This window comes from Malaclemys terrapin, chromosome 6, assembly GCF_027887155.1.
Source record: "Malaclemys terrapin pileata isolate rMalTer1 chromosome 6, rMalTer1.hap1, whole genome shotgun sequence".
Classification (NCBI taxonomy): domain Eukaryota; kingdom Metazoa; phylum Chordata; order Testudines; family Emydidae; genus Malaclemys; species Malaclemys terrapin.
Window position 1 is genome coordinate 43036140 of NC_071510.1, and position 59353 is coordinate 43095492.

Sequence of the window (59353 nt, forward strand, 5' to 3'; positions counted from 1 at the left end):
AAAAGTCCCCCTGCGGTTTATGTACTGGCTGCCCTGGTGGTCTGGTGCCAAGATAGGGATATGGGTTCCAGCTATCGCCCCATCACAGTAAGGGAATCCCATTGCAGCAAAGGCATCCACTACGACCTGCACGTTTCCCAGAGTCACTACCTTTGGTAGCAGCAGCTCAGTGATTGCTTTGGCTACTTGCATCACAGCAGCCCCCACAGTAGATTTGCCCACTCCAAATTGATTCCCGACTGACCGGTAACTGTCTGGCATTGCAAGCTTCCACAGGACTATCACCACTCGCTTCTCAATTGTGGGGGCTGCTCTCATCTTGGTATTCTGGCACTTCAGGGCAGGAGAAAGCAAGTCACAAAGTTCCATGAAAGTTCCCTCATGCATGCGAAAGTTTCGCAGCCACCGGGAATCATCCCACACCTGCAACACTATGCGATCCCACTAGTCTGTGCTTGTTTCCCAGGCTCAGAATCGGCGTTCCACGGCTAGAATCTGCCCTATTAAGACCATGATCTCCAAAGCGCCGGGGCCTGCAGTTTGAGAGAATTCTGTGTCCATGTCCTCATCACTCTTGTCGCCGCCTCCTCCTCGCCTGGTTTTTCAGGTTCTGGTTCAGCATAAACTGCATGATAATGCGCGAGGTGTTTACAATGTTCATGACTGTTGTCTTGAGCTGAGCAGGCACCATGCTTGCCATGGTATGGCGTCTGCACGGGTCACCCAGGAAAAAAGGCATGAAACGGTTGTCTGCCGTTGCTTTCACGGAGGGAGGGGGCGGGAGGGGCCTGATGACATGTACCCAGAACCACCCGTGACAATGTTTTTTGTCCCATCAGGCATTGGGATCTCAACCCAGAATTCCAATGGGGTGGGGGGAGACTGTGGGAACTATGGGATAGCTATGGGATAGCTACCCACAGTGCAACACTCCGGAAGTCGATGCTAGCCTCGGTACATAGACGCACACCGCTGAATTAATGTGCTTAGTGTGGCCGCATGCACTTGACTTTATACAATCTGTTGCCAAAAATCGAATTCTGTAAAATTGGAGTAATCCCGTAGTGTAGACATACCCTAACAGTTTGTTTTGGAGGTAATCCTCTCCATCTCCATTTCCTCATTTCTAACAATCTTGATATGCTAATCAGTGTGTGTATCGGAAAGAAAACCAATCCCTGCAGTATATGGAGATTGATATTTTGTAGAGGAGTGAAACGTTGGTTCCTTCACTGAACAAAGATGGTGAGAAAGGATCTGTATTCTTTAGGCAAGATTCTACTTTGCATTTCTTTTACACAAAATCTATAGTTAATAATTGGGCATGTAATATTCACTCTTTCTGTTTCAGTGAATTCACTCTTTCTTTCTGTTTCTGTTGCATGTTGAGGGAATGTTTAGTTTTGTGAAGATCTAGAAATAAAGCAGTGAGCCATAGCAGGGTGGTCATGAACAAGTTATTTTTGCTCCTCAAAGGCCAAGTGGTTTCAAATGCCCAAGAAGTGCCACAGTAGGGTGACCAGATAGTAAGTGTGAAAAATTGGGACCAGGTTGGGGGAGGGTGTTAAAAGGGCCTATTTAAGACAAATATCTAATATCGGGACAGTACCGATAATATTAGGACATCTGGTCACCCTATACCACATGAGTTTGTTAAATACATACCCTGAAGTGGTGTATTCCTGTTAGAGCAGGGGTGGGCAAACTATGGCCTGTGGGCCGGATCTGGCCTGCGAGCATTTTAAGCCAGCCCGCGATCCACACCATGTGGCTCAGCTCTGCTCCGGCACTCTGGCTGGGGCGCTGGGTTGGGGGCCGCACCACGTTGCTCGGCCCCACTTCGGTGCTCCAGCTGGGGCACAGGGTTGGGGGCGCATCACATGGCTCCCAGAAGCTGCGGCATGGCCCTGCTCCGGTTCCTACGTGCTCCAATGGGAGCTGCAGGGGCAGTGCCCACGGATGGGGCAGCGTGCAGAGCCGCCTGGCCGTGTCTTCGTGTAGGAGCCAGAGAAGGGATATGCCACTGCTTCCGGGAGCCGCTTGAGGTAAGCATCGCTTGGAACCTGAACCCTCTGAGCCTTTCCCCTCGCCCCATCCCCCTGCCCCAGCCCTGATCCCCCTCCCACTCTCCAAACCCCTTGTTCCCAGCCCAGAGCACCCTCCTGCATCCCATACCTCTCATCTCCAGCCCCACCCCAGAGCCCGCACCCCCAGCCAGAACCTGCACCCCTTCCCACACCCCTGCCCCAGCCCTGATCCTCCTCCCGCCCTCCGCACTCTTTGGTCCTAGTCCAGAGCACCCTCCTACACCCCAACTCATCATCCCCAGCCCCACCCCAGAGCTCACACCCCCTCCTGCACCCCAACCCCAATTTTGTGAGCATTCATGGCCCGCCATACAATTTCTATTTCCCGATGTGGCCCTCAGGCCAAAAAGTTTGCCCACCCCTGTGTTAGAGCCTGGGGCTCATTCCTTACACCTACTTAACTTTGTAGTATAGACATGCCCTCAGTTAAAATGTAGATTTAAAGAAGTTGTTATAAACCAGTTTGATGGCATATTTATCTTTTCATTATGTTCCCAGTGGAATTATTATAATTATTTATTATTAGCAGTGGTAGAAGGATAAAAATAGTAAGGAAAATAGAATTGCTACTGTGGGAACAGTGGTTCTGATAAATTGGCCTAGGGGGTGTGGATTTGGAAATGCAGAAAAGGTATTTGTGGCAATGCCTAAAGAGGCTCATTGTGGTGGCACTGTAGTAATATGTGTTTTTCAGGGCTTGTCTACACAAGGAAATTGTAGCTGTAGACAGGGCCATAAATCTTCTAGTTACATAATCTGAGAAACCCTGTGTGTTATAACAATACCTTAAATTAATATGGCAGTAGGAGGGCGGTGAAGAGAGGAAATGAATAAGAAAGGCAAGCAATCCTCAGGCTGCACAGCTAGATAATCTTTGCCTTTGGACTGACGCCAGTTACTTTTTGCCTCATCATGTTTGACTTAACTGTGAGTTAATATGTGTTGTAGGTGGGAGGGGAAAGAATTTGAGCACAGTGAGTTTAAATGAACTCCTGGTGCAATTTCACGTGAGTCAATAGAGTTACCCCATGGATGTGCTTGAGCAAAAACTTTTATTCTATACATCAGTAAGAACCTTTGCACTGTTAACACCTGTTCACCCTAACACAAAGTTCCACTGGTTTTGAAAATGGCTTTATAGCATGCTCTAAAACCACTAAATGAAACACTTTCAAAATCATTGTTCAGCATGCACCCTGTTAGTGCCCTGCACAGTACAAATTCAGCTGTGCTGGTGGAACTAGGTTCAGTACTCAGGTCCTGTAGCAGAATTTAGACATGGTTCTGCAACACGCTTGAAAAATTGCTTAGTGAGAAGACAGACCTGGTCACTCACAAATATACTGGGTTATATCTCCTAACACAGTTCAAAATGAGAGAGTGGATGATGAAACCAATGTAAAGTTCTGAAATGACAAAAATGAAAATAAGTGAAAGCAGGGTCCCCGTTTAGCAGCTAAATGCCAACATTGGTATTGTACATGGTAGGAGGATGAGGAAGAAGACAGCGTTTTCTTTGCCTTTCCCTGATCTTATGGATCCAAGAAATATGAGTAACAGGAAACAGCCTGAATTTAAAACAATACAAGGAAGATAAACTTCCCCTATCTAACTCGTTTACTGTAAAACCAAAGCAGAGCTAAAACAAATGTGTCAGACGTTGCCAAATGATGATGATTAGAATGTGTCAGCTTTTCTGGACATGATTTGCAGGATGTGAATTAACTGTAGTACTAACAATAGTTATAAACTCAAGGATACAATGACTGAGTTACATGAGAATGTTAAAGTCTTTTAAAACAGTAAAAGTAACATTGCAGAGGGAGCTCTGCTGATATAGCAACATATCAAACATGCTAAACAGTGAAATACAGCTAATACTGGCACACACACTCTGCTGCCACCCCACCAGCCACTGGGTCAGAGGGCCCTGATGGCAGTGGAACCCCTCCACTAGTGAGGAGGATTATGGACACACTGGAATCGGACCAGTGCAGCTCCATTGCATGAGGGGATAGGAATCTTGGATTGCACTCAGGAATAGGTATCTCCTGTGCATTGCAGAGCCCAGCTTTTAGATCAGGGTGGGCAAACTTTTTGGCCTGAGGGCCACATTGGGTTTCCAAAATTGAATGGAGGGCTGGTTAGGGGAGGCTGTGCCTCCCCAAACAGCCATGCGTGGCCCGGCCCCCGACCCCTATCCAACCCCCCCTGCTTCTCGCCCCCTGACAGCCCCCCGGGACTCCTACCCCATCCAACCCCTCCCCATTCCCTGTCCCCTGATGGCCCCCCTGGGACTCCTGCCCCATCCACCACCCCCTGCTCCCTGTCCCCTGACTGGACCCCCCGCCCCTGACTGCCCCTGCCACCCCATCCAATCCCTCCTCTCCTTCCTGACTGCCCCCCCAGGACCCCTGCCCCCATTCAACCACCCCTGTTCCCCGCCCTCTGACCACCCTGACCCCTATCCACACCCCCGTCCCCTGACCACCACCCCGAACTCCCCTGCCCTATATCCAACCCTCCCTACTCCCTGCCCTCTTACCGCGCTGCCTGGAGCACCGGTGGCTGGAGGTACTACAGCCGCACCGCCCAGTGCACTGGGTCAGGCAGCGGCTCTGCAGCTGCGCTGCCCAGCCGCCCAGAGCATTGCGCCGGCGGCGGGGTGAGCTGAGGCTGCAGGGGAGGGGGAACAGCAGAGGAGGGGCCGAGGGCAAGCCTCCCAGGCCAGGAGCTCAGGGGCTGGGCAGGAGGGTCCCGCGGGCCAGATGTGGCCCACAGGCCGTAGTTTGCCCACCTCTGTTTAGATCCTCACTACACCTTAGCATGCAGGGTTTTGGGGGGACAAAGCAAGGACGAGGGGGTGGATTCACAAGAGAAACCACACACACAAACTCATGTAGATATATTGCAGCAGGAATAGGACTATAAAACCACAGCACAACCTCAAAAGAAAATTCCTTATTTCTCCTTTCCCTGATGTTCAGGCTGTGTAGGAGGGGGAGGATTTGGCCACACAGTTGTATGGTTGTGCAGTCTGCGCACAAGCCTGGGAGCCAAAAACTTGTTTGTTCTTGTCCCAGCTTTTACAATACTGTTATTCTTTGTCCTTGGACAAGTCATTTAACCTCTCTGCCTCTGCTTCTTCATCTGTAAAATGGGGGAAATTCTTATTTGACCTTGGTATTGAGTGCCATAAGTGTGTATGGGGCTTTGTAATAGGATAGCCTCTGCTCTATAGATAATACAGTGTAGTTTAGATACAACATTCTGCAATGCATGGAAGATGACAATGAATAATGGGGAAGGAGGGAGTGTGGTTTATACAAATGAAGGTCATCATGAGCTTGCTTGCATTTGAACAGCACACGGTGAGTTTCTTCCTTATTAATTTATTCTACCTGAGATTTTTATTAGGTTGCCCTGGAAAGATAAGTCCTTGTTAGAGAGACTGGGAAATTAAGAGGGTTTTGAGGAAAGGAAGCAGAGAGCTTGCCTTCTTGGCAAGGGGGTTGTTAGTGTTTTGTAAAGCCGTTTGAACGTGCTACAGAAATGTTAGGTATTCCTTCTGCAGGAAAGAGCCACATAAGCTTTTGCTGATGAGGATTAAGAAAGTTTAGTAAGTGACAATATGGTTTCACAATGCAGTATGATCACATGGTTATTAACTCTATGGCCAAACTCTGCCCCCTATTGCACAACACAGATGTAACTTTAATAATTTTGCAGGGGTTAGCCAAGATCCGAATTTGACCCAATCAACTTACAATGTGTTTTGAATAAGTGTTCTCTGATTAGGTCAGCCCTGCAAAGTGGTGAGCTCAGAGAATTCTCACTGGCTTTAAACAGTCAGAATGAAACTGAACATGTGCCTGTCCATTCCTGCGAAACATGGGTGGTTTCCTTTTGATGCAAGCTTTAGTTTTTAAAATGCATGATATGTGAATACAATCAGAGAGTAAATGGACCATTACTGACTGCATAAAGTGCTGGGGGATTGCTATTCTTTTCCCCTCTGATGTTCTTGTGGCATCATACAAATAGGTTAGAGGTGCTTTGCCTTGGAAACCTTGACAATTTCAACTGCTGTATGATCCCTGATTCTTCCGACAGCTACATGGGTCTGATGTGAGTATAATGCTGCTAAAATGTAAAATGATTTCTGCTGCATTTTGTGACTAGCAGATAACAGCATTCCTACTTGGATTTATAGTCAGATTATCTTGCTTGATTTATAGTCAGTTTGTCTGATTTCAGCTGGTTTAGTTTCCATTCAGATTTTGGACCAGAGATGGTCAGAACCAAAACCCCAGGTCCAAAACAACCTCAAACCCTGGGAGAGAGGGTTTTAGATTCTAAGCCTGGATATGGATCAGAATCTTGAAAATAGGTCCTCTCTATTTCATAGGCAGAGCAAAAGCCATGGTGGTGGGGAGCAGCTTCAACTGGTGGATCAGTATGTTGCAGTTTTTGCCCATCTATTGTTCTGCCAGAGTTTATCTAACTCTGGCTTACAGCTCAGGCTTATCCTGCCTTGCTTCCAATTCACTAGGAGTTTTATAATGTGTCTCCTAAAAAGTCATGCTTGCTTTCTTTTACTTTGTATTAATCCCTTATTACACCCTGCATTCCAGGCTCACTATTTATACCTTGGTTTGTTGAAATCCTGGCCCCACTAACATCAAGAGCAAAATCCCCATTGACTTCATTGGGGTCAGGATTTTACCCCAGGTCTTTTGGCCCACAGTCCAGTACCCTATCTGCCAGACCATACTTCCTTTCACAGTAAAGGTAGAGTTGAGCAGTGGTATACATAGACAATGTTGCATAGGTGATGATCCATATTATAATATGTTATTTGTCTGTCTTACTGTCCTCCCACAATATTCACAGGTTGGGGGACTCTATGCTGGGAAGCAGTGATCCTGAAAAAGATTTGGGGGGTTGTGATGAATAATCGGCTGAACATGAGCTCCCAATACAATGCTGTGGTGAAAAGAGCTAATGCAATCCTGGGATGCATAAAGAGGGGAATCTCGAGTCAGAGTAAAGAGGTTATTTTATATCTGTATTTGCTACTGGTGCAGCTGCTACTGGAATACTATGCCCAGTTCTGGTGTTCACAATGCAAGAGGGATGTTGAAAAATTGGAGAAGGTTCAGAGAAGAGCCACGACAATAATTAAAAGATTAGAAAACCTTCCATATAGTGATTGACTCCAGGAGCTTAATCGATTTATCTTAACAAAGAGAAAGTTAAGGGATGACTTCATTATAGTCTAAAAGTACCTCCAATGGGATGTGACAGATTAGAAACCCCCCTGGGACTGCCACCTGATGTGCTGAGATTACCTCTGAGCCCATTTTCCCTGGCAGCTTGGGACTTCAGTACCCTGTCTTGTTAAGCCAGACATGCTAGCCTGCTGAAAACACCGACCCAAAAGCTACAGGCTTGACTGAAAACAGCTCAGAAAGTGCTCCTGGCTCCAGCACCCAGATACCCAATTCCCAATGGGGTCCAAAGCCCAAATAAATCCATTTTACTCTGTAAAAAGCTGACACAGGGTAAACTCATAAATTGTTCGCCCTCTATAACACTGATAGAGAGATATGCACAGCTGTTTGCTCCCCCAGGTATTAATACTTGCTCTGGGTTAATTAATAAGCAAAAAGTGATTTTATTAAATATAAAAAGTAGGATTTAAGTGGTTCCAAGCAAAATAAAACAAAAACACGCAATCTAAGCCTAATACAGTAGGAGACTAAATGCAGGTAAATCTCACCCTCAGAGATGTTCCAATAAGCTTCTTTGACAGACTAGACTCTTTCCTAGTCTGGGGCCAGCAATCACTCCCACCCCTGTAGTTACTGTCCTTTGTTCCAGTTTCTTTCAGGCATGTCTTTGGGATGGAGAGGTTATCTTTTGAGCCAGCTGAAGACAAAATGGAGGGGTTTCCAGGGTCTTTTATATTCTCTCTTTTGTGGGCAGAAACCCTTTTGTTCTCCTGTTCAAGATCACAGCAACAAGATGGAGTCTGTAGCCACCTGAGCAAGTCACATGTCTATGGATAATTTAGCTTTTTGCTGGCCGACACCATTATTTACATATTAGTTTGAACATTCCCAGGACAGCTGAGATGTGGACTGGTGTCTCCCAAAGTCCATTGTTAGTTAAATACTCCCAATTACTTGAATAACCCCTTCACACTATGTTAACTAAATCTGCCTTATGTGCTTCCTACAGCAAACACTTTAAATACAAGCATAGAGCCAACACTCATAACTTCAGATATAAAAATGATACATGCATACAAATAGGATGAATATACTCAGTAGATCATAACCTTTGCAAAGATATGTTACATGGCATATCTAGCATAAAACATATTCCAGTTATGTCATATTTTTCACTCATAAGCATATTTCTATAAAGCATTATGGGGTGCAATCTCACAGGGTGCATATATTTAATAATGGGATTTTCATTCTAACAGAGAAAAGTATAACATGATCCAATGGCTGGCAGTTAGAGCTAGACAAATTCAGACTGGAAATAAGGTGCACATTTTTAAGAGATAGAGTAATTAACTACTGGAATAATTTACAAGGGTGATGGTGGAGTCTCCATCACTGACAACTTTTAAATCAAGGTTGGATGTTTTTCTAAAAGATGTCCTGTAGGAATTATTTTGGGGAAATTCTGTGGACTGTGCTATGCAGGAGCTTGGACTAGATGATAACAATGGTCCCTTCTAATCTTGGAATCTACGAATCTATTAAAAGTGTATCTGTGCCACTACCTTCTATTAGATGAAACGCCCCTTACTTTTCTCAGAGGGATGTAATAAGAATACATTATTAATTAATGTTTGTAAAGCACTTTGCAGAGCAAAAATGCTATATAAATGCTGAGCATTATTACTATGACTAAAGTTTCACCGTCCAGGACATGGCCATCTGCTGACATGGAGATGGAGGAGGAGAAGATTTTAGGGATGATTATTATGCATGGTTTGTTAGACTATAAGCTTTCTTTGGCAGGGACTTCATTTGTGTTAGTACAGTGCCTAGCTCCACAATGACCTGATGATCACTGGGGCCTTTAGTTGCTATTATAATACTGATATTAATAATGGTGGCAAATGGGAAGTATGAGTTATGAAGTCAGGAGCTGGAACTGTTTGAAGGTTGTCTGCTTACCCAGCAGAAGCATTTCCATCTTTGAATAATTGAGATGAAAGAAATAAGAGATGATGCCACAAATTTACCTGGTCCACAAAGACATGGAGAGAGTGGAAGGCAGAGCACCTACATACCCCTGACAGTTTCTAATTCTGTCTATATTCTACTTATCTAAATTCTCCCTGAAGTTTTAAATGGGTGCAACAGTATATTGAATTTCCCTTCCTAAACCATTGCATAATCCCTTTGAAGTCAGTGGTGTTGTATCAGGGACAAGTTTGTTCTTGAACAAGAAGAATTTCCAAGTTGCTTTAAAACAGGGATTCTCAAACTGGGGGTCGGGACCCCTCGGGGGGCCACGAGGTTATTACAATGGTGCGTCACGAGCTGTCAGCCTCCACCCCAAACCCCACTTTGCCTCCAGCATTTATAATGGTGTTAAATCTATAAAAAAGTGTTTTTAATTTATGGGGGTGGGTCGAACTCAGAGGCCTGATATGTGAAAGGGGTCACCAGTACAAAAGTTTGAGAACCACTGCTTTAAAACAATGGAAAGTAGCTGAAACTGTCTTTGAATTGTAGCATTTTGTGAAAAGAAGCATAACAGTTCTGTCAGATCCACGGTAATTTTGTGCGTTGTAACATGTTCAGGGTATGTTACAAACCTCAAACCTAAGGAGTGGGTTTTCATCAAGCAATATAAAATACTATAAAACAGCACGTAATAATGGTTGTAGTAGGTGGGGTTTCTGCAGCATAGTATATTAGTATAATTCATTATAGTTATTTGTACAGCACCATAGTGTGCATATGGCTTTACAGGCACATAAAATTGAGGGTCCCTGATATGAGGACCTTGCAATCTATGTAGAACAACTAGAATCTTAGAACAAACAGAAAATATTTTAGGCAGGTTTTTAAAAAATGGGGGCTTAAATTAGGCTCCTGAGTCCATATTTAAGCACTTAAATAAGGCAGTAGGAGCCTAATTTTAAGCACCATTTTTGAAAATCTCAGTCTTTGATGTTTTTCTCCTCAAGTGTGTGTGTGTGTACATGTTTGTATGTACGTGTGTGTACGCTGATGGATTTAATGGAAACATTTTATAATGGTAATGAGAGACTCTCAGGAATGGTGATACTGTTAAAGTATCAAGCTCACTTAATATCAACATAGTTTATAGACTATCCCATTTCATGGAAATTTGTTTTCAATGAACCAAACCATTTTGCACTAGTTCAGTGTAACTGTGTCTATTTAATCTCAATTGTATTAAGTAATATCCTGTTTAATGTTAATTGAAAACAAATTATGTCCTGTTACAAAGGCACCTAAGAATAAGAATTTAGTTCTCAGCACGACGCATGATAGGAACTCTGCTTAGCCAAGAGACTGGCTCTTAGTGTTGGCTCTCATTCATTATATTGGCCTCCTTATTGCACTGACATGTTGCTATATGTAAAAGAATTTCACAACATATTAAATAGTATCACCACACCTTTGTTGTGCAACTTACTGCTTAATTCTGGGGCAAGCAGGCTGCTCAGACATTGGATGACTGGATGACTGATATTCTGGATGACTCACTTCTGGGAAAAGTTTTATTTCCAGAAAAATGAGTAAAGTTGAGGTTACTTCCTTTTATACCCCCTCCAATGTTACCAGAATCTCTGCTATATTAAAAGCAGTGCACCCACGTTTCAGTTTCTAAAGGCCAGATTCTGATACCCTTAATTGTGGTGAATAGAATCTCACTCTATGAATATCCCATTGAAGTCAATGAAACCACTCATGGAGTAGGGTGTTACCAGTAGTCCCTGGTGGCCTTTAGGTGTATGTGTGGTGCCTTTTCAAGCCAATATGTACACCTCTACCTCGATATAACGCTGTCCTCGGGAGCCAAAAAATCTTACCGCGTTATAGGTGAAACCGCATTATATTGAACTTGCTTTGATCTATCGGAGTGCGCAGCCCCGCGGCGCCCCTCCCCCCCCCCCGGAGCACTGCTTTACCGCATTATATCCGAATTCGTGTTATATCGGGTTGCATTATATCGAGGTAGAGGTGTATAACTGAAGGTGGGATCATCAATGACCCATCGCCCCCTGGCTCCACCACTGCTCATAATCTGGCTCTGCTACTGGGGATAAGTTCCATGTCTCAGCAGTAAGTGTGTGTTCAAAGAGGGAAGATGAAGTGAGGGAGAGGGGGGAAGGGAAAGGGACACAGGACTTTATTTGTTTCCCCATTTAAGCAAAAATGTTTCCTCAAAATCATAATCAAGGAAGGAGACAAAACCACTTGCAAGCAAACTTATTTAAAGTGCACTTCACTAGAAATGTGTTCCTTAAAAATATGCTGAGTGGATGACTGTAATATAGAGCCTAGAATCCAGCCTATGTAATATGAACTGGGTTGCAGGGCAGACAAGGGAACTGGGAATGTATCTTCCCCTACAGGAAATTTTTCAAAAATACGTGCGAATTGGTGCATTCCAATGGCAAACGATTTGCTTCAGCACCTAAGTCATCTCATGCAAGGACTGAATCCAGAGAGGTGGTGAATTTCACCAGAGGGTGGGAAATTACCCAAAGCATCCCTTTGATTTGGTGGTGGAATTTTAACAAGGTACTATCACTTTCCCCTACCCCCCTCGGGTGTCCCATTTAGCACATTACTGAGAAAACATCTTCAGTTATGTACCTCTTGGTCCCTGACAAGACCACAAGTGTTGGTGCTAATTTAAGCCTAGTACTTGCTGTGAAATAGAAAGGCTGTTGTAAAGAGGATTATGGATTTTTTTCCTTCCTTTCTCACACTCATTCTGTCACTCTCTCATACTCACAGTCCTGCTCACGCTTTCACAGTCTCTGGCTATGTCTTCATTTCAGCCTAGCCCCAAGATAGGAAAACACAAGTTAGCTGTCTCTTTATCCTAACTCAGTAGAGTGCTTCACACTGTCGAAGAGCAGTCAAGTACCAGACACTTGCTGTCACATACCATGTCCACACTGGCACTGAATCTAACTGTGAGAGATATGCAGCTCTCTGGGTGTGTGTCCCATGGTCCACAGCACCACAAACGCACTGCTCCACTCTATGCTCATTTTCACAGGGCACTCTGGGACAGTTATTCTGTCTGCTCTGGGAATTGTGGGCAGAAATGGCCTAGGCCTGGAAATTCATTTTCGGGCATGACCCAAGCTGGAGTGCTGTGTCCTCCTTGTGCTCTAAAATACAGATCTCAGTTGTCCAAACAACCGGGACCAACTGCTGCTGTTTTTTATGGAGACCATGTTTCTTTGGTGTTCTTCCAGAGAAGCTGGTACCAAAAAATGGTGACTGTGTTACAGAGGTGGCTTTTTGGCTTGGAGGACACAGCAGCTTGTTTTTACAAGCAGGAGACAAAGCCAGCACCATGAGTACATGATGGCATGGACCCAGCTGCTACTGTCTTCCATGGAAGACCCTCCACCCCACAATACAGACTGCCACTTCTGGATCAGGATCACAAGCACAAGGTGATGGACTACATCATGATGAATACATGACCAGCAGTGGGCCCAGAACTTTCATATGAGGACAGCCACATTTCTGGAATTGTGTTAGGAGTTTTCCCTGGCCCTCGAGGATAAGGACACCCTGATGAGAAAGGGAATATTGGTCCAGAAATGTGTTTCTATCACTCTGTGGCAGCTGGCAGCCCCATGTTGTTACTGATCTGTTGGCAATCCGTTCATGGGCTCGCAACTCCACCTTTGACACAATGGACATGGAGATTTGCAAGGCAATTACTGCTGTGCTGTCCCCCCGAGTTGTAAAAGTTAGAAAAATCCTTGAAATAATTGTGGGGTTTGAATAGCAATGTTTCCCCAGCATCAGGAGCTGTTGTATAGTATACCCATCTTGCTACGTTAGAGCAAGTAAGTACCTTAACAGGAAAGGATATTACTCTGCCATCATGGCAGATTAATAGACACCTACATAGGATGCATGGACAGAGTGCACAATGCCAGGATGTTCTAGAGGTCTGGCCTATTTCAGTATGGGCAAACTGGTACTTTATTCCCTCCTAGTGACACTGGAACAGAGGTAGAGCGTAAAGGATAGAGCTGATTCAGAGTCGTTCCATGGTTCCTTAACTGGCTCCAACCCCAGCCAGAGTTGTCCATAAGTTGGGGGACATAGTATCCTGGAGATGAAACTATGGGACTAGGCATGGGTCAGCAGAATAGCTTTGAGCTGACTGGCTCATGATATGGAAAAGTCTCAAACACATCCCTCTGAAATGCCAGAACCTTCCCGCTCCTCCAAAATTTCACTTTGATAGGGGAGCCTTTTTACCAGGGGAAAGGGAAGAGAGGGCAGTCCCAGTGAAATCAGCATTGGTAATTATGTCAAACCAATACCGGGCTATTGTGCTCACAGAATGTTGGGGAACTGAGGTACAATGGTAAACTCAGTTGCCCAAGGTCTCAGCGTGAGTGAGTGACAGAGCCAGAAACACAAACTAGTGATGGAATTCTGGCACCATTGAAGTCAATGGGAGTTTTGCCACTGACTTCAATTAAGCCAGGATTACATCCTAGGTTTCCTGAACCTCAGTCTATTGAACTATCCTCAGGTCAATGCTAGACAGTTGAGATGGGCTTGATACTAAACCCCAGATCTGAATGCCCCCAAACTTTGGGAAGTTTGGACTCAGATCTGGATCAGAACTTGGTAGCTAAGTCCTCCCAGTATGTTTGCTGAGGTGAATGCACTGTGTTAACATTCAAACAAGTAAATGTTTTAACCAACTACGATTTACTGAGAGGAAAAAATGGGAAGTGGTGCTTCAAAGCAACTAATAAAATGTATAGGTTGTGGCCTAAACATCGTAACTGCCCTGGAATTTCCCCTTCCTTTTGGTTTGTGGGACCCAATGAATACGTTATAGTGATGAAGCAGATTTAGTTGAGTTCTGTTACAAAAGGGACAGCAGGAAAAACTGGGTCCTGGCATATACTTTGATCCATTTCCCTATCTGTCAAAGACTTGTGGCCTTCCAATTGCTTTTATTTTCCTTCTAAGGAAAAAACTCCTTAGAAAAGAATTACTTTTCTTTCTCGCTAACTTCAGAGAGTTAAGGGCACTAAGCGGGCTCAGGCTGTAGGATCCTGGTTTTAAAATGTGCTGCATATCCAAAATTCCAGGGGAAGTGAATGAATGCTGTGGGTGCTCATCACCTCTGAAAATTAAACCTTAAGTCCTTATCTAACCCTTCTTTTAATAACCTCAGGTGTCAGTGTCTATGACTGCCTCTGATAGTCTCTCACACACATTAGTTACTCTCAACTCCAGCTCAGTACAATACAATTTTATTTTGTAAGCTTCTTTCACTGAAACTGTATGTCAAAACACTTTATGGAGTATAGTGTATTTTACAAACAACTTTATACTGCAAAATGTATGACAGCGTATGATATGGCACAGAACACAGCAAAGCTTGCGGTCATAAGGTTAATAACAGAGGGAAAAAATATATGAGATTTGAAAACAGATGCATTGACAACTGATAAGGCAGAAAGATATAGAAAGTCTGTGGATGCAAGAGCTGTGGAGGTGAAGGCTTTTGCACCAACAGTGGAGAAATTCTGGGAAGGGGCAAAAGGGAAGCTGGTGCTAAAGGAGCAGCAGGAATGGCAAGGTTAGGAGAAGACTAGAAAGAGATAAGGTGCAGAAAAGTATTTCTTCTTGTGTTTGAGATTACTAGCCTATTACTATCTTGAGTAGTTTTGTGACATCCGATGACTCTACACTTCTCAGAACATTTAAGAACTCAGTCATGTCCCCTAATCTCTTTTCCAATTAATACAATACACTAAAGTCCCTAAACTCTCCATGTAATTATGCCATTCAAGATCCTTATCATCTTCATTGCTTCCTTCTATACTTTTTCTGCTGCTTCAATAACTTTCCTGTAATCTGGTGCCCAGATTGTCTATGGTATCCTAGGGATGATCTCCCTCACTGTTGTTCATACGGTCCCATACTGAGGTCTTCTATTTATCCAGCCTATTTTTTTAAACTGTCATCATTTCTGACAGACACTGAATCATAGAGTATGAAAGTTAATCATAAAAATTGGACTTCTTAGATCATGAAGTGCATCACAAGCCAATGCAGAATTAGGAACATAGAAATTACCAGACTGTATCAGACTCATTGTCCATTTAGGCCAGTTCCTATCTCCAAATGTGGGCAGTCTCCAAATGTGGGGACACTTCAGAGGAAGATGTAATAATTCCACAGTCGGCAGATGTGCAACAGAGATTGCTGTAAGCTCTAAAACATGACAGTTCTATCACTTCCCTTTTCTTTTGCATTAACTGTTACAATTATGGATGTTCTTGTATTCCATATAAATGTACAGTTCCTTTTTGTCTTTAAGTTCTTTGCCTCAATGGCATCCCATGACAATGAGTTACACAGTCTGATTATGCACTGAGTGATAAAGACTTTTTAAATCAGTATTAATTTCCATTTCATTCCATGTTCCCTATAGTACCTTTTATTTTATTTTATCTACTTCAGTGATGGCAATAATAATGATTATGGTAGCCCTCAGAGGCCCCAAGCAGAAATTGGAGCCCTATCGTTCAAGGCATAGTAAATATATAAAACAAAAAGACAGTTCCTGTCCCAAACAGCTTACAATCTAAATGTAAGAGTAGAGACAACAGATACATTTGGAGGGTTGGGGGGACGAGCAGAAGATATCAGTGAGACAATTTATATTAAAGTTCCAAGTGATGGGGCTTCCACCACTTCTCTTGGAAGTCTCTTCATTTGATTGTTCCTAGCTATGAGGCTGCCTTCTTTTACCACCCCGGTAACTTTTCCCCCTCCTTGGTTATACAATTTAAATACTTGTTGCTTAGTCAACCTACACGGATTTAATTCTTGTAGTCTTTCCTCGTTAAGTGGTTCCCTCTTGAACCATGAACCCTATACCGAAAACCCACCGACCGCTATGCCTACCTTCATGCCTCCAGCTTCCACCCCGGTCACACCACACAATCCATCGTCTACAGCCAAGCACTGAGGTACAATCGCATCTGCTCCAACCCCTCAGACAGAGACCAACACCTACAAGATCTTCACCAAGCATTCTCAAAACTACGATACCCACACAAGGAAATAAAGAAACAAATCAACAGAGCCAGACGTGTACCCAGAAGCCTCCTGCTACAAGACAGGCCCAGAAGAGAAACCAACAGAACTCCACTGGCCATCACCTACAGTCCTCAGCTTAAACCTCTCCAACGCATCATCAGTGATCTACAACCCATCCTGGACAATGATCCCTCACTGTCACAGACCTTGGGAGGCAGGCCAGTCCTCGCCCACAGACAACCCGCCAACCTTAAGCATATTCTCACCAGCAACCACGCACCGCACCATAACAACTCTAACTCAGGAACCAACCCATGCAACAAACCTCGATGCCAACTCTGCCCACATATCTACACCAGCAACACCATCACTGGACCTAACCAGATCAGCTACAACATCACCGGCTCATTCACCTGCACGTCCACCAATGTTATATATGCCATCATATGCCAGCAATGCCCCTCTGCTATGTACATTGGCCAAACTGGACAGTCACTACGCAAGAGGATAAATGGACACAAGTCAGATATCAGGAATGGCAATATACAAAAACCTGTAGGAGAACACTTCAACCTCCCTGGCCACACAATAGCAGATGTAAAGGTAGCCATCTTACAGCAAAAAAACTTCAGGACCAGACTCCAAAGAGAAACTGCTGAGCTCCAGTTCATTTGCAAATTTGACACCATCAGATCAGGATTAAACAAAGACTGTGAATGGCTATCCAACTACAGAAACAGTTTCTCCTCCCTTGGTGTTCACACCTCAACTGCTAGCAGAGCACCTCACCCTCCCTGACTGAACTAACCTCGTTATCTCCACACTGATATATACCTGCCTCTGGAGATTTCCATTACTTGCATCTGAAGAAGTGAGGTTCTTACCCACGAAAGCTTATGCTCCCAGTACTTCTGTTAGTCTCAAAGGTGCCACAGGACCCTCAGTTGCTATGAACCCTTTTGTTACTCTTCTTGGAACTCCTTCTAATTTGTCAACATCTGTGTAGTAGTGAATATGATTAATGTGTTATTTCCCCTCCCATTTAAGATCATGAAGATGTTAAATAAGACTTGCCATTACACCAGGCTCTGCTGCTCCTCACTGCAAGCCCCCTTCCAATATCACGAGTAACATTGTTCATACCTAAGGCTACATTTTAGTCACAGGCATTTTTAGTAAAAGTCATGGACAGGTCATGGGCAGTAAACAAAAATTCATGGCCCGTGACCTGTCCATGACTTAAACTATATACCCCTAACTAAAACTTTGGGAGGGGGCCATGGGTGATCTGGGGGGGGGAGCAGTCAGGATGCCGTGAGTGCTGGGGGAGGTGGCCTGGGAGCCCCGCTGGTGCTGGGGAGGGTCATGGCCCCTGGCCTGCTACCCAGGACCCCAGTTGGTGCTGGGGGGGGATGGTTGGCAGGGCTGAGTGGGGCACCCTACCCATCTCTGTGTGTCCCTGCAGCTCCTAGGTGGCAGAGGAGCCAGGGGGCTACGCGCGCTGCTCTTGCCACAAGCGTTGGCTGCGCAATTCCCATTGGCCAGGAACCGCAGCCAATGGGAGCTGAGGGGGAATGTACCGTGGGTGTGGACAGTGTGCGGAATGGAGCCCCCTGACCCCTCTGCTACCTAGGAGCTGCAGGGCCATGCCAGTGGGAGCTGGGGAGCCCCCAACCCCAAGGTAAGCACTTCCCATGCCCTACAATCCCCTGCCCCTAGCCCTGAGCCCCCTCCCACACATCCCAACTGCTGCTGCTGGCCCTGGGGCTGCCCAACTCGGGCAGCCCCTGAGCCAGCACCAGCCGCTGCAGAAGACATGGAGGTCATGGAAAGTCACGGAATCTGTGACTTCCATGACCTCCGTGACAGACTCGCAGCCTTATTCATACCCTCTCCAGATCTGAATTATTTTTTAGAATAAGAGCCGTTAAATGTTTTACTGAAATCCAAATATGTTATATCTACCACTTCGTCCATTGATTTTGTAACAAAAAAACGTTCTTTTTGCTCACCAGTGACACCCATTGTAAATAATCCAGATCTTAACCCACATTGTGAACCAGCGAGCTTCAAAGATTGGGAGAGCCATGGAATTCACACATTTGGCCAGTTATTCAGTAAAGAGACTTATTTAAAGGTCAAAACTAACTTTAACTGGTCCAGTCTGGTACCAGTATTTTCAAGTCAGGCACTAGGTTTTTCAACTTTCTAGAAAACCTGTTTTATACAGAAAGCTATATGCGATTGTGTCTGGTCAATTAGGAAACAAAAAAATTATAACTAGTATATATCAATCGTTGCAGACAGCTTTCCTAACAAAAAAGTGCCCATATATGACACACTGGGAGAAAGGATGTGGATAGACAAATAGCCTCCGAGGAATGGGGTTTGATCTGGAAAAGACAACCAGGAACCTCAGTCTGTAGCACAGTAAAATAAAATTTCTTTAAAATACTATTTCAATGGTACCCCACACCAGTCAGGTTAAAAAATAGAGAGAGAAACTGAATGCGGATAAATATTGGAGAAATTGTGGTGAAAGAGGAGATTTTATCTATATATGGTGGACATGTCCAGTCATTAGAGATACAATCCATTTTGATGCAATCCATAACCAAATATCACAAACCATTGGATATTTATTACCAAATGATTCTTTGGTAATCCTCCTGGGGCTTCCTAGTGGAAATGGTCACCCAAAAGGAAATGAAGAATTAATTTCTCATCTGGTAGTAGCGGGTCAGCTATTGGTAGCTACCCTTTAAAAATAAAAATAGCCCAACCAATGAGGAATGGTTCAAAAAATATGAGAGGTTTTGGTTATGGAAAAAATAACTCCCCAATTACATACCCAGCAAAATAGACAGAGGACAGATAACCAAATATCTAAGTCTATCTAAGATGCTGAGAATTCATGACTTGCAGTGAAGGCTGAAGGAGCTGCAGGATCACAGTGCTCAAGTAGGGCACCAAAAAACTGAGGAACTAAAATTCTAACACCCATATTGTTCTTGTGAGGTCAAAAATTTCTCCTTGTATTCTTTATTTCCTTATGTTTATTTCTGGGTCTATTTTGTTTACTTTATTGGTTGTGTCTCTGTGTGTCTACTTGATTTTATAAAAATAAAAGCTGCTCCTTATTTTCCCATCTCACTAGCTCTGGCATTCCTGTTATTTAAGACTATTTCATTCCATTGCTTTTTCTTTTGTTTACTTGTGTGTATGAAAAAAGTACAAAGAATAGTCTCTTTGTTAATAATCAATGGCACAAAAGGCTGCCCACAATAAAACTGGATTTATTCCTTTCAGATGCATTATTTATGGGTTGTCTGTTTGTTGTCAATACAGTATGGTACTTTGTGGCACATACTGTACCACGACTGCATGCAGAGAGAACAGAACATGCTTTCCACTCCAGAAAGTCTTTTCATGAAAAATCTAACCTCTTTTGACCAGACTAAAGGCCAGACTGTCCCTGGCCTTTGCATGCGTGAGTGGGAGAAAGGTTAGAAGGAGGCCTCCCTTTCCCTTTGTGTGTCTTACACTGAGACCTAAAACGCGTACAGGTCATGAGCATAGAGGGCTCATGTGAAAACTCCACTAAAAGGGTGACGGGGGTGGAGAGGAGACAAAGTCAGGGCTGTTCTACTATCAAGCCACAGAGCATGCCAGTCTCTTTCAGCTATGGGAGTTTGGGAAGTATGTTTATACATGTACAAAGCTTTACTGACTATGAAAATTCATCTTCAGTTGCTTATAATATTCATGGGTACAGTTTCAAAGCGAAGTTATTGTAGTTACTGTAAGAAATAATCCTGGAAAGTATCTGGTGTTGATAAGTCCCCTTTGGACTCTTGAAATCATAAAGGCTCAGATGCGGATCTCTAAAAGTGATTTCCCTGTTTTCAGTGTCAGAATTTAGTGTACCATATTATACAGCATGTGCCTGTGTGTCATTATAACCCAGAAAGTCACTTGATTCAGTCAGCATGTAAGGTCCTATTTATATTTTCTGACTTTTAAGAACTCTGGAAAGTGGGTTAACTTTTAATGATAACTTTATGGTAAAGGAGTTTGCTACATCTCAGTATGATAAGACAGTTGGGAAAATTTAAGTTGCTAATATTGTTGTGTTTTAGACTCCTCTGAGAAAATGTTCAGAATCCTGTCAATCCTGATATTGGAAGTGCAACTCTACTTGATACGAGGTGAGAGAACTTCTCTTTTAACTTTCATCAATATAACTGGCATAAGAATATAGCTACAGCCTTTATATGTGCATTTCAAAGTCTTCACCAAGATTTGCAAAAGTGACTAGTGATTTTTGGGAGCTCTGTTTTGAGCGTCCAACTGGAGGAGGCTTGTCGGGCAAGGGCATAGCCACTGGTGGGCCTGGGTGGGCCACAGCCCACCCACTTAGCACCCAGGCCCACCACCATAGCCCTAGCTCTGCTCCAGCCCCAGCGCTTGCCTGGTTCCACCTGCCTGCCTGGCGTTCCAGCCAGAGAGTCAGGTCGAGGGCTCACCCTGCTCCGCCCCCAGCACTCCAGCTGGGGAGCGGAGTGGGGCGCGGGGGCTTGCCTGCCTGCAAGCCTCTGTGCCCCAACCCCGCTCCCTGGGTGCACGACTGGGCTCCTGGGAGCCTCTGGCCAGTGTGTCCATCGCCCCCCGCAAGGCCGGCTGGAGAGGGTAGGGGGAAAGTGGCCCAGATCCCTCCTGCCCCCCCTCCCCTGCACCCTGTCATTGCCCACCCACCCAAAGTCAGGGCCCACCCAAGTATCCCATCCTGGCTACGCCATTGTTGTAGGGGCCAGATTTTCAAAGGGTAGGTGCTCAGCACTTCCAAAAATCAGGCTTCTTTAAAAATCTCATATGGGGCATCCAAAAACTGAAACATCCACAATCACTAGTGACTTTTAAAAATCTTGGGTGTTTCCCTCCAAGTGGCACCGATCAATTTTTCCATAAATGGCCATTTTCTTAACAGAGACATTTTCCTTCATCCATATCCACTGATCCATTTGTTTTTTCCTCTCTATCTAATCTATTTATCTAATCTATCTACTTCATGGGACACCTCCATCACCACGGCAGCTGAGCACCTAAATCATCCAATCCTCATCACCCAAAAATTATCAGGCTTCTAGCTACACCATAACTCACTCTTGCACATTCAGTGAAACTAAATAACTTTAATTGGATAAGAGAGAAATAAACAAAATAAAAACAAAGGCCTCAAATGCATCCAATCCTATTATTAAACTGTTAGTAATTATTAAATATTTGATTTTTGGTAACATCAAAGGCCCCACTCAGGATCGAGGTCCCATGTACCAGATGTTATACAAATACATAAGAAGACACAGTTAGGAACTAGAGACAAGTCAAGGAATAGGCTAGCTGTCCATATAAGGAATGGGCTAGGGAAAATAAATCTTTGGACCCAGATCTATGTTGTCCTAATATCCCTTTATGCCTCTACCCACTGAGGAATATCTCCAATATAGAGGCTATTTGGATGGTAAAGCCAGCTATAGTCCCTGGCTTAGGGGCTTCTATCTAAAACACTTATATGGCCCCCATCAGTGTAGTACAGGGGTTGGCAACCTTTCGGAAGTGGTGGGCCAAGTCTTCATTTATTCACTCTAATTTAAGGTTTTGCGTGCCAGTAATACACTTTAACGTTTTTAGAAGGTCTCTTTCTATAAGTCTATAATACATAACTAAACTATTGTTGTATGTGAAGTAAATAAGGTTTTTAAAATGTTTAAGAAGCTTCATTTAAAATTAAATTAAAATGCAGAGTCCCCTGGACCGGTGGGCAGGACCCGGGCAGTGTGAGTGCCACTGAAAATCAGCTCGCGTGCTGCCTTCGGCACGCGTGCCATAGGTTGCCTACCCCTGATGTAGTATCTGAGTGCATTTCAATCTTTAATGTATTTATCCTCACAATACTTCTGTGAGGTAGGGAGGCACTAGTACCCCCATTTTACAGGTAGCGAACTGAGGCACAGAGAGACTACGCAACTTGCTCAAGGTCACACAGGAAGTCGGTGCTAGAGAGGGAAACTGAACCCACATCTCTTAAGTGTCAGGCTGGCATCTGAACTACTGGATCATCCTTCCTCTCTAGGCATAGCTATGGGTGTGAGTGTGGACGAAGCATGGTAGAACCTGTGTACTCTTGGTTGCTGCAGCGGTTCCAAAAGTGTGGGTCGTGGCTTTAAATGGGGTCGCTCCATCAGCAGATGGGGTCGCGGCAATCCTGAGGATGCCATTTTACTGCTCTAATGGCTGCCGCTGACAGTTCAGGGTGATTTCACCATTTCATACAGTTTAAGGCCAGAAGGGATAATCAGAGCATATAGTCGGACCTCCTGTATATCACAGACCATTAAATTTCACCCAGATGCCCCTATGTTAAGTCCAAGGACTTTCAGGAGACCAAAGACTTTTAGTCCTCAGGAGACTAAACTATGGGCCACAGGCAGCCAGGGCCGGCTCCAGGCACCAGTGGAGGAAGCACATGCCGGGGGCGGCACATGCTAAGGGACGGCATTCCATCCATTCTTGGGGCGGCACAGTCCGGATGGCTTTTTTTTTTTTGCTTGGGGCGGCAAAAATGGTAGAGCCAGCCCTGCAGGCATCAAACCAGAGTGAACAAGTTGCTACCAGTGCTTGAGGTTCCTGCAATGGCAAGAAACTGAATAGGTGTGAGATGTCCAGATACCACACCACATGCTATAGAGGAAGGTGAAAAAAACCCAGGTCCCAGTCAACCTGACCTGAGGGAAATTCCTTCCCAACCCCAAACCTAGTGATCAGTTGCATGGGTGCCGACTCCATGGAGCACCCACAGGGAAAAATTAGTGGGTGCTTTGCATCCACCAGCAGCCAAGCTCCCCTCCCAACCCCCCACACTCCACCTCACTTCCACCTCCTCCCCTGAGCGTGCGGCATCCCTGTTCCTCCGTCTACCTCCCAGCGCTTGCCGCCGCCAAACAGCTGTTTGGCAGCTTAGCAAGCTCCGAGAGAGACGGGGGAGGAGTGGGAACGTGGCACTTTCAGGGGAGGAGGCGGGGAAGAAGCAGGGTGGGGATTTGGGGAAGGAGTCGGAATAGGGGCAGGGAGGGGGTGCAGTTGGGGCGGGGACTTTGGGGAAGGGGTTGGAATGGGGACAGGGCAGGTGCAGGAGGGGGCGGGGCAGCGGTGGAGTCGGTGTGGAGCCGGGGGCAGAGGCTGGGGGTCGAGCACCCACCGGCGCGAGCAGAAGTTGGTGCGTATGATCAGTTGGACCCAGAGCATGTGAGCAAGACCCACCAGTCAGGCATCTAGAAAGAGGATTCTCTGTATCCCTGACAACACTGGTGGTCCTCATCTGATGTCCCATCTTCACTGTAGCCAATCTCTGATGCTTCAGAGGAAGGTGGAAAGAGAAAACAAACACAAGCCCAGAACACATCTACCGAATTGTACATCAGGAAAAAAAAATTCCTTCCCTGCTCCTGCAGGTGACCTGTTGAACCCTCTGAAGCATGAGATTTGATTATAGTCGTTATCTTAATGCACACCTGCGAGTGTTATGAACATGTGGAGGTAACGCTGTTCTCCCCATCGCAGATGAAGGAAAGTGATGAATGGGGGATACATAGATTCACAGGTTCCAAGGCCAGAAGGGACCACTATGATGATCCAGCCTGACCTCCCACACACAAAGGCCATAGAATTTCTCCCAAAAGCTGGATTAAAGCATATCTTTTAACCAGATGTCTGATCTCATCTTACAGACTCCCAGCCACCTCAGGAAAGCTGTTCCAAAATTTGTTTACCCTCTCAGCTAGGAAATTGTGTCTTATTTCAAGGCTGAATTTGTCTTATGTCAACTTCCAGTCATTGGATCTTGTTATGCCTTTGTCAGCCATGTTGAAAAGCCACCAACTACCAGGATCAATAGAGGATCAAGCAATGTGGAGCTCTGCTCCACCACTTCTCCTTCCTTCCTCCCCCACATCGTCCCACATCTGTTCCTCAGAATGACCCACCACACACATAGCTGGGGATAGATAACCACTATAGGAGGTAGTGGAGTTGCATCTATCAGCATTCTGCAGATAGAGAGTTCCATTATGTAAAAGGAATTCTTCACTGGCTATTTCTAGACATTATAAGGCCATTTTGTACCACAGAAGCAGTTCAAAGTGGTCTTAGCAAACTGGAGAATACAGTCCAAAATATCAATTAAATACTGCTAAGGATAAAACCTTCACTTTACCTTTTTCTAGCCATCCAAATACAAATGGAATGTACAGCACAAAGATATTCTTTCACTCTTATTTATTATTTCACTTTCATTACAAGGTGCAGTAGAAACCATACTTTCTGTGTAAATATGAGATAATAAATAATATAGATAAAAAGGAGTAGCTTGAAACTCTTCTATATCATTCTTCCATGATGACAATTACTAACAAGTGAAGCAACGATCACACTGCTAAAAATAAAATGAAGTTTTTCCTACTGATATTTCATTAATTAATGACACAAAGTTGAGGATGCATGAGTAGCTATCTGAATTTCTCTTGATTATCACTATCAATGATTGCTAGCACTACCGCATTAAATCTGCCACTGTATTGTACAGGTGATGTTACAAATAAAATAAAAATAATATACACTGAATTTTACAGTGGAAATAACATTATGCATCAAATAAAGTTTTAAAGTGTAAATAGGGTACAGCAATAAATATTTCAGGCTCATGTGACTGAATGTCTCAAATGTCATGAAATTTACTCTTGGCAGCTAACTAAAGGAATTGTTTTGCCATCCTTTCTCACATGAGCTTGTACCTTGCTCTGCAAGAAGTCCCACTGACAAGATTCATGGGAACTATTCATGGAATAAGGTGTTACTCCACGTGAGTAAGTGTGGCAGAATCAGAACTGCAGTGATGATTGAAGGCTGCATTGTGTGATGCCTCTGGTCTATAAATTCCTCCAGGAATGTGTACTTACAATAGACAAAATGTTGCTGTCCTTTGCATATGTGTGTGTTCAGAGTAAAGCTATTGATTTCAAAGGAGTCGCACTGGATTCACACTGGTGTATAGGACAAAACAAATTGGCTTAGCATGTCCACAAAGGATTGTTCCTTTTAGAGAAACTTCAGGGTACACAAGGTACCGTAATAATTTTAGACAAGTGCCCTTTGTGTAAATATCCATCCAAAGACAATCATGGGTTATTTCTGAGATGCAGAGAACCTCAGCTTGTATCTTCTTCTGTCTTTGTATTTTGGACTTTGAAATCAGTATGGAATCAAGTGGATTTGCTATTTACTCACAGTTATCACGGGGAAAAAATTAGAACAATAACAAAGAAAAGGCTGCAAAGTTATAGTCTAACCAATAATCGTGAATGTTTGAATTTTTGACACATTTTGACCCAATGACCCAATTAAAGGAAAAGTCTTAACATTTGCTCAGTGGGTATCATATGGTTTTGTCTATCTTAGCTTTTTTCATAGTTGAAGTTCCTCAGCAACGGTACATTGCAGAATATGGGAGCAACGTGACCATGGAATGCAGGTTTCCAGTGGATGGACAGTTAAATCTTAAAGACTTAAGTGTCAGTTGGGAGCAAAAAGAGTTAAAAGAGCAAAAATCAAAAGAGGTTTACACTCTTCAAAAGGGGGAAGAAGACCTTAGATCCCAGCACAGAGACTATAGAGGAAGAGCAACATTGTTACGTGACAAATTGAATTTGGGATATTCAGTGCTTCAAATCACCAGTGTAAAGCTCATGGATGCAGGATCTTACCGCTGTCTCATTGACTATAGAGGAGCTGATTACAAGTACATTACTTTGGAAGTAAAAGGTTAGTGGCTATATAAGACATGAATAATATATTAACTCAGATTTAATATTCCGCTTCCCAAGATCAGCACTAACACTTTCTGGCTCTTCTACAAAGACATTGGGCTCAGTCCTCAGGTATACCTAAGCAATATTTGGGATAGCTCGTAGAGGGGGAGTAAAGGTGGCTTTATATCACCTTTCCTTTCGTCTGGATTCTGGAGCCTGTTTTGTCCCCAGCACAACTTGGAGCAGCTTTAGGGCTGCTCTAAATTGTACCATCTTGTAATAGACCAAGTGGGGATTGCCCAAGTGATTGTACCTGTCAGGCCAGGGACCTGTTATTTGTAAGAGCCTAACAATATTAAACATAATTTACACTGATGTAACTGAGGACAGAATTTGTCTCATGTCAATGAAATTCTGGGTTGAAACCTCTGCTGTGCGATCATTTAGAGGAAGGGTTTTTTGAAGGGCAAAGAATAGAGATGCCAGTTTTAAAGGATCAGCTGTGTTCCTTTGGCTTGTGTTTGCAAGCATCTAGTCATTTTCTTTGTTTCATTCCAAGATGATGATAATGACACAGCTGTAAGCTGGTGTTACACAAACATTCCAAACACCTATTTTTCCCTCAGGTGGCCTGAATTGTTCTTTATTATATTACCACTGTTGTATTTATTACAGTAAAGCCTGCAGGCCCCATCAGTGAATGGAGCTCCATTGTGCTAGGCACTAGCTTTCTCTAGATCCATGAATTACAAACACGTGATCTAGTGTGGCTCTGAAAGAAGTAGACTGAAGAAAGAATAGACATAGTAGGCCTGAGGAGGACTGAGCAATGCATACTGTATTCTGCTGCAGAATGGCCATCATTTCAAATTGTAGTACATCAGATACAGTTGTAGATAAGTAACAGTGAAAGAAAGAGGGAGAAAGAGGAAGGAATAGTGGAAAAAAATAATAAATATTTAAAAGCAATTTCACTAAACTTGTTCTGATGCAGCATCCTACACGAGAATAAATGTACAAATAATGAGTGAACCTGCAGAAGAGGAGTTGGTTTTAACTTGCCAGTCAGAAGGGTTTCCTCTAGCTGAAGTGTTCTGGCAAAATGAGAAGAATCTTAAAGTCAACGTATCTGTAAATACCACCTACACATTGACCACAGATGGACTATATAATGTAACCAGTATGCTGACATTCAAGCCAAATGCTAATGAAAACTACAGCTGCACATTCTGGTCTAAAGAAAATGAAGAAACTTCTTACATTTTCACTTTAGGTTCGTATCCCCTTTTGAACTTTTACATAGGGGTTGCCACAATATGTGTGTGTGTGTGTGTGTGAGAGAGAGAGAGAGATAGAGAGAGTTTGTAGAAGCTGATTATATGCTTTAATATAATACTATATATCCTAAAATCAATCTCTAAAATTCCTTTCTAGTAAGTAGTATAGTATTGATTTTTTTGGAGATAAAACAAATCAAATGTATTTGCTTTCAGAAACCTGGCATTTTACTTTTTGTTTCTGAACCCAGACTAGTTTTGCTGTTAATATACACAACCTTCCCCTGTCACATATTTGCATTTTCCTCCCCTAAATTCTAGAATAGCTGCCCTTGCTTAACTGTCAGTACAATGATACTCTCAGTGTATATTTCCAATCTCCATGGTCTTCCATTTTCTGGAATTCTATCCAACTAGTCTTCAATCAGTGCACAGATGATTTATAATAGTATTCACTGAGCCGTCATGAATACAATGGGCCTAATTCTCATTTGCAGTAAGAGCCTTTACACCACTCTGGCAGCTTAAAGGAGTCTTACTGTAAGACTACTGTAAGTGTAAAAACTTATACCCACCCACTTTAAGGACTCTTTGCTCTGCCATGGGTGGTGAAAAGAGGCCGTTGTGTAAATGAGAGTAAGGTCCAATAACTTTATAAACTATATTTCTTTTTTTCCTTTTTCTTTCTTTCTTTCTTTCTTTTTTTTTTTTTTTTTTTTTGTAGCTCGACAAACAACAGTTGTTGGAAAAAAATCTCTGAATTTATTTATCATCCCAACCTGTGTAATAGCGGTTGTTCTCATAGCTGCATTAACTATCTTTCTAAAGAGAAAATCACTCACAAAGCTCCATGCCAAAAAAGGTACATTTTGACTTTATTTAGTGGGTCCTATCTCCTAATTTGCTCTTCAGGCCTTTCAGAACAAAACTGGATGATTTCTACCCACACTCACTTGACATTTGATTCTTTTGTTTTCCAGAGGAACTCTGATCTAAAGATGACTGATTGTTTCATTGAGTTAGGCTTTACTTCCCTCACCATGCGACACAGGAATTTTATGTATGATTTTTGTTCAGATTAAATAGAAAACACAATGGTGTATGTGCCATACTCTTTACTGAACTACTATTAGCTGGGTTTACTTGCTCTCTTTATTTTGCTTTTTTGTCTTAATGTTTTACTATCTGAAAGAAAACAACAGTGGGAAAGTAATAATGGATAATGGCCTATTATGCAACTCTGGTCTTGGTAATAAATCACTTCTCCAGTAAACTATACATGAATTTTGATTACCTTAATACAGAACTTGAATGGAAACAGGATTATGGGCCTAATCCTGCAATTAAGGGCTGTAGGATTTGGCCATACAGTTGTTGGACAGAAGAACTGTGGAGAAATTTGTTACAGTCTCATACCAAATATAAGAACACAGATGTTTTGGATATTTAAAAATCTGTTGAATTATATTGTTAGTTTTTTTAAAGTAGAAACTTTTAAAATAAAATTCTCTAAATCAGATTTGTTCACACTTGCTTTAACAGACAAAAAAAGAAAATGTCCCCAGTTACAGAAAGAAGACAACAGTAAGTCATGGAATTTTAAACTTCCTGCTTATAACTTGTCAATATATAAAGAATCAATTAAATGAGAACACTAAAGAACCACTACGTACTTTAGAGTCTAAATTTGACTTTCCTTAACATTGCTACAGCCTAGTAGGAATGTTCTCCAGATTCTACATGTAATCCTATGACTTTCCAGATAACACAGAAATTTGTAAATAATAAAGAACAGGTCACTTCCTCTCTCCAAGGTATTGCCTTGGCTGCTAGTCTGGTTCTGGGTCCACGTCAGGACATCGTGTTTTTCCTAGCCATAATCTGGTACAGTACCAGATGATAAAATAACTTTGTTTTGGTGAATGTAGAGTTTTCTGTAGAAGTAAGTACTGCATGTGACTTGCTTCTCCTTGGCCTTTGGCTCAAATCTAGTATAGTATCTGTTTTTATCAATATATCAATGAATATGTCCTTTGCTTGGGGACTATATCCTGGCATTATTGAGGATGGACTTGATAATCAAATGGGTCTTTTCCATCTTTAACTCTTATGAATGTATGACTTTCCTTGTCAAACAGAAATTTGCACAAAGCAAAGAATAGGTAATTTCCAAATGTATCTGAACTTCCACAAACTGTATTACAACAGAACTTTCATTTTGTAAAAACAAGACAAATCAAGCAATAAACAAGATGACAGCATAGATCTGACAACCCCCACCTAAGAATTTTCTGTATTTGGTTCTATTTCGTACTGTTATCATCTGGGTTAAACCTGGTTATGGGTTGATATTAAATCTTTCTAAAACTGATGCGTGAATATGCCCTTCATTTAAGATACATGGAAGGGACCAATCAGGGGCCTCCCCTAAAACAAGGCCTAATAGAGTCTGCCCAGAAATTAGCACTATGTGGGTGGAAGGTTCCATTGAGTATTGTTCTGACCAGTCGTGTGTGTGAGAGAGTCCATGAGAGTGTCTGTCTGTCGGTACGGAAAATGCTACGGGAGGTGGACAGATAAGAAAACGAGAGAAGGATTCAGAGGCAGCAAGAAAGCCAACCAGGAGTCTGCAAGCATGATGTGTGACCCTAGAAAAAGCTAGAGAGAGAGGTTTTGGGTCTAGTGCTGGCTAAAGAAGCTTGAGACTGTGAGCAAAGAAGCTCTCCTGTTGTTTTGGTTCTTTCTGCATTCAGAGAAGCAGGACTTTGTGCATTTCTTGTAAATAAACAAAACTGAATGAAAGAAAATAATAGACTCCACCATAAATTTCTACTTCCAACTGGAGATCCCCAGAGACCAGAATTTTGACTAGCCATTCAGGTCAAAAAAGGATAACAATATTTATATACTTCAACCTGAGATACTGTAGATAAAAATCTATATAAAGCTGTTTATCAATAATATGCTGAAGACAGACCCAGGACAAAATCAATTTGGAGAACTGCCAGAGACTAGACTCCATAGGACACAGTTGAAATAATGGGCCAGATTCTGGCTCCTGATAAGCCTGCTTTGCACCACAAAATGCCCTTAAAGCCAGTCTTCTTGGCCAAAGGGAAATTCTCCTGGCATAGGGAGCGGATTCTATTCCACCAATCTTCTCCCTAAACCAAGCACAGGGTATGTGCCAGGGTGTTGGCAGGTCTTTGGAGCTGTGCTCCGGCTCCGCTCCAGCTCCAGGCAAAACCCTGCAGCTCCACTGCTCCAGAGCTGCTCCGCGCTCCAAAGCCCTGGTTGTTGACAGTAGGAGGGATTGTGGTCACAGTGTTCCCGTGTTCTGGCAATCCCTAGTTGCCACAATGGCCCCTTGGGAGTCATTGAAGCGGGACATAATTTAGAGCAGTCCCAAAACTGTTTTAAGTTACTCCACAGGCCAAAGCCCACAAGACCACCAAAGCCCCAGGGATCAATGAAATATGCGGAGCAAAGCTCTGGCGCAGGTGAGGTATTGTATCAGTATTGGGAATGGTCTCTGGAGAAACTACAAATTGCAGTTTACAAGCCAGCTAGTGTTACTTCTTTTCAAAGGATGGGATTAAACTGAAATACATTCTCTCTTCTAACTAATAAAAATAAAGTTAGAAGGTGGCCTGGTGACAAGATAACTTTGAGCTTTCAGGGGAGAAGTGTAGATTAGGAATTGGATTGATGGAGATTGGGTTTTTCATGGAAATGACTCACTGAATCTTGAATGATATGTGCTGCAGGATACCTCTGGCTTTCCAGTCCGCTAAAGTTAATATGCATTACGTCCAAAAACAGACACTTTCATGCTGTCCCAATTAAGCATTTTAAAAACAAACATTAATAATCAAAAGCCAAATTCTTTACTCTCACAAACTGATGTAAAATGTTAGTGGAGTTACCACAGGCACACATGAGAGCAAAATTTGATCCCAACTAAACTAAAACCATCAAGCAAGATAAACTCTGGAGCAGAGCTTCAATGCATGTCCAAACCTAACACTAATGCATATTGTTTGAGTACATAGCGTGGCTTCTCATGGATTTGATTACTTACAGCAGTAGAATTCTTTTCACCATAAGGCCTAGCCCCGGCTTACACATCAAGTCGTATGTTAGAGATTATAATGAAACACATTAAAATGAAGAATTTGAAAGGGAAGATAAAAGATTATTGGGATACTCATAGCCTTTTTTGGGTTTTGTTTTACTTCCTCTTTCTAATGACTGAAAATGTCTGTGCAGTATGCAGGAAATCATATGACAGCCAATTATATTTCTCAGCACCATGCACTTTTAAGAAACACTGGAAAGAACCTTTACTCTATGCTGTGTGTGTATGTGAAGTCTGAAAGCCACAGATGTTTACTGTAATGCTTTGGAAATGACCTACAGTCCCTCAGTTTGAGGAACAAGAATTTTTTGTATAAGAAATTCTGAACAATACAACTTAAGCTATGTCAATAATGCAGATTTAGAACATTGACCTAATTATTTAGGCCCCACTAGTGTGTATACTTTTGCACATGATATTCACATGAGTAATCCCATTGGACTTCATTTTAATAGGTTGTAGATTTGTTGTTATTCAGCTCATATATATGATGGTCAGCGGGAGTTTTGTCTGAATAAGACATTCAGGATGCAGCTCTTAGATATTAGATTTGGAAACAGAGCTCAATCATTATGAATAATCTAGATGACCTTTGACTCTTTTTCTCTCAACAAATGACTGTATTTATTGTTCTTGGTCCATAGCTTGTTCACAAGCAATTTATTGTCAGTGTTCTAGATTCAAATTTTGAAGTGTTTTGATTGGTCACAAGGGTCTATTTCTGTTCCTTGATTGGATGTGCATTCAAAATCTATATTTTGCTAATATTCTGCAAAATATTCACTAAAATTCATTGCTTTGGGCTGCAGTTCAGCTAAGCACTTATCCGTGTGCTTAACTGTAAGCCTAAGAGTAGATCCTTTGAAGTCAATGGTACTATTAAAGTTAAGCATATGCTCACACATTTTGCTGAATTGGGGCTGTGTCAAACATTCCTGCTGGTATACCTGTTGCTACACAATTCGCAGATAGAGAACACAAAAGGAGTGTAAACATAATGAAAGCAGATTCAACTAAATTTTTTTTTTAAAATCACAGAAAATGTTGTAATTATTTGCCCATCTCTATATGTAAAAGAACTAGCAGATAATTTTGCAAATCTTCCACTCTTGGTCATAATCAATTATTAAAAATACATTACACTATTTTCTAACAACATAAAGTCTGAAATAAAGATTGCAGATTACCCATTTCACATATTGTTCCCAATATGTAGGCTTCAGTATCTGCAGTTCAATTAAATCACTGTTACTTGTGCTGCATCATTGGTATGAATGGCACTGCACAGACATTAGTGGCTTTCTTATGCAAGCCATGTAGGAAGGATGAGGGATTCTGTCATTACAATTACTCTGACAATGGTCATGATAGATATCAGACAAGTCATCTCAGTCTTGTCAGAACACTTCTCCTCATCCCTGATGTATATGTGCAAACACATACATCTCTGGCAATAAGTAACTTTAAAGTATATAGTCCCAGATAGTGGGACTGCTTATGAAAGTAAATACTCGTCAGTTGAGTAAGCTGTTCATAATCTGACCCATAATTATTAATAGTAATATTCAAGGCCTGATTCTCATTAATACTATGGCCTCTTTATGCCACTCTGTCAGTATAAAGCAATCTAAAAATGGGTTTAACTGTAATTTATGCCCACTTTAAGTCCCTTTTGCACCGCCAATATGATGTAAAGGAGTCTGAGTGTAAATGAGAATTAGGCTCTCAATATTTAGTGCTTTTAAACAAAAGTGTTTTTTAAATTAAATTTTCCTGTTCTGTTTTTTTAAAGGACACTTGAACCCTGAAACCCAGGACTTAATCATGACGAATGTCACAGATTCAAGAGACTGCACAGATGTATGTCCATGAAAACTCTTCATCTGCCATGCCTGCAGTATGCACTTTTCAGGCTAGGTCTACACTACCCGCCTGAATCGGCGGGTAGAAATCGACCTCTCGGGGATCGATTTATCGCGTCCCATCGGGACACGACAATCGATCCCCTAATCGACGCTCTTACTCCACCAGCGGAGGTGGGAGTAAGCGCCGCCGACAGGAAGCCGTGGAGGTCGATTTTGCCGCGGTCCTCACAGCGGGGTAAGTCGGCTGCGATACGTCGAATTCAGCTACGCTATTCACGTAGCTGAATTTGCGTATCTTAAATCGACTCCCCCCTGTAGTGTAGATGTAGCCTCAGATCCCTTTTTGAAGACTGCATAGGGAAATTACAGCACTTTAGGTCTGGAACAAACAAAGCAAATTTTTGGTTTTGTCTGTACTATACCTCTTAAAGGCTCCATGTGCCTTTTTCCATGTTATACCTTAGGGTACGTCTATACTTACCTCCGGGTTCGGTGGTAAGCAATTGATCTTCTGGGATCGATTTATCGTGTCTTGTCTAGACGCGATAAATCGATCCCGGAAGTGCTCACCGTCGACACCGGTACTCCTGCTCCGTGAGAGGAGTATGCGGAGTCGACGGGGGAGCCTGCCTGCCGCGTGTGGACCCGCAGTAAGTACCTTGTAGTTCGAACTAAGATACTTTGACTTCAGCTACGTTATTCACATAGCTGAAGTTGCGTATCTTAGTTTGAACTGGGGGGTTAGTGTGGACCAGCCCTTAGAGTTACAGAGAACCATACTGTTATTAAATGTGGTTAACAACTATTAAGGGATTATTGAAGTGTATACCATACATTGTATGTTTGGGCATATTGTTCACCTGAGAACACTGTGTGCACCAAATATTTTGTGTTCAAGAATCCCCTTACTAGCTGATTTAATTTCAGGAATAGAGTCATGATACAAAGCTTCGGTCATGTCTCATGGGACTCTGAGTAGAGGCTGTATGTGCCGATGCCTGGACAATAATCTTTTGTATTCAGAAATTTCTACATATCTATTTTTCATGGCCCAAACTTTACAACCCATAAACTGGAAATTACCTAGAGCACCAACAGCAAGGAGATAGACTGAAGAAGTTTCATTTTACAATGCTAACAAGAGTCTGAAGTACACATCAAGCAACAGACCAAAACTACCCCGGATCAACATTATGTCATACAACCAACAGTTTAATGTACAGTTTGTTACACTGATTTCTTTATAGTTATTTCTTATTTGTAGAAGGCATGTGATATTAATGCTGTTTTACTTTTTTTAGGAGCGACAACTAAAAGTGTAGACTACAATGCTGTATCTACTAAATGTTTTGTTCTAGCACTAGTTTATTGAATGGGGAATTGCAAAGCAAAACTGAACATTGAATTAAGTACAGATTTCTGTGCTGAATGTGTTTACTAGCCAGGGTGGAGTTTTAACCCTCCTCAGGAACAGAAAGTTAATCCTCTCCATGCCAATCACTGGATGGAGTTTCTACATCCCATCAAAGGAATGCCTGAGTCACCTATGAATAACTGAGTATAGGGGACCGCCATGTTTTTATAGTACCTCCTGGAGTACCATTTTGGAAAGAAGCTATGTCTCCACATTGTGAGCCAAAACCTGACAGAACTTGGTGTAATTTATCCACAGAGCTGTGGCTTTTGTGGGCTTTGTCTTCTGGAAAAGGAGTCACTGCTTAGAAGTACCTTGTAGGGTTAAAGAAACAGAGATACACACAAGCCAGTGAAACCAACTTCTGCCATATCTCCACTCCCCACAAAATACTCGGGTTTGGAGTTTCCCAAATATTTTGGCCCAGCTATATAAAAATTGTCACAACAGCGAAGTCAACATCTTCCTCTTTCTCTACTAGGTCTGGATTTGGATACTTGGAATCTGGTTTCCAATTACCCGCATCTTGTGCAGTTATTTACACCAGGGCAAAGTGGGTGTACAACACTACTTTTCAGAATCATAGCATTTACACCCACTTTGCACTCATTTTGCCCTGGTTTAAATGACTACACAAGGTGCATAGCAATAGAAAATTAGATCCCTGATGTGTGGCAGGAGCTGACTTACAGATTCAGCAGTAGTATTGATTTTATGAATAATCACTGGTTGATGGGGAAAGAACAAACTTAAGAGTCATCTTTGGTTTCCATGTATTGCTCTTTTAAATGTCCAGGTGCCTGTTGTTTGCTGGAAGCATCTGCCATTTTCTGTTCAGTTCAGATGTAGCCTGCTGCAGAGGAGAGATACACTGACCCAGATCACAGTGGCCCAGATTTTCTGCTGACTTTAGCAAATCAGCTGGGATGTCAGAGAGTCAGTTATGGCTAGAGCCCTGTGTGGATACAAAATTTGTATCCACATCTGATCCGAGATGCGCAAAAATGGTGCACAGATATAAAGTGAATCTCCACAGATTTGTGGGGCTCTAGTTATGACTCCCTGCCAGGCCTCATGTGCAGAGTAGAGAACGCTGGGGACTACTCTAACTTGCATCAGCTAGCAATGGTCCATAAGGGACCATCCACCAGTGGAGGATAGCCAAAGTATATCATGCTTCAGCCATTCCTTCTCTGTGCTTTGTCACATCTGCTGTGCTAGGGGCTGAAGAGAGAGAGAGGCATGGGAGTTGGCCCCATACACACTGGGGACTCCCCTCATGTCAGGGGTATACTAAACTGGAAGTTATGGGCTGTCTCCATTCTTTTTGCGCTACCAGACCAGTGCAGAGAATCTGGTGCATTGTGCTCTCACATGGAGACTTTATTTTTGTTCCTTCTTATTCTTTTGTTTTCCATAATCATAAAATAAAAGGTTACAAAGTAACTGCCGTGTTAGTCTGTATCCACAAAAAGAACAGGAGTACTTGTGGCACCTTAGAGATTAACAAATTTATTTCAGCATAAGCTTTCGTGGGCTACAGCCCACTTCTTCAGATGCACAGAGTGGAACACACAGACAGAAGATATTTATACATACAGAGAACATGAAAAGGTGGAAGTACGCATACCAATTGTAAGAGGCCAATCAATTGAGATGAGCTATCAGTAGCAGCAGAAGAAAAAACTTTGAAGTGATAATCGAGGTGACCCATAGAAGGTGTGAGGAGAACTTAACATGGGGGGGAAAAAATTCAATTAGTGTAATGACCCAACCATTCCCAGTCTCTGATTAGGCCTAAGTTAATTGTGTCTAATTTGCATATTAATTCGAGTTCAGCAGTCTCTCTTTGGAGTCTCTTTTTGAAGTTTTTTTGCTGCAAAACTGACACCTTCAAGTCTGTCACTGAGTGATTAGAGAGGTTGATGTGTTCTCCCAATGGTTTTTGAATATTATGATTCCTGATGTCAGATTTGTGCATTGCTTGCCCCATAACCTAAGCCGTGCCTACCACAACGCCATCAACAGCCTCAGGAACAACTCTGACATCATAATCAAAAAGACTGACAAAATAGGTGCTGTCGTCATCATGAATAAGTTGAATATGAACAAGAGGCTGCTAGGCAGCTCTCTAACTCCACATTCTACAAGCCTTTATCCTCTGATCCCACTGATGATTACCAAAAGAAACTACACCATCTGCTCAAGAAACTCCCGGAGAAAGCACAGGAACAGATCTGTACAGACACATGCCTAGAACCCCGACCAGGTGTATTCTATTTGCTACCCAAGATCCATAAACCTGGAAATCCTGGACGCCCCATCATCTCAAGCATTGGCACCTTAACAGCAGGATTGTCTGGCTATGTGGACTCTCTCCTCAGGCCCTACGCTACCAGCACTCCCAGCTATCTTCGAGACACCACTGACTTCCTGAGGAAACTACAATCCATCAGTGATCTTCCAGAAAACACCATCCTGGCCACTATGGATGTAGAATCCCTCTACACCAACATTCCACACAAAGATGGACTACAAGCCATCAGGAATAGCATCCCCGATACCATCACGGCAAACCTGGTGACTGAACTTTGTGACTTTGTCCTCACCCACAACTATTTCACATTTGGGGACAAAATATACCTTCAAGTCAGCGGCACTTCTATGGGTACCCGCATGGCCCCACAGTATGCCAACATCTTTATGGCTGACTTAGAACAATGCTTCCTTAGCTCTTGTTCCCTAACGCTCCTACTCTACTTGCGCTACATTGATGATATCTTCATCATCTGGACCCATGGAAAAGAAGCCCTCGATTAATTCTATCATGATTTTAACAATTTCCATCCCACCATCAACCTCAGCCTAGACCAATCCACACAAGCGGTCCATTTCCTAGACACTACTGTGCTAATAAGCGATGGTCACATAAACACCACCCTATACCGGAAACCCACTGACTGCTATACTTACCTACATGCTTCCAGCTTCCATCCAGGACACACCACACGATCCAGTGTCTACAGCCAAGCTCTAAGATACAACCACATTTGCTCCAATCCCTCAGACAGAGATGAACACCTACAAGATCTCTATCAAGCATTCTTAAAACTACAATTCCCACCTGCTGAAGTGAAAAAAAAAGATTGACAGAGCCAGAAGAGTACCCAGAAGCCACCTACTACAGGACAGGCCCAACAAAGAAAATAACAGAACGCCACTAGCTGCCACCTTCAGCCCCCAACTGAAACCTCTCCAGCGCATCATCAAAGATCTACAACCTATCCTGAAAGATGATCCCTCACTCTCACAGATCTTGGGAGACAGACCAGTCCTCGCTTACAGACAGCCTCCCAACCTTAAGCAAATACTCACCAGCAACCGCACACCATACAACAAAAACACTAACCCAGGAACCTATTCTTGCAACAAAGCCCGATGCCAGCTCTGTCTACATATCTATTCAAGTGACACCATCATAGGACCTAACCACGTCAGCCACATCATCAGGGGGTCGTTCACCTGCACATCTACCAATGTGATATATGCCATCATGTGCCAGCAATGCCCCTCTGCACTGTACATTGGCCAAACTGGACAATCTCTACGCAAAAGAATAAATGGACACAAATCTGACATCAGGAATCATACCATTCAAAAACCAGTGGGAAAACACTTCAACCTCTCTAATCACTCAATGACAGACTTGAAGGTGTCAGTTTTGCAAGTGGCCCCCTGAAGGATTGAACTCACAAGCCTGGGTTTAGCAGGCCAATGCTCAAACCACTGAGCTATCCTTTCTCCCCCATAATTTGCTTTAGTATTTTGCTGTCAGAATCATAAATGTATCCTGGTCTGCATTTTTGCACCTTAACCTACCTGGAATAGATCCTGTCTGTGCCACAGTGAAGAGAAGGGAAACCAAAACAGCTCTCAAATTTCAGCAAATGAAAGTTAGCATGTCAGCTGCTTGGCCAATCTGTATTTGCCTATGCACTCATGCATGAGTTGGCTTTTTTTTCTGTAATCCCCTGAGTATATGATATGTGTGTGATATGATGAGTCTTTATACTTTCTGCTTCATCTACTGCTTCTCACAAGCTGTTATCTTGGAGCAGCTAAGGCCAGAATATTCTGGTTTAGAATGATGAGAGATCAAAGATTTTATGAGCAGTTTCCAAAGTACAGTGGATTAAAAACTGCTCTTATGCTAGAAATCAAACACTGTAAAGTTTTAAAATGGCATGCAAAGGGAAGTCTGTATGTACAGACTTTCAGACTATCAGCCCAGATTGGCATTACAGGCTGGCACATTGGATACCTCCCATTGTAGGCTCCCTGTGACCACTGTGAGGATGTACTATATCACTATGTGCTAGCGCACCATATTAGGTTTGGGGATTTAATTGGAGCTGGTGAAAATATTTTAGTGAAAATCCAGGCAACATTTTTCACCAGTTCATTTACTGTGACTTTGCACTCCTCAAAATGCAGATTATTCTTGAAATTTTGAAATTCATGAAGTGTTTGTATATATAATCTTTTACTCCTCCTATCTGGTTGGGGGTGCTCTTGTGTTCCTGCTGCTTGTCAGTAGGCAACGAAGTCTGATATTTGCAGTTGAACTGTGGGTCAGGTGGTTGCTTTCTCTGTTCAGTCTTCCACTTGTGTTGCCTTCAGGTTTCTACTGTAGACTTAAAGGCCTAGCTGCAGTTTCAGCTTTTCTGCCACAGCGGCATTTTGACTTTACTGAAACTTTATTTAGGAACAAAGGAGAGAAAAAACAAACAAACTGTAGCTGGTCAAATAAAAAAAAAAAAGGTGTTGGCTCAGCATATTAGCATACCAGCTCAATCTAATTCTTTCCTATACTAGAGTGAATCTAGAATAATCCTATTAGTGGAGTTACTCTGGATTTACATTGGTATAACTGAAAGCAACTGTCAGCTGCCAGAAGGTTAATGTCTTTGGAGAAACCCATCATCCCCAATGAAGACAATCTGCTATAATGGTGAGTGAGAAGAAAATGAAGAAAGGCTGTTCAAAACAACAGTGTGTGTGAAAACTTCTATTGCGTCTGGACTGAAGGTAGGAGAGAGATTTCACTTTGATGTATGGAGCCTCCACAGTAAAGGAAAACAAAATATATCTAAAATCTGCTAACTGGGAGGCCTAAATACCTAGTGTGGATTTTTTTTCCTCTCTGAGAGACACCCTAACAGCTAAATCTCTGTAGATCAGCTGATAACTTTGAATTTGGAATGGCTTGAACTTTATTTTATATAGACACAAACATTACATTTTTGCAAACATGCTAAGTTAGTGAAACTACTTAAACCAGTGAATTCTTGCACTGCAAAGGAGGACAGTCTATGGGCCATATCCTGATCTTATCAAAGTCAACAGTAAAAATCCTATTGACTTCAAAGGGGATGGGATCTGGCCTAGAAGCTTGAAACTGACCTTTCTGGAAAACTAGCCCCACAGCTTCTCTCCCTTCCTGGAGATGGCCTGGGTGTGAACATTTGGAGATACCATCTAAAGACTTGCACAACTAACAAACAAAAGCAAAACTATTCGTCAGCATTGCAGATTCAACTCTCTCCCATATTAAATGACTCACATCCCTGGCAGAAACCTGCTGCTTGCCAGCAAAAACAAAACAAAAAAGGTTACTAGTTCTTGAAATAGTGTGTGGAAAAAGCATAGTAAACCATATTGTTCATGTAAATAATTAAAGTGCAGGATAATGTATTTATGCCCTCAGAAGGTAACACCCCCTCACTTGGAATTTGCTCTCATTAGACTGTGATAAAATTGAAGCATAATAATAATGCTATAGTAATTATATGTTCTGCACTGGATTTTGCTTTTGTTTTCATATTTACTGGTCTCTGCATCTTAGACTCAATAATATACTTTCCCTACTGGACTTTCCAACTGAGAAATGAAATGGCCTTGTGCCAGCTGAAGAGTCTTCCCTGCAGAAAAGTATTAACAATACAATTTCATTTAGCATGGTGTTTTTTAATGCAAACAGTATCTTAAAAACTGCTTTACATAGAGAAGCAAACAAGCCAGAATATGGTACAAATTATACAAACTTTAGGGGTGGATTAAGTACATTAAATTCATATTGTTATTCCTGCAGAGGGGCAAGAAAATTCTTTGAATCTCAGCTCATGGAGGCAGGGCTCCCAACCTACTCAGAGGGGTGAGTGTAGTGACTGTCTGGACAGCACCTGAAACAAATCTGAGTCTCTAAAGCAGTGGTTCCCAAACTGGGGTTTGTGAACCCCTGGGGGTTCGCAAAATGTTACAGGGGGCTCTTGGGAAAAAATTCCCTAATGGCAGACAGAGCTGTCCCTAGGGACCCCGGCATGGGGCAAGCAGCCCAGAGCCCCTGGACTTCCAAGAGCTAAGCAGATCAAACCAAGCATATCTATCACACTGAAGAGATTTAAACTTCAAGACTTCTTATAAGAAATGGAAAAGGAGGTGGATATTTTTTGCAGTTTTTAAAATTAAATAGGCAGCTAGTATTGTTTTTAAAATTATTATGAAGAAAAAGTTTAAGCTTTGTTGTAATGTGCGTTGTTTGCCTGGACTGCTCAAGACCTGAATGCTTGTGTAGGAGGAACTCTTTGAGTTGGCTTCTTAAATACTTTCATGCTGTTTCACATCTGATACTCCTTGATGAAACATAGGAGCCTTGTCTTATAACAGGCTTATTCAAAGTGATACAAGCTACGAAAGTGAGATATTGGAAGAGTGTTGCCGTTTTCATAATGTAATAAAAATATTGTAACGATAAACAATAATTAATAATAAATAGTGTGTAATAAGCATGTCATAAAAACAAATTTTATATTTCCAAGTTCACTGCTTTTATAATTTATACTCCGGTAAAGGAGAAAATCCCTGGAAATATTCATTTTTAGGAGGGGGTTCGCGAGACTTGACATTTTAGTGAAAGGGGTTCACAGGTTGTTAAAGTTTGGGAACCACTGCTCTAAAAGGAGGGAATTGCTTTAATCTTTCCATAGCTGGAGGAAGACTTGTCCAATTTATGGCATTTGAGAGCAAAAGATAGGGAAATGAGGAGATCCCTAGGAAACTCTGCTCCAAAGAAACACGCAAAATAACCAGCTGTTATCATCCATTACAGAATAACTGCACTTAAATTCTGAAAATGCTAAACAGACATTTTAGGCCCATGAGAAGAAGATTGTTGTTTACATGCAAAAGTTTCCCCTGGGGCTTTGATCAGCTGGTATTCATTTGCTTGGGGTTTTCCCAAAATAAACAAAAGCATATGAAATGCTCACTGGCACGGTTGACATGAAAAACCTATTGGGAAAATTTTTTGAAAAATAGATCACTTGTTGCAGTGTCATGCCAGTAAATTCTGCACTAAACCAGCAACGAGACTGTTTACAAGAATCGAAACTCTCTCAGAAATATGCATGTATAGTTAGCTGGTCTATGCTAGCCTTTTTTCCCTGCAGTTTTCCTGCAGTGGGAGCACTTGTATAGACAAGATATGTGTGGCTACCCTAATAATAACTATTGTCCGAATTTTGCACACACTTATGCAAGTGCTTACCTTCGTGCACATGAGTAAACTTTTTGAAACCAATGGCACTAAAGCTTATGTGATGAGTGTAAAGTTAGGCGTGTGTATAAGTGTTTGCAGGACTGGGTCTTACTCCATCTAGATCTGCTCTGGTAAGTATAAAATAATGGAATATATTTTTAAAAACACCAGCAGCCACATATTGTAGCAATAATAGGAAAAAAGACAAATGTAAATACAGCCTTAAATCCCCTTTGAGTGTGTAGCTACATAACAATCACACTTCCCTGAAATGTAAGCGGTTAAATAAAACACAAAAAAACAAAAAACAAAAAAAACCAACCTGTGTGAAATGTTAAGGGAATGAGTTATAGACAGTGCATCAGGCTGATTTTTTTCAGTCTAATGCTTTGAATTTTGTGGCTTTGGTGGATTTAAGTTAGACACTGCTCTAGGTTTTTTACTTTAACTTATCCCTGTGTTAGTTGATGGTGTCTTTTATCATCTATTTTTATTCAAGAAAAAGAAAGTTTTCCCCTCTGGCTGTAGGAGAGTCAAGACCATAGATTGTTTATTATAATTACATCCTTGCAGAATTTTGAAATTAAGGGCCCAATCCTGCAAGCTGCCCTGCACCCAGGTGGACCTCTACTGAAGTCAGCATGCAAGCATGTGGGAGATCTTGCAGGATTGGGGCCTTAGTGAGAACTGCTTGATCCCTTGATACTATTACAGAAAAATATTTAAATGCTTTTCCAAATGCACATTTAATAAATGGTTATTAATAGCTTTTATATACTATCAACCTGAACCAAGTGCCCAATGTATAGTGCTGTCAATTTCAAATAATTTTGTCAAGTATCAGAGAGGTAGCCCTGTTAGTCTGAATCTGTAAAAAGCAACAGAGGATCCTGTGGCACCTTTAAGACTAACGGAAGTATTGGGAGCATAAGCTTTCGTGGGTAAGAACCTCACTTCTTCAGATGGCACCTTTAAGACTAACGGAAGTATTGGGAGCATAAGCTTTCGTGGGTAAGAACCTCACTTCTTCAGATGCAACATCTGAAGAAGTGAGGTTCTTACCCACGAAAGCTTATGCTCCCAATACTTCCGTTAGTCTTAAAGGTGCCACAGGACCCTCTGTTGCTTTAAATAATTTTGTGACAGGATGAGACAGCCAGGGAACATGGGTGGTGGGTGAGGATTCCCCTGGGGTAGGCTAGCTCCCTGTCCCGCCTCTTACACCTGCAGCCCTGACCACATTCCACCCCTGCTCCACCCCATGCCCCGCTCCCTCCCCAGGCCGCCCCCTCCCCCACTCAGTCCCCACCACCACTTGCTGTGTCCCTCCTCTCCTCCCAGCCCCGTAAGGCCCCACTGCCCACCGCTTGCCACTGCCTTCCTCAGACCCCCTCCCTGCAAGACCCCCCCCACCTCCCACTCGCCATGTCCCTCCTCCACCCATCTCTCCCGTGAGACCCCCCTGCCCGCTGCATCCCTCCTCCACCACCCTCCCCCGCGAGACCCTCCTGCTCGCCGTGTCCCTTCTCACCCCTGCTTGCTGCAACCCTCCTCACCCCCCTGCCCTTGCGAGACCCCCTGCTCGCTGTGTCCCTCCTCCACCCCCTCCCCCGTGAGACCTCCCAGCCTGCCATGTCCCTCCTCTCCTCCACTCTCTCCCATGAGACCCCCCTGCCTGCCACATCCCTCCTCCACCCCCCCACTCCTGCAAGACCCCCTGCCTGCTGCTCACCGCCCTGCTTCTGCCCCTGTGGAGGAGGGAGGTAGAGGAGAGGAGAGACGTGGCAAGCAGCGGGAACCTCCCGAGAGGGAGTGTTGAGTGGAGGAGAGGAGGGACAGGCTCACCAGGCAGTGGTGGAGACCTTGGGGAAAGGGCAGAGCAGGGAGGGGAAGGGGCGGAGCACAGGTGGGGCCACCATGGCTCAGGCATCCTCCCCTGGCCTATTATACCTGCCACCCATGTCAGGGAAGTTAAATAGCTGCCTGTCTGTCACATGATGCAGCAGGACTTCTAAGGACAGGGTATCTCTCTGTTCTGGCAGGAGAGTGAGGTGTGAAGGGAGAGGTTTTTGACTGGGGCCACTAGGTGCTTCTGTAATATAAGTAAATAATATTTGACAGGTTTCAGAGTGGTAGCTGTTTTAGTCTGTATCAGCAAAAACAACGAGGAGTCCTTGTGGCACCTTAGAGATGAACAAATTCATTTGAGCATTCTAGCCCACGAAAGCTTATGCCCAAATAAATTGGTTAGTCTCTAAGGTGCCACAAAGACTCCTCATTGTTTTTAATAATTGACTGTGTCCCTGGAAAGTGAGGAGCTAATAGTAATGCTGGCTCACAGTTGCTCTCAGCAGGTCTAGGAACAGGAAGGAAGTTACTGCTTGAGAAAAGGCTGATAACCTAAGATTGTGAGTTTGTATAAGAAGCCACGCGCTGGGGAGTATTTCTGAGCCACAGTTTGATACGTTAGCTGTTTCTTCCTGTAACTAAGAGGTAAAGATACTTCTGGCTGGTCATGTGCTGCTTGTGGGCTAATGAAGCACCAACACAATACCTTTCATCTGAGGATCTCAAAATGCTTTACCAAGGGGTGTGAATGTTATAATCGCCATTTTACTGTTGGAGATGTGACAGCACAAGAGAAAGTGACTTTTAGGCCTGGTCTACACTACAAAGTTAAGTCGACATATGCTGCGTTAGGTCAAGTTAATAATGTATGTGTCTACACTACCGAGTCCTTTCTGCCAGACTAAAAGGCTTGTAGAGTCGACTTCTGTACTCCACCTCCGGGAGAGGTGTAGCGCTTCAGTCAACATCCATGCGTCGACATGGGGATAGTGTAGACACTGCGCTGTGTAATTCGAATGAATTGGCCTCCAGGAGGTGTCCCACAGTGCTCTGCTGTAACTGCTCTGGAGAGCACTTTCAACTCCACTACACTTCAGCGAGCTAGACAGGAAACAGCCACCCCCCCTGTGAAAGCCTCGGGAACTTTTGAATGTTCATTTCCTGTTTGATTGGAGTGGAGAGCTTGTCAGCACAGCTGACAATGGATGCTCAAAGCTGCAAATGGGGGAAGTTTTAAATGCTGGTCCTTAAACCACAATCAATTTGATAAGTAATCTGCCCCTGTTTGGTGAATTCTGGGTCACACAACCACACTTTCCCGAGTGTGCCCTGGTTGTGCACGGAACACGAGCAAGACATGCAGGACGAGATGCTGCGGATTATGAGGGAGCAAACAGATATGTTGCGGCATCTGATTGAGATCAATAAAGGCAGCTGGACGCTAGAGTCCCGCTGCAGCCTATGCTGTACCTGCTGCCATCGTCGCCAAGTTCCACATCCTCCCCTCCCAGATATCCTAGGATCCAGCGGCCTGGGGGAGTCCGGTATCCCTTGCACTCAACACCAGGGAGGGTACAAGGACCAGAAGGTGCCCATTCCCACATCTTTAATTGTTATTGCAGCGCAACTGTAAGCAACTGTCCTTGTGTCCTCCCCCCAGTGTTATCAGCCCTTTTGCCCCAGGTTATCTTACTTTTCTTTGCTGTCTCTGTGTGTTTGTGAGCATAATAAAAATTAATGGATTGAGGAGAAAAGGCTCTTTATTCATTCAGCACACAGCTGCTAACGGGGGTGTCGTTTACAGGAAAGTACATGCAATGAAGGGGACAGCTAGGTAAGGAACAACACACATAAGTGTCACATTACTGTGGAAAGAACGAGGAGTCCTTGTGGCACCTTAGGCTAGGTCCACACTACCCGCCCAATTCGGCGGGTAGAGATCGATCTTCTGGGATCGATTTATCGCGTCTCATCTGGACTTGATAAATCGATCTCAGAAGCGCTCCCCCATCGGCTGCGGAACTCCTGCTCGCCGAGAGGAGGAAGCACTGTCGACGGGGGAGCTTGCCTGCGCCACGTGGACCCGCAGTAAGTAAACTTAGTTCGATCTAGGAAACGTCGACTTCAGCTACGCTATTCTCATAGCTGAAGTTCCTTTTCCTAGATCGATCCCCCACCCCAGTGTGGACCAGTCCTTAGAGACTAACAAATTTATTTGGGCATAAGCTTTCGTGGGCTAAAACCCACTTAGTTTTCAAAGCCTCATGGAGACACAGAGTACCTTGATGTGTTCTTCTTATTGCCCTGTTGTCTGGCTATTCAAAATTGGCTGTCAGGTGATCTGCATCCACACCCCACTCCGTCGGAATCTTTTCTCCCTTTTTTTCACAGATATTATGGAGCACACAGCAATAATATTGTTTTCACTGAGCAAACAATGCCAGTGGGTTTTTAAACGTCTAAAGGCACAATCCACCACCATTCTGTACTTGCTCAGCCTATGGGAGAACCGCTCCTTACTGCTGTTCAGGCTGCCGGTGTATGGCTTCATGAGCCATGGGAGCAAGGGGTAGGCTGGGTCTCCCAGGATCATGATTGGCATTTCAAAGTCACCAACGGTTATTTTGCAGTCTGGAAAGAAAGTTCCTACTTGCACCTTTCTAAATAGACCAGAGTTCCTAAAGATGCGCGCATCATGCACCTTTCCCGACCATCCCATGTTGATGTCAGTGAAACGGCCCCTGTGATCCACCAGTGTTTGCAACACCATTGAAAAGTACCCCTTTCAGTTTATGTGCTCTTTGGTAAGTGGTTTGGTGCCAAGACAGGAATATGCATTCTATCGCCCCACGACAGTTAGGGAACCCCATTGTGGCAAAATCATCCACTACGTCCTGCACGTTTCCCAGAGTCACTACCCCTTTTATCAGAAGTCTATTGATTGCCCTGGCAGCTTGGATCACCGCAGATCCAAACGATAGATTTACTCACTCCAAATTGATTCCCCACTAGGGTGACCAGATAGCAAGTGTGAAAAATCGGGACAGGGAGTGGGGGGTAATAGGAGGCTATATACGAAAAAGACCCCAAAATCGAGACTGTCCCTATAAAATCGGAACATCTGGTCACCCTATTCCCCACTGACTGGTAGCAGTCTGGTGTTGCAAGCTTCTACAGAGCTATTGCCACTCGCTTCTCCACTGTTAGAGCAGCTCTCATTTTTGTATTGCTGTGCTTCAGGGCTGGGGAAAGCTTTTTACACAGTTCCATGAAAGTGGCCTTGCATATTCGAAAGTTCTGCAGCCACTGCTCGTCATCCCATAGCTGCATAACTATGTGGTCCCACCAGTCAGTGCTTGTTTCCTGGGCCCAGAAGCGGCGCTCCACCATGTCAAGGTGATGCACAACTGTTTTCCAGCATCTACAAATTGCTCTGCTCCATGGCTTCCAGCAGGGCTGCTTGCATGGCATCATATTGTTCTGCACTGTGGCTCCTGCTTCGGCTGAGCAAATAAGCAGGATAAGGAATGAGGTGTTTGTAACGCTCATAACAACAGTGTACAGCTGAGTGGGGTCCATGCTTTTCGTGCTATGGCGTCTGTGCGGGTAACTCAGGCTTAGGAAAAAAGGCACAAAAAAGGTTTGGGTTGTTTGCCGTTGATTTCAGGGAGAGAGGGATGGAAGAAGGGAGGTAAGTGCATCTTGGGAGACTAATGCCATGTTCCCATAACCACCCGCACAAATGTTTTGGTCCCATGAGGCATTGCAAGCCCAACCCAACATTACACTCGGCTCCATTTTATCCTTGGAGCCCAATCCTGTATTCTTTGAGCTTTCCTCTACACCCATTGCCTTGGGCCAAGTTTTCAAAAGAGCTCAGCTCCTATTTAGGCATCAACTCAATATGCTTCAAATATTCCCCCAGCAACTCCCACTAGGACACACATGGCCAGATTCAGCATTCGTGCTGAATTCTCTTGAAAATCTGGACACTTTTTTAGTTGAGTCAATGGGAGCTGACTTCCTTTAAAAAATCCCTTACTGGGAATTCGGGTGGAGCCAGGAATGCCAGGTCAGGCCCTTCGCAGGTTGTTGTAATGGAAGAAGTAAATTTTAAGGGGGATTTAAAAATGGAGAAGGCAGTTTGGTGAACAGGGACGTGCACCCCTCACAACATGAACTCCTCTTCTGTAGTTTCTGGGTTTTTTTTCATTATGTGCTTATTTTCCCCACACATACACATGGCTAAATCTTGAGAGGTGCTGAACACCTGCAATGGAAACTGCAAGTGTTGCATAATTCTTGGGACTGGGCCCATACACTTAATTGCTCCAGAAACTTTCATTATACTCAGCCTGGGCTTGCAAGCTTAGAGCGTTTTCCTATTAGGGGAGAAAGCTTGCCAATGCCAGTTAGGTTTCTTCTGACCCCTACCCCACAAGCTCTCACATCTCTAACTAATGATAAAAACTCTAGCAGGCTGGTTAAAGAGAAAACTGTGCAATTCCACCTGTTCAGAATGAATTTTTAGTTTAGTGAGTCATTAGGTTCCCGTTGTGACATGTCATTCCATATTATGTATGAAAATATGCTTATGATATAAATATGACATAACTGAGATATACTTTATGCAAGATGGCTCATGTGAGATATCATTGGAAAGGTTATGATTTACTGAATGTGATTATCATATTTGTATGATTGGTTGGTTATTTCATTTACCAAAGGTAATTGAAGCAGATATTTATGAAGTCATTGGGAGGTGAACTATCTCCAATTCAATAGGTTAATCATTAATATTTGGAGGATTTTCTTGCCATGCTGTATTAGGAGGAGAACATCACCAGACAGACATTTAAATTGTTTTATTTAACTAAAACAACAACATTATGTATTCTGTGTTTTTTCTTCAACAGCGAACATATAATATGAATTTAGTTAAACATTCAAGTTTTTTAAAATCAGGTTTGTTTTTGTTAAAATTGTTTTAACTAAAATAGTTAAATTAAATATTTTTAAAAACCCAGAAATTAAATCAACTATGTCAGCGAGGTCAACATGAGAAACTTAAAATATTGGCTTCTGCAAACTCAATCGTCTTCATCTTAATTTTCCTGTTTGTTCATAATCTGGAAAAGAAAAACAAGCTTTCCTGCTTTTTCAGGTCCCAAACGATTTCTCAATTTGGAATGAATTAGTCCAAAGGAAGAAAATATTCTTTCTTCACCGGCAGAAGAAGCTACTGCTGTTAAAAGTGAGATTATCACATCAACAGTCTCTGAATCCAAGTGCTTAAGTGACTTCCACCAGTTCACTGGTGTGACTTTCTTTAAAACATCATCAGCAAACATATATTTCTTGAATGGTTCACGCTTAGCTCTGAAGTTCAATATAGTTGGCATTATGCAGGGATGATTGCTGTGGGAGCTCTGAGCCCTTTAAATCCCGGCCCCAGCCTGGGCGCCGAACTGTGGGTGGGATTCAAAGGGCTCTGGGCCCTTTAAATCCCCACCACGGAAGCCGGTGCGGTCCGGCACGGCGTACTGGCTCTTGCCGGTACGCCGTACCGGACCGTATCAGCTTACTTTCACCTCCGCGGAACCAATCCCTGTGCAGCATGCTCTGCCCGTGCATTGTCCATGCAACTTATCTTGTCCACTGTTAGCAAGCAGTTCCCTGGGTGTTCTCCCTCTTATCTTAGCTGACTCAGATAGTCTGTCTTTTAGTCTACTGACCTATTTACTGTAATCTAATGATCTATTTAACTCCCTAATTCTATCCTCTGAGAAATGAGGTCTCCCTTCATATGTTAATTACTCATGTCAGACCAGGCCTCAGTTATACTTCTGAGTTTGTTGCTTCTCATTCTAGCAAACATGTCTGGAGCTGAGAGCAGCCTCGACACATGGTTGCCTGTAAATTTGTCTCTCTATGCTGCAGAGTTTGGAGCCTTGTGTGATGTGTCTGACATTTACTTCAAATGCAAACTTGATGGAGATTCTCTAAACTTGGCTACAGGCTCTTTCAAGTTGATAAACACCATGATGACAGATTCAGTAACAAATGCACAAAACGATCACAACCTAATCCTAAAATCTATGGCAAATAAGGGCCAGATTCTGTTGTTCACAAGTGAGACTCCTCTTGATTTAATGTGGTTGTCTGGATATAATCAAGAACAGAATTTGAACCTCAAGGTTTAATAATCAGCAAAGGAGGCTACTCTCTAATCATTAGGGAAGTATTGAGTTACCATAATCAGTGATTAACCCTAAATAAGTGCTTGAAGAGTCGGTATGGTAACCCTGATTCAACAAAGCATTTACACACATGCTTAATTTTAAGCATGTTCATAATAATCCCATTCTTATTCAGCTAAACACTTCAAAATAATAAAGTAAACAAAATTTAAGGAGGCACTTTAAAGCACATGGTTTGCTGAACTTGGGTCTATATGAGTTAAACCTTTGCTGAAGAAACCTTATGTTAGACACCTCTCTCACACTGAATCTTTTAATCATCTTTTTTTTTTGACATATAAAGTTGGATGAACAGAAGGAACATTGAGCAATACATAAGAATAATTTCGAAACAAGGTTTATTTCAAAATGTAGTTTCTTAGGAACTTTTAATGGTCCCATTACTGTATTTTTTAGGACCACGTGAAACAGATGTGACACATTTGTATGTTACCAAGAAAAGATCAACAGTGAGAACCATTTCTGTTTAAGCAACTCCTTATCTTACATCAATCGGCCTGTTGTTTACTCCAATTACAAAACTAAGTCCTAAAGTAAAATCTGTGCTCTGTAGTCTAATGATACATAACACATTTCTTAGCAAAAATAAAACATGTATATTTTTATTCTGTTTTGCTATATCTTTATCCAGAGTCCTTCCCAATAAACTGATTTCTGGGTCTAGTACGAGCAAGATTTCAAATATTTTTTCTCTCATATTAAAATCATGATCCAGAAGGCAAACTGTCCTGATTATGTGCAGGAGAATATTTGTTTAACTCTGTCAAGGAACTGTAAGAAACTTGGCATGGTTTAGTGATTAACACAAATTGTGACTATTGGAGTGTAGCGGGTATCTCAAAACAGAAGTTCAGATAGCTAGTCTCTTCGGTATTACAGTATCAGTGAGTTCTATTTTCATTTTCTGTCTCCAGAAAATCAAGTCCTATGGCTCCACTCAGTGTTTACATCTGAACTTCAAACCTCTCTCCAAAAAGACAGACTAATGTTGTTTCTGCTGTCTTTTGACTGGACTTTGCACAACCTAGACCACTTGCCCAGTCCTCTGCTTATCGTGTATGTGTGCATGTACACACGCAATGATAACTTATTACATAAATTACAATGATAACTTCCTCTCTGATTAGAAAATAATGATTATGCTGATACACGTGAGAATATAACTGATGTTATATGTATATAATCCTCCGTACATTTACAGTGTTCTGTAAAAAGTTTCACCCAATCCTGTATCTTTTGTTTGCTCAAAACTTCAGTTGAAATAAACAGGTGTTTTGAGGAATGTAAGGTCAGGCTCATTAACTAATTTATCTGTGTTGCACCCCTGTGAAGGAGATAGTTAAGTGTTTGCAAAAGGCCATACAAAAGTCATTTTATGATCTAGAATCAGAACTCAGGAGTTCTTGGCCCCTAGCCTTGTGCTATCTCCTCTCAGCCTCATTATCAAACACATATTGCTTCATCAGAGAGTACACTAGAAGAAGAGTAACCCATGGATGAACATGGCAAATAAAAGGCTTTGCTTTTTGCTGAAGAACATCAGTACAGGTAACAACTTGTCATCTTCTGTCATCATCTTCAGGGACAAGTAACACTTCAATCAATGGTGGTTGGGGGATGAGAATTAATTTTTATAACTGTCCACATAGGAAATGACCTCTGCATTCCAGCAATTGTTTCAGCAATTAGGAAATACCTAAAGCCTTAAATAGATCATTTACAAATAGACAAAGGAAGCCTTGGTACTTTAGTCTACTTTTTAGTGGATTTAGTGCTGAAGAAAAATGCTGGCTTGATACTGCCTTAGAAAATTACTGTCTTCAGTTATCTACAGAAAAACAATGTAAACTTGCATACCTGTCCCATCAGTATGCTTCAAACCCTCTCCTATATGTGCATGCTAGGACAGTTCATTCACTGTACCCACTGATTCCTGGATCTCTTGGTTAAGGCTACTGCAAAATATCCATAATGATAGTGAGTTCTTTTTGCAATGTGGCCACCTATGCCCAAGGAACTGAAATGAGACTATTTCCTCCTCCTCCTCATCACCCACCCCGCCCCGCTCAGCCATCAAGTCAGTAGTGATTTTGCTCATGGACTGAAGACCTGGGGTAAAATTCTGACCCCTTGTAAACAATGGGAGTTTTGCCAGTGACTCCAATAGAGCTTGGATTTCACCCCTGGAGGTGGAAATCTCCAATTCCCTATCTCATCCAATCCATTGATGACTCCCATGTTAGCAGTTACATAGCTGTATTTTATCTATGCTATATAGCTGAGCTACAAGCTATCTTGAGTCACATCACCTTTTTAAATCTTACCTTAAACACAGGATATTTTCTTTACCTTATTAAGTTTGTCCCTTTATGCTGTGCATACGAATTATGTCATAAAAATAGTACTTTATGTTCTTGGAGCACTTTCTCTTGCTGTATAAAAAGTTCTTCTCTACCATTCAAGACTCAAACTTGTATCATATAACTAGCTAGAAACTGTTTGAACCATGTATGATTTTATATTTTTTTAATTTGCTTGTATGGCTGTTTGTAATAAAGTGGGTTTGTACTGCTATTACATTCTTTGTTTTGTCCCAAGGCAGCCTTGGAAAGGAGATCCCACAATTCAGTGAGGTTTTCCTGACAAAACATTTTGAAAGAAATAACTCAAAAAAACAGTATAAATATGTAATCAAAGAATTAGTGAATGTGTTAACACCGTTGCCTCTGCTGATCAGTATATGGGTCAGCAGAGTACGCTGTGAAAGGTGGAGCTGTGCTAATGGACTAAGCATATCAATCTTCTCTATGTATCACTGAATGGGAATGTGAGTTAGCCAATCTGCTGTTAATAAGCACATCACGCTTTCCAGATGGGATAAGACATAGAAATAGTGTCTTACCTGGGAATTCCTATAAGATAATATTGAGGCTAACACCCACTATACAGTTAAAAAAAAGTTCTCTTTTCACATCTCTGCTTCACTCTCACTTCTCTTTCAGTCTTAACCACCTCCTCTCTCTGCTACACTGCGCGTGAATATTGTTAGTGTACAATGTACTAGACCCTTTAATACCAATGTTTAGTTTCCTTTTTAATGTGCTTTGTTAAAAGTGGATTATTTCAGTATATAATTTCTTGTGTTGCAGACATGTTTTGGAGGTGTATATTTCCTTAGATAAATATTAAAATCTCTTCTATCTAGAACACAGGGCTCAACCCAAGGGTGTCTGCTGCCTCACATCTTCTCTCATAGCCTGATCTAGCAAGCTACTGAGGTGAATGGGAATTGAGGGTACTCCATATCTTCGGGAGGGGCTCAGCACCTCCCTAGTCACTGGTACAAACAATTTCCCCTACACTTCTTCTCTGGAGTGAAAACATGTTTTTTAAACCTAGTGGGAAAGCTGGGGCATATCTATTCCACCAAGTACTGCGCAGAATTTTTTTTCCCACATGAACTAGCTGATAAATGGCTTGATATTTATTGTTTTAGATCTCTGTCCTGAACTTCTACTGTTTTGTTATTGGAAAGATGAGACTTGACAGGTGATTCATGAGCATAGTCTGTGAGGATCAGAGATGAACCAAACCAAAACCTTAGGCCTGAACTCATCCCCACACTGAATGTTGGGATCTGAATTTTACCACTGGTCCCTCTCTTTAGCACTTCTAACACTTTATGTAATTACTTTGATTCTTTAGTTTGTTGCAGCCTCTGGTTCACCCTACTTGCTCTGTAGGCCAAAGGAGTACAGTGCCATGCTTCTGCCTCTTCCCTATCCTCTTTGGGGTGATGTGTGCCCCAGTTGTGCAAGGATGGAGCAGTCCCCAGGCTCTTCCAAGCATGGAGGTTCTGTGTATACTCCCAAGTAAAGGTCAGTGCATGGGCATAATTGTGTAGCCATTGTTGTTGTCCAACAGCACTAAAACACAAAGATGACAACAAATGCAGCAATTAAATAGCTTGTTATTATAACAACACACAAAACCCAAGAACCCCGTAGAGGCTACCTTAACATGCCTGTGGTGGGATGTACTATCCCTTTAAGGAACAGACTGGTGCTTACAGCCAAAACCTCAGCACAAGAGGAGCACCCTGCCCTGGAGCAGGGCTATATGATCAAGCAAAGGAAGCCGGGTGTCTGGCTGTCATTAAGGCCTCTCTTTTTCTCTCTTCCCCACAACCACTAGCCTGAGCTGGGCTATAGACACTGTATTTTTTGACAATAAATTTTGTTGCTCTGAGGTTAGGGCCTTATGAACTTGGTTAAACTGCTTCTTCTGGGACCTGACATCTAAGGGAAATGGAGAGAACCTGGCTGCCTCCTAAAACAATAGTGAACTAGGAACTCTGCTGGAATTGGTTTGGAGGTCTTCTTAAAGGGACAATATTTTTGTTAGCTTGGGTTTGGCCTTCCACATCTTTAATCCTGTACATGCCCCTGACCACACACGCTACCCAGACTGCTCTTCAAGCACACATGGCAACACATCCTATTCCACAAAAGTGCTCCTAATACAATCAATGGACACCCCATGCATACAGTACCATATCTGTACACTATGGTGGCTGACATAACACAGACAGAGTAATGCTCAATTCACTATCCCACACAGAACAGGATACCAAAGTGGCATTCATATTTACCAGAAATGCTATCATTGACTACTGGTCATGGAGTGCTCTGTTGGAATGTCTGGGAAACTCATACCACAATATGGCCAACACTACAACAGGCACTGTTCCATTCACACTTGGATCCACCACAATGACACATAGCAGAAAGCAGTTTGGGTGTACCCCGTATAAAGCTTCTACTCATGTTCTGTGCATGACAGGACATTACTTTGACCTATATCTAGGTTCAGGAAATGGCTAAGAGCTAAAGGTATATTACACATGATATGCAAAGATGAGCACAGTTCCTCTCTGTCCCATTGCCTATAGCTAAGGCAGCAAGTTTGTCACAGAAGTCATGGATTTTCTGACTTTTCGTGACCTCCATGACTTTTGCAGTGGCTGGTCCACCTGGCCCAGGGGCAGCTCAGGCAGCCCGTGTGCCAGGTGCACCAGCTACTGCTGGGGCAGTCTTGGGCCACGATGCCCCCCCCCCAGCAGAAGAGTTCGGGTGTGGCGGGGGCAGGGGGTTGGGGCACGGGATAGGGTGAGGCAGGCTCTGGGCAGCGCTTACCTGGGGGCTCCACAGAAGTGGCAACATCCCCTTCGTTCAGCTGCTAGGTGGAGGCGTGGCTAGGCAGTTCTGCGTGCTGCCTCCGCCCAGGGCACCACTCCAGCAGCTCCCATTGACTGGGAGGTGGCCAATGGGAGCTGCAGGGGTGGTGCCTGCAGGCAGAGGCAGCGCACAGAACTCCCTGGCCATGCCTCCGCCAAGCAGCTGAGTGGGGGGATGTCACTGCTTCCGGGAAGCCCCCCAGGTAAGTGCCGCCCAGAGCCCACCTGACCCCATCCCGTGCCCCAATCCCCTGTCTCCTCCCACTCCCAAACTCTCCTGCTGGGCAGGGAGGGGAGGAGGAAGTGCGGAACCAGCTGGGAGTCTGCCAGCTCCACCAATCCCCCCACAGCACCAGCAGGGGTCCCAGGCCGCGCGTCGTCACCTGCTCCCCCCCCAACACCAGCAGGGGTCCTGGGCCATGTACCGCCACCCACCTGCACCCCCAGCATCCAGGCTGTCCTCCCCCAGCACTGCGGGGCCCCTGGGCAGCCCGCCCCCCTCCACGTTTTAGTCACTGGTATTTTTGGTAAAAATCATAGGTCACAGGCCATTAATTTTTGTTTACTGCCCGTGACCTTTACGAAAAATACCCGTGAGTAAAATATAGCCTTACCTATATCTATTGACAACAAATTAGAAAAAGCCCAGAAAGGGCTTGTCCTTTGGGAAGCAGATGCAGTTACCTCTTGCTAGGGAAGCGCAGTGTTAACTATAATTCAGTAGTGGATTTACTATACTCATGTAAGTATGGACACTCCAAAGAGCAATATATTTTTCTAAGCTCACAATAGCCATGCTTATGATATCTTTTCAGAATGATGTACTGTTTGTGTAATGTAGGATACTGATCCGATAGCTACGTGAGCAACATTCATGCGCAGCCATCATCAGTTTTAGTGCTTCACATGTCACACTACAAAACCATCCCAAGAACAAGTTTCTGGTGATAACTCCTAAACAACTTCTTCATCAGCACAAGAATTTTATCCATGTCATCTACCTTAAACTCAAGTAGAATTTGTCTGAAGAAAGCCATATTGCATGCAAAACCAAAACAAGCTGGCATATACCTTTGTTAGATTAAATTGAAGATTGTATAGTGTAGACACCAAAATTAAAAAAAAATATCATTTAGGGTTACAAAAAGTCTGGTCAGTGTCTGATTTCATTGCATAATGTGACACATAGTATCCTTGCTTCCCTGGAGTTATATATTGGCATAGATGTCATCTTCTGGTAAGGTAGCAAAGGGCAAAAATCGGCCATACATCATCATAGGGCTTCACAGTGATGAAAGTTAAAACAGTTTGCTTAATTCATATACCATATTTCATCAAGTGTGTTTTTTTGGTGTTTAGATTATATGATATTTACAATGTTAAGGAACCAGAGGTTGGGCAATAGTTCAGATGTCTAGTCTGAGAGTCCCAGCCAGTCACGTCTATCCATTTAATTGCCACATATAACAGATCACATCCACATGATGTTTTGCTATTGTATTCTGCAATCAGTCATTATGTCAGCACACTGCAGCCATCATTTCCCCTGGAAACTTCACCCAGTGGGTGTTACTCAGTTCACAATGCACTGTAATCGTCCCCACACTGCCTATTTCATTGCTGCCCACATGTACCAGCTTGTATAGCCTCTCCATCAACCTGATTATTGTAGCTTGTCAACAGAATGGGTCTTCTCCAACATGTTCTGCTGAACACTGTGCTAGGAGTTATGTATCCATGTCATTCAACTCCTTTTTCAATCTTCTTCTTCTCTCATGGCATGGAGTGAGTTTGCACATGTTCTCTTCAACAAGAGGGGACAACCACGCACTGAATTAGGCTAACTTGTCACACTGCAAGTAGATATATTTCCCTGGAGGCTGCATCATGTGCTCCAGAATCTAAACAAAATTATTTTTTAAGGCCAAGATTTTCACAAGTGACTAGTGAATTGGGTGCCTGATTTGAAACACCTTAAAGGGGTCTAATTTTCAGAACGTGTTCTGTATCCCTGGAGGCGACAGTTGTATTTCCCTGAACAGTTATTGACTCCAGGCAGAGAATAGTATGTGTGCAAAGCAAGTTCTTCATAGCTTAACTGTGAAACTAAAAGTACATTCCTTATTGATTTAAACCGGAATAATAAAATATGAGGGCGTGTATGTATTTCTGGGACTATTTCCACTGACCTGGGGAGGAATTTTTTAAAAATGGAATCCTTTAAAACTCAGAAGTTATGAAAAGCAAAGCAGGCTGTTTCGGTAGTTTGTTCCAGAGGTTCTACATCAGGGGTGGGCAAACTACGGTCCACGGGCTGGATCCGGCCCACAAGCCATTTTAAGCCGGCCCACGAGCTCCTGCTGGGGCGCTGTGTCAGGGGCCGCACCACGCGGCTCAGCCCCGCTCCGGCTCTCCAGCCGGGGCACCAGGTCAGGGTCTGCACCACGCCTAGGAGCTAGAGAAGGGACGTGCCACTGCTTCCGGAAGCCACTTGAGGTAGGCATTGCTTCGACCCTGCACCCCTGAGCCTCTCCCTGTGCCCTAACCCCCTGCCCCAGCCCTGATCCCCTTCTCGCTCTCCAAACCCCTCGATCCCAGCACGGAGCACCGTCCTGAACCCCAAACCTCTCAGCCCCACCCCAGAGCCCGCACCCCCAGCCAGAACCTGCACCACTTCCCGCACCTTTGCTCCACCCTGATCCCCCTCCGAACCCATCGGTCCCAGCCCAGAGCACCCTCCTACACCCCAAACTCCTCATTCCTAGCCCCACCCCAGAGCCCGCACCCCCCAACCAGAGCCCTCACCCCCTCCCACACCCCAACCCCAATTTTGTGAGCATTCATGGCCTGCTGTACAATTTCTATTCCCCGATGCGGCCCTCAGGCCAAAAAGTTTGCCCACCCCGATCTACATCTTATATAAATGTTATGACACCCAACAGTATTAAACTGTATCTACATCCTGAGTAACATTTTAAGATTTACTGTTCAAAATGTACATGTTTTGGAGCTATTATTGCAACAAGCAATATAGATTTATTTCAAATCTTTTCTCCCCTCCCTTAATATTTTTGTTCAAATGTGGTTTCTCAATTAATGTGTAGGTAATAGCTCACCTCTCACTTTCCTTATATTTTCCTAGCACTCACCAAATAGTGGAAAATATTTTCAATTAATATTTGTTTGATTCTATAATGAGTTTAGATAAAACCATGTTCACAACCTTCTTGCTTTTACTTTCTGCAAACATTCAAGCTCTCAGGATTTCTTAGCTTGAAGATTCACAAAGCAAATTTTGAATGTTATATTCATGTGCAAAATTCGGAGTTAAAACTCAGTTACATAAATAAGTCACTCAATCAGAAAACAGAAACAGTATTATGTGACATATGAAACTAACCAGCATAGTGTACATTTCAAATTTTATAT

The 59353-nt window shown here is 43.1% G+C and overlaps 1 protein-coding gene across 2 annotated transcripts; it reads left to right on the top strand.

The window, feature by feature from the left end:
• Window positions 1-5933: 5933 nt before the first annotated feature.
• Window positions 5934-36465, top strand: LOC128839415 (programmed cell death 1 ligand 2-like). Of its 2 annotated transcripts, none has more exons than XM_054032402.1 (7): window positions 5934-6215; window positions 20566-20634; window positions 25940-26302; window positions 27284-27562; window positions 28291-28428; window positions 29109-29150; window positions 33497-36465. In XM_054032402.1, exons 2-7 carry the CDS (start codon window positions 20580-20582, stop codon window positions 33574-33576), a joined length of 957 nt encoding a protein of 318 aa, XP_053888377.1. In that variant the 5' UTR covers window positions 5934-6215; window positions 20566-20579; the 3' UTR covers window positions 33577-36465. The 2 variants fall into 2 exon arrangements, with proteins under 2 accessions (XP_053888377.1, XP_053888378.1); XM_054032403.1 differs by having other exon boundaries at window positions 28306-28428.
• The last annotated feature ends 22888 nt before the right edge of the window (window positions 36466-59353 follow it).

What these genes read in the sequence shown, in the direction of transcription:
- LOC128839415 (XM_054032402.1), top strand. Translation starts at nt 20,580, where the DNA reads ATGTTCAGAATCCTGTCAATCCTGATATTGGAAGTGCAACTCTACTTG. An exon ending in GCAACTCTACTTGATACGAG is followed by an intron (nt 20,635 to 25,939) that starts GTGAGAGAACTT and finishes TGTCTATCTTAG; the next exon opens with CTTTTTTCATAGTTGAAGTT. An exon ending in AAAGCTCCATGCCAAAAAAG is followed by an intron (nt 28,429 to 29,108) that starts GTACATTTTGAC and finishes TTGCTTTAACAG; the next exon opens with ACAAAAAAAGAAAATGTCCC.